The 72,089-nt window shown below is 39.2% G+C and overlaps 1 protein-coding gene across 2 annotated transcripts; it reads left to right on the top strand.

Annotated features, from left to right (window-relative positions):
* Nucleotides 1–30,064: 30,064 nt before the first annotated feature.
* On the top strand, nt 30,065–66,182 carry BOD1L1 (biorientation of chromosomes in cell division 1 like 1). 2 transcript variants are annotated; one of them, XM_032685093.1, is made up of 25 exons: nt 30,065–30,259; nt 30,596–30,720; nt 31,987–32,177; nt 33,450–34,070; nt 34,542–34,688; nt 36,045–36,214; nt 37,222–37,345; nt 37,690–37,834; nt 38,495–38,570; nt 39,445–45,535; nt 47,566–47,633; nt 49,117–49,186; nt 51,097–51,140; nt 52,058–52,145; nt 53,216–53,292; nt 53,948–54,032; nt 54,701–54,774; nt 56,000–56,075; nt 56,156–56,190; nt 58,097–58,142; nt 61,135–61,169; nt 61,284–61,368; nt 61,808–61,958; nt 63,587–63,730; nt 64,806–66,182. In XM_032685093.1, the coding sequence occupies exons 1-25, from the start codon at nt 30,065–30,067 to the stop codon at nt 64,912–64,914; spliced, it is 9,072 nt and encodes a 3,023-aa protein (XP_032540984.1). In that variant the 3' UTR covers nt 64,915–66,182. The 2 variants fall into 2 exon arrangements, with proteins under 2 accessions (XP_032540984.1, XP_032540985.1); XM_032685094.1 differs by lacking the exons at nt 47,566–47,633; nt 49,117–49,186.
* Nucleotides 66,183–72,089: the final 5,907 nt, after the last annotated feature.

Genomic DNA, 72,089 nt, shown 5'->3' with positions numbered 1-72,089 from the left:
GGAGATGTGCACCACCAAAAATCATTATTTTCACTTAGAAATGTTTGCTAAAGAAAATGCTACAAAAGGAACTGGAATGGTTATGCTGTTGCAAAACAGGAATTTAATTAATGTGCTTGGTGTTATAAGCATATAAGATAAAACTAATGGATGTCTGACATACAACAAACATTGAAATATAGGCTGAAAAACAACTATTCTAAAGAAATAAAAATATATTCTCCTGAAATGTCTTCCGTAATTCCAATTTATCTTAACAAAGCAATTTAGGACCTTCATGGCCTCTTAGAAAGATGAAGTACTTGTGCATCTCCCTCATCCAGCCTATTTTATAGATACAGTGCTGTCACTGAACTGTTATCTCAGACAACCTCCATGTCTGTACCACCAAAACACTGTCCTAGCAGTCTTTTACCTAACAGAACCTCTAGGAGTTTCATACCAAGTTAGACAAGAGAATGACCAAACCTGAAGGTCTATTTTTCAGTTACTACCAAAGTTTGCCTTTTGAGGAAAACTGGGTAGCAGTGGGAGTCTCTGTCCCTTATTTCTGCCCCTTACTTGAGTGTCTGGGGGCTGTTGCCACTCTGGGCTATATGGTCTCCTCCAGAGATGCCTGGCCGTTAATAAATAGAACTGCCACTAGCCTTGGGGAAAAATATATTAAAAATTAGTTTTGACAAAGTGCCTAGCAAATTCAATCAGCAGTGGTAGTTGTAGCTATGTGGAAATCCTGGACAAATGCAAATTTCTGCTGCATGTATTGACTCTATGGTGCCTGCATAGAAAGCTTGACGTTTTTTGGCTTTGTTGCTGGTATCCACTGTCTTTGCTGCACTGGACATTCTGCATGCATACCTGGATTGCAGTGTTACTGTGCTCAATGCATCAACAGATGTAAAACCTCTCCTATTAGCCACAATCACTGTGTGCATGCTACATGGCACATACACTTGTAGCCTTGCCCAGGAGAAAAAAAGTAGCCCAGCTTCTATGGAGCTGGGCCCCTTAAAAAATACTGAGTATGAAACAATGAGATAGGAAGGCAATTGGTTCTAGGCCTTAAGAAAATAAACAAAGTAGGTGTATCTGCTGCCATTACCACTTTCAGATGACATTTTCTCTTCTGGGGATAGTTCTTTGCAGAACTAAGCCCTGTGGACCAGCACCTGGACTGACCCTGCTACAGGTTCTTCTCTTCAAACATTTGTCTGGCAGGTGCTGCATGAAAAAATATAGTTTTGTACCATCTACCTACAGCTCGTGCTGCTGTGGATTCACTGGAGTGGTTCTGATTTATCGTGTCTGGCCAGTGAACAGGACATTGAGCTGGGCAAGTCGAGAAGCAGGACAGACAGGAACCTGGTGAGGCAGATCATTCTCAACAATAGTCTGTAATGCAGAATGAAGTGGCAGAAACAGTACATTATGGATATTATCATCATTATCTCTTGCTACCACTAATAGGTTTTTATATCATTTTGCTCATTTTTATAGCTTGCTGGCTCAGAACTGACATTCGTCATAATTCACAGGAAGAAAGGCTTGATTTCAGCTCCCCTTGTTCTAACCATCCAAAGAATGGATGAAACAGGGATGTGACTGCTGGGGTAGATCAACCCTTTCTTGCATAATTCAAACTAAGACATTTCTAAAGCATGGTATTCTTTACACACAAAAGGATAAAGGAAGCTTCCTTTTACATTTCTTTTGGGCTAGTTTGTTTTTTTTTTTAATTTCTTTCTGTTGACACAAAAACTACAGAAAGAAGAAAACTAGGCAAAGCATAGTCCTTATGAAGCTGCAAGGAGGGATTCAGCAGGGAAAAAATCTCAGAAGACTATGCAAAATGGTTACACAAACCCCTGAACCAATATCTACAGGATTTCCCCAGATGATAACTGATAGTCTGCCTCTTTCAAACTGCCTTAGGACATGGAACAGAATGATACTTCATTATGGAAATATCATAAATTGTTCCAGCATTTTTTATCATCTGAAAATGAAAGCTCTTCTCTGAGAAGGCTAACAACAGGTTAGCCATCTGTGTTATGACAGAAACCTGACTGGAAATACAAAAGAATTTAAAATCACCACTATCCTGGGGGTGTACCAAGAGCCTGCATAGGGGTAGTTCTGGGGAGCAGGTAATGTGTGCTACTTTCTACCTCCTCCTTCAGCAGTTTATTTTTTTTCCCATGTATTTGCTGGCACAAGCAGTGCCCCAGGTTTCTGTGTGATCTACAGGGATGCAATCCTGAGGAGGGGTGACAGGGAAAGCAGGGAGGCTCTGGCTTAGTGACAAGAGGGAATGGGCGCCAAGGGGCTATTGTAGAGCATGGGTGAGGGAAAGCAGAAGCACTGGGGCTACAGAGTGGGAGCCAGGCTGGGAGGACCACAGCAGCAGAGGGATGTGGGGAGGTCCTGGGGGAGGAAAGCCAAGTCTGGAAACATGGAGCAAACATGGGAGCTCAGTAGGAAAACAGGATCCTGCATGAAGTGTCTGAGAGGTAGGAGGTCTGAGATAAAAGAGAAGGAATTTGCTACGAGTACAGGGGAAAGCAGGGATATTGCTACCAGCAACACACTGTCATACTAATAGACACATGCAATGTGGGGATTAGGTGCTTGCAAAATAAAATAAAATTTTGGTACCAAGTGTCATTTCTGAAATAGGTAGCTTCAGTTTCCACTGAGGTCTTTATTAACCCACCAGCACTTATGCCTTGTATACTCCAGTCATACTGAGGTATTTTGACCTTCTGCTGGACCTGTCCTTGTTACAATAAATAAATATTTTTCAAAATGATTGCTTGGTCTGTTGTGGGAAAAGTAACAAGAACTCTCTGGGGAATGGAGGTGAGTTTTCTGCCTTGCCTGCTCTGTATTCTTTTCTAGACCATGTATTATTCTCTTAAAGTATTTTCTTACTTTTTAAGTACAGCCAACTCCTTACAGTCTCTCTTCCTCAAGGATTTTTCTTATTCTCTTGATTACTGACAATATTCTTTGCTAAGTCCCTCTAGTCTTGCTTCCAGCCTGGCTAGGCCAGTATTGCTCCAACTGTTCTAGACGAGGTCCAACCAGAAGCATCCTGGATGATATGATAGGTGGTAATCACACATACCCTGAAATACCATATACACATACGTGTATATGTATTCAGTTTTTGGTTCTGGTAGGAATTTATACATCATCTCTAAATTTAATTATGCCACTTAGACAAGTACAAAGACTTGCACTTGAGGAGGAAGATAGTAGGTTTGGGATTATCCCCCTCTCCTATGGGTGTTTGGTCTAATCTTAGACAGGCTTCCAAGAAACCTCTATTCGCAACACAGTCAAACAAAACCTTTATCTGTAGGAAGTTCTGTTATGCCAGAGACATAGAAACCTTGAGCACAGCCTTTATCACAAAGCTTTTGCTAGCATTATATGTAAACTGAACCCCAGCCATCGGGGGTCTGAAGCATGAGCTCCAAAGCACTGAATTTTCTTTGGAGTTCCACGGGTTGGTTTGGGGAAAAGATATGGCTTGTGTGAGTTCATGTTGTTTTCTGCAACTTGCTTGAATGGTCAGAGTGCCAATCCTCTCCATGCAGATTTGCCACTGACTGCAGGAAAACACAGTCAGGAGGGATGGGTTGATGTTTCTGAGATGGAGCGAGGGTCCTCAGGACAGCTGGAGATGTGAGAAAGCATTCTATACCACTATACTGCTGTGCAAGAACTTGTTTGAAATCCATGTATTTGGCTGTCACTCAGGTGCCTATTGTCCAACCTCTCATCTAGTGGTTTCAAATATAAGTAAATAAGGCAGAAAAAAAGTATTTATTCTTCAGGGACTCTGTGAGTAAAAGAGTGTCATGGAGAACACTGACAGGTCCCAGATATAGTCCTCAGAGCTTATGCTGTTAAATTCTGTACACAATACATGCTCACACTTTGCTTAAGGAGAACTGAAACATATACAAGTTTTTACCCCTCTTTGGCAAACAGTGTCACTATAATACTTCCTATCTATTTCTCAGAGATAACATCCTGCTACACAGTGCTGCATTTATTCTGGGGTTCCTGAATGCAAATGAAACAAGCAGCAGCAAGGAGGCATAGATAAATCAGCCAAATACTGTTTTCTTCTCTGAGTTCTGGAAAAAGTTGTATTTGATGAACAAATAATGATGTGATCATTACTTTGAGATCTTTTATTTCATTTGAGAGCTGTTGGCTGTTAAGAGCATATTTAAGACCTTTAGCTTTTTTTCCTGTATATTTTGCAAAAAGAGGTAGTGAAAACTTCATCTTTTCCCTTTAAGTTCTCCCCATTAAAGTGGGTGTTGAAGGTTTGGTTTCATCTGTTGAAACTGGTATTAACAATACATTATATTTGTGGTATTATATTATTAAACTTATAGAAACACATTTTAAAACTGGTGGCTTCTCACACCACTGGCTTTCTCTTCTATAACTGGGACTAATTTCTGATGAAAGCGATGTACTTATGTAGTTACTAGCCAAGAGCTCACATCTGTAAAAAATAATGGACATGTGCACACAGATGTCTTCCAGGTACCAGTAAATGCACCAGTTCATGCGTATTTTTGCTGGAGTTACTGATATACTATATTTCATAAATGAGAGTACATATGAATCCTGTCTGTCAATCAATCAGCTACAATTTTCAGCCTCAGTAGTGGTACAGTGTAATAGATACAATATGTTGCCAATCCAATTTCTTGATCACAGTTGACTGTCTTGGACAATTCTGTGAGTAGTAAGAAAACAAAGCATTTCTATTTCATAGTAATGCCATGGTTCTTTAATGACAGTGAAGATTGTTGCTGAGAATCCTCTTTATAAGACTGACTTCAAACAGCTCCATCCTAGGATACGTTTTTCAAGTTATAATTATCTAATCATGTATTCATTCAACATGAACTTTGTCTTCACATGAAAAGATACAATATTATGCAGTTTAAAATAAAACACAGAACTGCAACCATGTATTTCAGTTTTGCTTGCAATGCCAGAATACACAGTCACGCTAGCTTTTCAGAGGAAGAATAAATTAAAAATACGTGTTATGAAATGCATTTCATGTGAACAAATGTCAAAATGGCACACAGCTTCACCCCTTGACTAAGCTAAAGAATTCATTTAACATATTAAAATGAAACTACGTAAATTACAAGAGAGAAAATATTGGCAGAGTACCAAATTCAGATTATTATTACCTGCTATCCTACAGAGACTGTCTAAAAATGAAGGATTCTATTTTCTTGCTTTTCTTCTTCAACCCACCATCCACCTTGTTCACTTTGAGAAATCACTTTTAGTTTGAGATAGATATATGGGAGTGGCAGATATAGTTCACACATGCCTATGGGTGAGCTAGTAGTGCAGAGTTGTTAAATCTTAGGAGCAACACTGCGCATTACAACCTCTGCATCACACAGCCCAGTGCCGTGACTGCAGGGATGCTGCAGGGTGAGTGTGAACCAAAGATACAGCCTTGTTTACAAGCTCTTCACAGTACTTCACTAATAAAAACTACAGCCAGAAAAGAAAAAGAAAATATAGATTAACCCATGCCACATTAACAAAATTTCCTACAGCTGTAGTTTATTTCAAGGATAAGCAGAATCTGAAATCTGCCATGATTTCAAAAGACGAGAGAGAGCTAAGGCGTACAGCACACACAGCAGGTAGCTTATTTCAGAGTCCTTTTCCCTACATATATTTGGGAAAGGTGAACACAAGCATTCACAGCAGAATCCCCATTTTGGAATCTTTTTCCACCAGAAGGTGTATGTCATAAAACTATCTCGTGGACACTAAATGCATGTATGTGAAGCTAAAGAAAATAGTTTGATTAACAGGAAAGCACACTGAGTTTAGCTGTTGCCTTCCTGACCCTGGATCCAATTCAATCCATTAGGTAAGGGCATAAGTAGTTAAATAATAGCACCTACTGAAGCCTCAGGTTCTCAGCTTGCTCAGGGATGATATAGGACAAGCTATTTAGCCAACGGCCATTTATGCCTTCCTCCTGATCTGCTTACTGAAATGTTTTTCCCCACTGATAAAGGCAGTTAGGCATGATTTTCCATGCACCTGCTTTGGGGACTTGCACAGCTCTGTAACCAGTTCAGCTACACAGGGGGAAGGCTATGGGAAACCTGGGTTTTGTTGTTTAAATTTTTTAAGCATTCCTTGGGGTTAGGCGAGATCAGATCTCATCCTAAGAGAGAATGAGACCAAACAATGGCTTCTAAAAGATATGAGTATTTAGGAAGAATAGATTTCATCCTTACAAAGAGGAAATGATAGAGACAAAAACTGCTTTCTGCTGGAAAAAAAATGCACTGCATATGCAAAACTGGAAGATGCCTAGGGGAAAAGACAAAGTTGATATCAGTGTGAGTGGCATCTTGGGGAAAACCCCAGCTGACAGAAGGAGGCTGCATAGAGGGAAGAGTGCTGGGAACTACTAGGCGACTGACTGGCACATATGTGGTTTCTGGTGATTAAAATAAGCCATTTAAAAACAGACCTGCTTGAAAAGCAAAAAAGTAAATTACATTATATTGGATGGAACAGCTACCAGATGGTCCAGTTACCAGCAGCTACTAGATTTTGGGGTTGTTTTTTTAAATACACACATGCAGTCACACGAGCAAACGCTCATGGGCCAAACTGGACTGTAAAAGCCATCTGGCACTGCCTGTGTAAGTTTACTACGCTGTGAAACCTCATTCTCTCTGACATTATTTGTGGTTAGAAAACTAATTCCAGTTTCAGCCAGGCAACTAGGCTGCAATCTGAAGCACAAGAATCAGAGGGCAACAGAAACAAAGAGGGAGGCATAGGGTGGATTCTCAGCTGTGAAAAGGTAACTTCCAAGTGGAAAATGAACTTAATTTGCTCAGTTCCTAACACAAGTAATGGCTGGTAAAAAGAAAATTCCCTCCATTCTTTGCTGCAAATCAAATACTGTAAAAGACACACACACTCCTTCACACATGGCAGAGCTCCACGACCCTTTTCCAACTAGGATTTATATTTCTTATAGTCACCTACTGCTTTATTCTGTCTTCTCCACCTCCTGTCCAGTATGACAACACAGTATTTGATGAGTTTGTATTCTCCATTCACTCATCTATACTTCCAGTTCAATTTCACTTCCCTGCTCTGGCACATTAAGGAGGCTGTGACCATATCCTAAAGGTGAAGAAGTATCTGTCACCATGCACAAATGATATTTGACAGGTCATCTCAAAGCATTTATAAAATATGCATATAGAACTCATCATATTAACATCTCCTGTACATCTTTTTCTTAACTTTTAAGGAAGACATTTAACAATGAATATTCCGAAAGTCTCATTCTTTATGTTGTAATTAGGAATTATTTTTATAGAATAAAAAAGCAACCGAAAAAGGTTGAACACCTACCTATCATTGCAGTACAGACAAGGTCCTTGCCCTGAGGTCTAATCTGACAAATAACTCAATACAGTCATAATTCATCTTAGTTTCATTAAATACTCTCCTTTGCTGTGATTGTTTACTGTTGTAAAGAAGGAAAAAGAAACAAATGCAAACAACAAGTTGCAAATCTATAAACATGGAGTCACTACAGAGCTAGTTTTCTAGCACACTAAAAGCTACATTTGCATAATATATATTGTAGGTACCTGTTCTCTTCCAGCTGAAACTTGTATCTGAGGACATAACAACAGTGCTTCAACAATGCTGCTGGACCAAAGTTGAGAGTCCAAACTGTGGTTTAGCCCAAATTAAATACTTGGCCCATGTTTACCTTCCAGTCCCTGAAATTCAGCGGCAAAGCTTTAAATTGTGTGAACGTGAACTAGCTCTGATCTACAGAGCATCTCAACAAAGCTTAAAGCACTTCAACCAATGGCCAAGATATTAACATTGCCATATATCCCACTTGTGAGGGCAGAGAGGCTCAGGTTTATTAAATTTATCTATATAGACTTGCCCTTGCTGAACTTCACCAAGAAAATTCAAGTTACTTAAATTGTGGCTGAGTGCATTTACACAAGGACTGGATGTGATTCAGTTTGTTTTCAGATAGCAGTTTAGAACTCCAAATTAGGAGGTTATAAAATTTATGAGTCTTCAATATAACAAGAAAAACACTTGTGAAGGAAATAGTGGAAGCTTCAAGCTACCCCTCTGTAAGGCTACTAACTCTTCGCAATCAATTCAACCCAAAATGTTCCTAGGAGAGCAGCAAGTCAGAGAAAATGTTATAAAGGACCAATTATTGCTATATAACTTATTCTAAAATTAATTCAAGCTATAGCTAATGGTCTGGTCACAAAAGATGACACCTGCAATGCCCCACAGAAACACTCCGGAAAAGTAAAGCAAATAACTAATGTGAAAGCTAGGAGAGCTCACAGGGATTTCCATAATCCCTTTTCCTCTCCCTCCCATCTTAAAAGCATTGTCTTCATGCTTGAAAACATCTGTTGAGGAGGCTGATCCACAGACCTTCAGCCCAATTCTCTCCAGAGGTCAGGGTGAGCTCAGTCCCACCTCTGATTATTGGCTTTATCTTTTAGACTAACTTTTAAAAGCAGAAATAACAATATTTTGATTATAGTAATTTGATTTTTTTATAATGAGGCTGTAGGCATTTCATTTTACAGTAGTGGAAATACCAAGCTTCTTTTATGATAATTCTGTGGACTTTACAGAGAAAGACCCATCCCCCAAGGACCTGTGTATCTCTCCACTGAATGTTAGAGCAGATCTCTGAACTCTACAGTACAACCTGAAACCCACAAAGTCTTCACATGTACTTATGAGGCCTTTAATGGAATTTCACTGATGGAGGATAGCTCTTCAAAACTTCTTGTTATAGGACTACAGGATGACAAATGTATTACTTTGCTTGAATTCCTAAGAAACTGTATACAAAAATGTTCATGAGTCAGACAGGAATTTCTCAGCCCTTTCCCAATCCCATTGCAAACAAAAAATAGGCTTGAGGTTTCACCTTCTTCAACTTGTAATAACCTCTCCACTTAAAAACAAGTAACACAAATGGCATTAAAAAATACACTTGGCAGCAGATTTGATGTATTTTAATGATTCATTTGGGCTCATTTGCTGATCACACAAACTAGTAGACATTTCTTTAGGTTTTTTGGTTTTTGACGAAACTAATCATTGTGGTTCATTGACAGATACATGTAACTGGTGAGGTTCACCAAAAGGTGAAATCTGGGTAACTTTTCCCAAGGAGGACACAATCAGATGTGCCATAGCACTGAACGCTCTCTTCCCTTGGTCCTGGGACCCCTGGTTACTCGATATGCAACCTTCCGTTTACAAGGAAGTTCTCCCATTAAAAGAAAATATATATATATCCACAGTTACCCCCACCCTTCCGCACACACCTGCCTTGTCTTTTCGACTTGCAGTTACAGGGCATTTTCTGGAGGGGAAAGAAAGAGTTAAAAGAAAAGCAGCTTAATCTCCACTCACGCATTTGTCAACTTCCCCAAAATAGCAGCAGAATTTGAGCATAGTATGTCATTTTCCTCCCTGACAGGTTAATCCGTTTATTATTCATCCATTTAATGAAAATACTGTGTCTCCATGCTAAGAACAAAACAAAACCTCCAGCAACACTGGTTCTCTTTAAATCATATTCATAATCTTGCACAATTTGATTTGTCTTTGAATTCAGCTTCTTTTTTAACTCCAAGTTAGAAGCAGGAAACCTATTTCTTTGGATTCCACTTTGCTGCTTCTAGCCACGTTTATGGAATGTTTTCTGCAAAATTATCACCATTTCATTACCTGCTTCTGCAACAGCCATGTATCTAGTGTGAAAAGGTCACCCAAAAGTTAATGAACCTCATGCTTAGCCAAGCTGCTCTTCTCCTGTGGGACAGAAATTTTCATGAAACTCTGCAAGGCTCATCTTGCAAAGTTCCCTGAATATGCTCCAAAGAAAAAATTGTTAGTAAGTCATGGAGCAAATCTCTCCCCTTTTCACTGGCAACTGGCTCCCTTAAGCTTTCCACAAAAACGTGGGGCTTGAGGTCTCAATGGCATAATTTTTAAAGGGAAACTACATCAGTGTTTCGAACCAGTCACAGAACTTTTATGACCACGAAGATATAGAGAACAATCATATTCCTTTCCAGGACTCAATTCTTCTGGAGGATTCCCTGTCTAGCCTGGAAGAACCTTTTTTTCATGCACAACAGGTGGGTTTATTTACAGATTAATCATATTAGAAAACTGGATTCACAATCCATTAATATAGTATGCCTAGATCTTTATCTCTCTCAGGTATTTTCTCACAATAACTACTTTGGGTACAGAAGAACTAAATAATATTTTATTTTGAACTAGTGAATCTATTCTCACTCCTCTTACTCCAGTCCTCATTTCCATATTATGTCCCAGCCTTTTTCTGCACGCACAGTGTTCCCCAGCTCCAGCCAACCCAGCATGCTTCCCTATGTTTCAAATAAAGTATTAATGAAGGTATGGAATAGGAAAAGCCCCCTGAACAATATTTGATTCTCTCTCTGATACTTCCTTTCCCAGCACTGATAACTGTTGTGTTCTCTGCCTTCCAGTTCCCTCAGGGAGCCTCTGCTCCATCAACTTTCACTTTGGGGCTAAACCAAAAGTTTGATCTTACCAAACAGTGACATGACAGAAGTCCAGAAGAATCTGTTCTTCATGAGCCTGTTTTATCATACCCCATTTTGTCTTTCTTAGGTACGAATACAAGAGAAAAATCTGTGGCCATTTATTGCACATTTAGGAGCTCACAATGTCCTGAAACATCTTTGTGGAGCCTGACATTGTTTCAAAAGTGAAACATCATTATTACTTAGATTTTTAATCTGATCTACTGCTTAGACAGAATATGTGCATTAACAAATAGCTGGGAACAAGGATGACTGGATTATTATTATTATTTTATTTGATTTTTGGAAAGAATTTTCTTGTACCAAGGAATACATTCAAAAGGAAAATACAAAACTAATAAGAAAAAAAAAGTGTAAAAGTCAAGGGCAGTTGTTTGGGGGTTGTTCTGCTTTCCATTACAGGCAAATTGCTCCAATAAGAAAAGGTGTGGTTTGTCTTTTTACTCTCAGAGGAAATGATTACAGCATTAAATGTCTGTAAAATTGAGTTTAAGGATTGTTAATTCAACCAAATGCAAACTCTGCTAGACTCTGGAGTGTGGATTTCATTCACTGATAACCAGAGTTGCTAGTTCAAGTGAACTGTGATTTCCACCTACATCAGCCACTCGGTTCAAACAATAACATTCCCAAAAGAAAGAGACTATGCTGTCTAATGCTTTCAGCTCATGATTAGGAGCTGGTGTTTCCCAACTAGATAAGGTTATGGAATTTAACAAAAGGTATATTCCGATAAAAAGCCAGATTAACAAAGGAAAAATGTAATAGGACTACATATAGATTTGGGGGTGGGGAAAGAGGGGGCGCTGGGCCCAGGAAGCCAAACAAGTTTGTAAAAGCTATAAAAGCTTCTAGTAACCTCTACAAAAAGACTAGGCAAACCTAGAATATCTAAAGGTCAAAAAACCTGTGGTGTGTCTCATTGGTCCAGAGTTGGTAACCTAGGCTCTTATATGTCCTATCAGTGCACGTCTCAATTAGTTAATGGTTATTCTTTCTTCTGAAAAAAAAAAGGTCTTTCTCTGTCTTTTCTTTGAAATGTCCTGGTTTCAACCTAGTTCAAAACAGAAAACTAATTTGGGGAGGGAAAAGAGTTCCTTCCCCAGCTCCATTACCAAATCCTGATCTCAGCCCTCATGGAGCCCTCCCTGGGGCTTCAGCCAGGTCAGCTTTCCTGTGGTTTCCCCAACAGTAATATGAGATAGCAGGTCCTAGAACTACTGAAGGTTGTCATTTGAAGCACAACTTGGAAATGAATAGTTCTTGCAGAGGTGTAACTCTTAGGACTCGTAGAGGCACAACAGGGCTTGGCCAGGTGCAGGGCTTGAGGCATTGCAGAGGTCCATGTGCATGACCACAATGACTCAGGTTGGAAGGGACCTTCAGCAGGCTCCAGACCAAGCTTATCAAAGCTGGGTCAGCTGTAAGATCAGACTGGGTTGCTCAGGGATTTAGCTACTCGGGTCTTGAAAACCGTTGAGGACAGAGACCACAGAACCTCTCCAGCCAAAATGCGTATTTAAAACATCTGTTGTTCAAGCGCTGCCTCAGAACAGCAGTTATTCCAAGCCTGAATATCCCACTGGTTTTAAGTCAGCAACCGTTCCTACTTATCTGTCTTGACAGAAGTCGTCACCATGGCATCCAAGCACCTGAAACAACCACCTAAGGAACAATACCGTAATTGCAAGGCAGCTCCCAGCACAGCTAGGAGGACTCAAGGACAACACACTACCCAGTGCATTTGCAGGCTGCCAAGGGCTAACAGCACACTCTTATTTCCCTCTAAACATGGGCGACTGCGCTCCCTCATGAAACCTCCAGCTGCCTACCTGCGGTAAACACAGGCAACGGTTCTCAAGCTGCCAGCAGATGCTCAGGTACCATCACAAGCAGCACAGAGATACATGCAGGTCCTAAACAAAGCACATGAGGTTCTTAAAAACAGCAACTTTCTCTGAGAAATTACACTAGAAAATGTAATGACCTACACATTTTTCTCTATCTGTTGCAGTAACTACACAAACTCCACAAAACTCTCACTGTACTTCTTTAATTGAACAAAAGTAATGTTACATACTTTGCTTCTGACCAACAGACAGAATGAATCTGTGCAGGTTTATTTATTCTGGTGGACTGCATGCCCTTAGTGTAATTGTTTAAGTTAACTGTAACTTGACTCAAATTCCTAATAATCCTCATCAAATTTCCTCAAGCTGCCACAATACAGACTGTATTTAAATAGCAGATTCTAGGTATTAATAGTCCAGAGCAGATGGCAGTTAAACAATGGAAAACCTATTTTTGACACTGCCAATAGACAAGCAATCATGGTATTTTAGCTTGCTTATGTGCCTCAGACAGAAAGACTAAAATCAAAATACCTGTTGTGAAAAGACTTATACATATGTCTATTCCAAATTCAAGGAGAAATTCAAATTTCCTACAAAGCTTAGGCAAAAAAAAATCAGTACTCATTCATTTTTATATGAAACCATGCACTGCTGTACATTTTGGTATGTAAAGAGGTCTCAGAATGGGGCAGGGAGAGGGGATGTCAATACTGAAAGAACCTTAGAACTGCTTTGCAACGCTGCACTTACATGGCAGAGAGCTCAAGGACTTGCTGACCTTGGGTAAGTTACTGGCCAATTATTCCACAAGGAAAGAACATTAGATTGCCTAGACCTAATAAGCGAGGCAAGCATTTAACAACAGCATGGAAATTACCTGTATTTTTTTCTCATTCTATTGCCTGTTTACAAGATTAATTTAAAATATTAATAAGTGACATTAAGTCTGGATGTTTGAACATGCAAGTTTATGAGGTCTGAGTCCTGGCATATTAATTAATGTCTATGGTTCACAGTAATAGATATGATACACCCAACCAGATTTATATGGCTGAGTTTTGAGTTGCAGGAGTTTCTGTCTGTAATTGAGAGCAGAGAATGGGAAAGGAACAACTATGACTTATAAAGCAATAGGCTTTCTAAGTTCTGTTTATAAAAATACTTTGATGACTAAGTAAGCGTTTAAATGCTAAGAGAGATTTGGAATGAGATCTCGCTCCGCTGCCAGTCAGAACAGACGCAGCTCTTTGAACACAGAGTTGGTGCTGCGTCGGCACAACTTTCCCAAAGTTCGGACGGAAAGTAGAGATTGCCACCTCCTGGCCAAACCGAGGGCAGCACCGAGGACTCGCAAAGAAATCCAGGCTATGCCGAAATTATCGGAATTCTGACGCTCACTTCGGCTGAACCACCCTCGCCCTCAATTTGCCTTGCCAGCCAAATCAAGTCTTATACTCAAAAAAAACTCCAAAACCAAACCAACCAAACAAACAACAACAACAAAAACTCAAAAAAACCCCACAACAACAAAAAAACCACAACAGCAAAACCAAAGCAAACCCAAAGCCATCTACTTTATCTTCATAAGAAAACAGCTGACAGAACAAGAAAATCATATGGACAATAGGTCTCTGGTCCCATCAGCTTCAGCTGATGAGCTTCTATTATCGTTGAGTCATAGAGTCATATTGTCATAGAGCCACAGAATGGCTTGGGGTGGAACAGACCTTTAAAGATCCCAAAGTCCAACCCCCTTGCCATGGGCAGGGATATCTTTTCACTAGATCAGGTAGTTCAAAGCCTCATCCAACCCGGCCTTGTACACGTCCAGGGATGGGATATCCACCCTCTGTTCCTGTGCCTCACCAACCTCACTGTAAAGAATTTCCTACTTATGGCCAATCCAAACCTACACTCTCCCAGTTTAAAACCACTGCCCTTTGTCCTGTCACTACAGGTCTTGGTAAAAAGTCTGTCTTTCTTATATTTCTTTTATGTATTGAAGGGCTGCTATACAGCCTTCCCAGAGCCTTCTCTTCTCCAGGCTGAACCCCAGCTCTCTCAGCCTGTCTGTATAGGAGAGGTTCTCCAGCCCTCTGATCATTTGCACTGCCCTTCTCTGGACCTCTCCAACAGGTCCATATCTTTCTTGTGCTGGAGACCCCAGAGCTGGATGCAGTAGTCCAGGCGAGGTCTCATAAGAGCAGAGTGAGGGGTAGAATCACCTCCCTCGAACTGCTGACCACAATGCTTTTGATGCAGCCCAGGTTGATTTTCTGGGCTGCAAACACCTATTACCAGCTCATGTTCAATTTTTCATCTACCAATTGATCAAGTGAAGGGGAACATGTGATCAGTGGGATCCTGCAGTGGCAGGAGGGCCCCATATGAGATGGCTGGTGGAGACAAGGAGGCAGCCTTGGATTGCAGTCAGGGGTATGTTGCTGCTCTGTCTCGTACAAGTGTGGAGGCTCCTCATCACACCAGAAAGAGGGCTGCAAACACAGCTGGAATAGCCATAGGCACTGGGAAATTCAAGTCCTGGACTGCACTGCATTTCTGAATGAATAATGGGCAAGAGGGAGGAGAGGGGGACGGGGGACACCTCCCCCTTTTTGCTCTTAGAGGGACTGCAGCTTGTCACCCTCATGAGCTATCAAAGGATCCACATAGAATGGGGACCTTATAAATGCGTCAATCACAGAAGAAGCTTCAAATCAGAGCTCTCAAATACCAAAGTTAATCACTTCTATAAATCTAGAGGAAATCAGACTGTATCAGAGCAGTGCCTCTTACTTTACCAGGGAGACCAGGCATCATTATGTTATGCTGCTAATTCCTTTCCATAATGACAAGAGAAAATAAATACTCAAGGAAATGCTTGCTTTGTTTTGTTTCTGAAATACAACAGTCTATTACAACAAGACATGCATTGCACACACTACTAGAGATATGTAAAAATATAAAACTTATATAAAAATATATATAAAAATATAAATTTTTATATTCTCTTCCTTTTTTTTCAGATTTTGGAAATGAATTTTTCATTCAGAGTTGAATTGAAATCAAAATGTCACATTTTTTCAGGCTGAAAATCCAGCCTGATGTGCTCAAACGTAATTGCAAGAGGCCACTGGACACTGGCCAGGGGCCATATGAGTTTGCCTGGCTCCGAGAACACAATCACACCATAGAAAAAATGTTAGAGCACATCTGGAGAGAAATTATGTTTGTACAGCCCCGAAAGACCTTGTGTGGACTAGCAGCTTGTCACTGGCATCCAACCTCTCCAGTAGACCACGCTGCAGGAACTATGCCAAACTCCCTACTGTCCTAAGGAGTCTCTCCCTTTGTCCCACAACTCAGCCTCATGTTTCTTGTGACTGCAGCACAACGCAGCCTTGTTTGGTACAGATCTCTACTGTAAAATGATTCATTAAACTGACCCAGGTGTTTTACCTGCAGAGGGAGGTAACTTTTTTAACCTGGATCAGTTCAGTGATTTGGCCTACACTAAAGAGCTGCTAAAAGTTACATGATGGCAGGTAAAACAGGGATGCAGATGTGCAATCTCAGCTGGTAGGCACTCCTGAAATTTCTTAAGTCAGCTTTGATGCCAAAGTCAGAACACAAATATAAGTGGGGAGAGGAGTGGCTGGAGAGCAGCCCTGAAGGAAGGACTCAATGTGAGTCAGCAGTAGCCCTGGCAGCCCAGAGGGTGCATCAAACACAGCACGACCAGATGGTCAAAACAGGTGCCTCTCCTGCTGTGCTCAGTGCTGGTGTGGCCTCACCTGGAGTGCTGTGTGCTGTGCTGGACCCCACAATTTAAGAAGGATGTTCAGAGAAGGGCAACAAAGCCAGTGAAAAGGCTGGAAGGAATGACCTGCGAGGAGTGGCTGAGGACTCTGGGCTTTTCCAGTTTGAAGAAAAAGAGGCTGAAGGGTGACCTCATGGCTCTCTGCAGATTTCTGAGTAGAGGAAGCAAAGAGGGAGGTGCCGATCTCTTCTTGGGATCAAGTGACAGGATATGTCAGAGTGGTTCAAAGCTGCATCAGGGGAGATTCAGACTGGACATTAGGAAGCATTTCTTTACTGAGAGGGTGGTCAAACACTGGAACAGGCTTCCCAGAGAGGTGGTCAATGCCTGAAGCATGTCAGTGTTTAAATAGCCTTAGGACAATGTCTTTAACAACACGCTTTAACTTTTGCTCAGCCCAGCAGTGGTCAGCCAGTTGGACAAGATGGCTGTTGTAGGTCCCTTCCAACTGAAATATTCTATTCTGTTTTAGTCTAGTCTACTCTAATCAAAACCATACATTAAGCAAGACCAGGAGTTCCCAAACTGTCAGAAAATATATTGTGAAAAAAAATGTTGCTGCAACAATGTTCAAAGTGAAAAGAACTTTTCTGTGCTAGAGGCACAAGCATATATACTGAACCTGCAGGTTTCCCACTGCCAACTTGTGTTTGTGGCTTTTAAGCAAGTTATTTATTTTGTACAAGTATGTATTGGCCATTCATTCAACTACTCTCTTGTTTCCTCCTGCCCCTCCAGCCAACAGACTTATCACCCACTGAACAAGCTGTTGATGTTTGTCTCAGAATTGCCATTTTGCAGCAAGTAGCACATAAATCCCAAACTGGCTATTATACATGTTTTTGATAAGGACCTAAGAATTCTGTCTGCTTCAGAGACTCTAGCCAAAATGTGTAAGTCACACACCACTGCACAAACAGAGCACTTTGTTGTGAAGGTGAATTTGGGGCAGAGAAAGGTTGGATGAGCTCAGTGGATTACTGCCTGTCTCTTGTCACAGCGAATGTGGGAATACTTTCCTCAACAACAAATTTAAGTTTTCTGGCTACAGGTGGCAATGTGCCTCTTTATATAAACACTGGAGAGCTTCTTCATAGCTATTGAGTTACACGGCTGTTTCCAGTGGAAGATTTTGACACAGCATCTTGGAGAAGACACAAGGAGAAAAACCATAAGAGAATAGTCATCCTGGAAAAAAAAAAGTAGAGGGCATTGTTACAGCCCAGAAGAAACGGAATTACATGGTCCTTGTTTGGGAAATTAGGATATTAGATCGGAAAAAAACCCAAATCAACAGAACTAAGCCTATATGTTGGAAGAAGAAATAAACATTTACTATAAATAGACCTGGAAATACTATCAGTATAGACATTAGTATGCTTGAACTGTTTTAAGTTTGTTACTTTATGTCAAACTGCAGGAACTGTGAAAAGAGAGTTAAATGAGAAAGCACAAGGAAATAAACAATTAGAAAGTTTTAATGAGTTTTGCAGTCCTTTAAAAAACATGAAAGGCTGGAGATTTACAAACGAACAAAGGCAAGATAGAAAAGGAAATCAGGTGCATGTTAGCAGAGATAAGAGCAGCATGCAGCCAAATAGCACATACTTAACAAAAATTTTCACTTCATTATGTTTAATCTTGAAGAGAAACTTTGCTCTTTTACACTACCACAATATGAAGGCTAAAAGTTAAATTGTGCTTTGAGACTTTAAAGAGATCATGTCTCTGGCAATTTTAATTAGCATGCTTCTGTTTTTACAAATGTATCTGTGGGGAGCTGGTTTGAACAACAGAAGAATAAGCCTAGATAAGTATATGGAATAATTCTGGTATCCGTAACTTAAGTTTCCTTTGTCTGCCCAGGAGCAAAAGGATCCAAAAGTGCATAAAATTAATATTTTAAAATTATCCAAAAACCCTGTTCACTTAATGCACTATTTACATTTTTCTAGCCTGCTCATATGCTAGTCCAAATAGCCATTTCAAATAGTGTCACAAGTACACAAAGCAGTATTTCAACAGAATGTAATTGTGAGAAGCAAGTTCTAACTGCAGTTAAACTGGATTTTAAAAAGATATGGAGTGGAGGGAGAGAGAGAAAGGAAGGAAGGGAAAGGAAGGGAAAGGAAGGGAAAGGAAGGGAAAGGAAGGGAAAGGAAGGGAAAGGAAGGGAAAGGAAGGGAAAGGAAGGGAAAGGAAGGGAAAGGAAGGGAAAGGAAGGGAAAGGAAGGGAAAGGAAGGGAAAGGAAGGGAAAGGAAGGGAAAGGAAGGGAAAGGAAGGGAAAGGAAGGGAAAGGAAGGGAAAGGAAGGGAAAGGAAGGGAAAGGAAGGGAAAGGAAGGGAAAGGAAGGGAAAGGAAGGGAAAGGAAGGGAAGGAAGGAAGGAAGGGAAGGAAGGAAGGAAGGAAGGAAGGGAAGGAAGGAAGGCAGGCAGGCAGGAAGGGAAGGAAGGAAGGCAGGCAGGCAGGAAGGGAAGGAAGGAAGGCAGGCAGGCAGGAAGGGAAGGAAGGAAGGCAGGCAGGCAGGAAGGGAAGGAAGGTTCATTGGAATTCCTAGACAGCAGACTCTCTTTGCTGTTTTTTGACAGGAAGAGAATTTGAGAATAGCTCTATAGAGGAAACAGATATGGGAGGTCCCCCCCTTCCCTATTTACTCTGACACGTTTAATATCAGAGAAGTAATATATTATATACATCCCAGGAGAATCTAGAAATACTTTCACCTGTCCCAGAGGCTTGGATTACTTGTCTAGTAAATTATTTTAATCCATCCCTCGGGCAAAGTGAGAAATTTGGCATATGGCAAATGTCCTTCCCTCCTCTGCTATATATAAGGTAAAATCCCACTCTAATTTACATGCAGTACTCTACCACTACAACTAATGGAACTGTGTCAGAAAAAGTCAAGGTATAACCTAGTACTATACATGTTTTTTAGGAATGGCAAATTTCACAAACTTTCACTATTACCAGCCTTTATTGAGTTCTGAAAGTTCATGTATCTTTCTCCTGACTCCCTTTCTCTCTGGACGTATTTTATTGCAGGCTCATAAAGAAAGTTCTATTATGCTGCATAGAATTTCAGTTTATGGGGAGTGTGTGTACATCATATTTTTTATAATCTTGTCTCTTCAGACTCTTTCAACAGGCAGTATATCATAAATTTGTCTGAAACAAGCAAGCTGAGAAGGACAAACAGAAGTACAGAAAAAAATTCCAAATCTTGCCAGGAAGATCTTTGTATTAGTTTTTATATAAAAATGATATTAACAATCACTCAGTAATCGAAGTTGAAAAAAATACCTTCCAAACTCATGCCAGGAGAGACACATGGAGCAGGATAAAGAGCGTTTTGCTGTTCATATGAATAGACAGACTGTGGGACAATCTAACAGACTGACTTGGAGGCACCAGTCCTGAGAAGCTCCTTTCCTTTTTAGAACTCTCAGTGGTGCACAGCTCATGGTCTCCTTCCTTCTTTGCAAATCAAGAAAAGACTACTAAAGTATCCTTGTCCAGGGTTATTCATTCTGTCTCAGTGGAGGGAGGGTTGGAAGCTGGTGCTTTTTTCATTAATGGACAGCAGTAGATACAATCAAAACTCTGGAAACTTCCAGACTGTTTTCTCACAAGAGAAATCATACATTCCTGGGAAAGGAATTCAGACTTACAGAGACTCAAAGAAATAAATTTTCATCTATTCTCAACATTCAGACTGAGAAAATCATTACTACTTTAGATCATTTCCTTTGATGCCAGCAGCCTTGGCAGGACTGGAAAACTTTGTTATCAGTGATAAACATTGCAAAACATCCCACTGCTTGTGTCACTTGAGGGCAGCAGATCAGTCTGCGGTCCAAGGAGAGTTGTCCTCTTTTCTCAGGCTAGGCACCCCAAGTACCAGCCTCCAAACCTGACACACATGTTTTCAGCAAGCCAAAAACCACCTTGTCCCCCTGCAGCATGCAGAAGCATTTCCTTCCCTCTACCAAAACATCTACTGGCACTAGCTGGAAACACTGGTGTTACTGCTATTGTGAAAGACAGAGAGTGGGTTCTTGCTTAGGAGTCCTTAGGACAGATGAGGAAGTAGAGTTTAAGCTGCAGAGGAGAGAGAGGAGGGCTACTGGCATACAGTTTGTATTTTAATTCACTAAGCCTTTCATTGTTTTTCTAACCCTTCTTTTCTTGAAGTTTAAACCGTAAGACACTTCAAAGAACCCTGAGCAAGCAGGTACTTTGGATGATCAGGTTTCCCTCCACTGATCCGCTGTTACGCAACATACAGGACAGAGGGGCATTGCCCAAAATTTTCCCAGCACCTTACTGATAAAAGTGAAGAATATGCCTTTCAAGTCAGTTTATAATGAGAAAGAAATTAGAACTGCCTTTATGCAAAGCGTACCATACAGTTGGGTGAAAGAGCCTGCGGCAAAAGAAGGCAGCTTTAAGACATTTCTAACTACAAAATAAATCCGCTGAAGTGTAACGCTGCTCTCTTAAGAATTCCTTCTACAAAACAAGCTGTGTGACATTAACAAAGCCAGTCAGGTGATGATCACTAACACAAACCAACAAAGACCATGGGGTAAAATATAAAAAGGATACCTGATGCAACGTCTGCAGAAGAGGCTGCAGACATAGCAGTCCTGCCCTAACTTCTCAGAAGGGGCTGCAGCTGAACCGGTTGGATCCGACAGCTCTGTGACAGCAGTAGTGCTTCAGCCACCCATCTTCCTTCCAGACAACATACCCTTAAAACAGGAAAAAAAGGCTCTTGCGGTTGTTTTCCCCTTTTTACAGCCTCAATTGCTCCTTCTTGCTAAGCACAAATGTGTTTTTACTAATCCCATTGCTGGAGCAAACATGACACTTCTTCATTTCAGGAAGGTTTCAAACCTTGCAAAGAGCAAAGAAAAGCTAAAAACCCCAATACATTCAGATTTCTTACTCACATACACATTCACAAGAATAAATTTTAAAAATGCACTCTTCCTACTGTAGGATCAAAATTGGGATGCTTGAATGTTTGGGCTTAGCATTGGTAATACTGTTAATACTTTTCCCCGACTTTCCATTTTCCTCCAGTTAAACAAAGTAAATAGAAAACCTTGCATTTGTCACACTCCCCAGCATGAGTCTAGGATTGTTTCCCTTGTCTGCCTCTTATATCAGTTCCTATTCAGAAAGCAGCTGGTCTCTGAATAGATTCAGAACTGGTTATCTCCATATACAATATATCATAGTCGATCCAGGCTTCTATTATTTTTTTTTCCTCAGGAAACAGTTATTTCACCATTTGTCAGTCTTTCTCCAATCCCTGCCCCATAACTTTTGAAAAGGTTGGCCAATTTTAATGAAATCTGGCAGAAAAGCACAAATCTTAAAGACATTAAATTCCTATCATCTTTGTGCAAATCAATAGGTGAGGAGGAAAGATTTTGAGCAATCATTATTATTTCTGCTGTTTCACTGAGGATTTTTTCCCTGCATTTTCCACATTCTTCAGAACAAGTCCCAAGGGCTGCCATTGCAATAGTTTGGAGGTGCTCCTCTGGGTAGGTAGTAAATCTCCAGACTCCCATTCAGGCATACCACCCGAATTTACAGTGGGACCAGCCTCAGGTGGGCAACACTCTCCTACTCTCTGCCCCCTTGATGGAGAGACAGGCAAGGATGCCAGGCATGCTGCTGGGATATCCACCGGGATCTGCAGCAGGCTGAGAATGGGGAACATCCTTAACTACACCTGACCCACTGCCCTGATTCACAGCTGGACCCAGTGGGATGGTCTTTCACCTACAACTCCTTCACACCAGCCCTTTCTACGCGTGCTCTCGCCTTACCAATGACTTTGGCCAGAGTTCTCTTAATTGCCCGGAGGTACCAGGAACCAAGCACAGAAAGTAGGTCACCAGAAGAAAAATGACCCATCTCATTCCCATTCCTCCACCCCACATCTCCTAAAAGAATGCTGTTGAAAGGTGACTCACCACCCCTTCTCCTCATCATTCCTTTTCCTCTGAACCTGTGACACCCCCAACACAAAAGAACAAGTCAAAAGCCCAATTTTTTTTTATTTTTGTTATTTTCCTAAACAAACCCTCAAAAATTCTCCACAGAAAAGACTATTTTTGCACTAAATACAATAATTCCCATTTTTACTTGAGGATTACAACCAAGGTTGCAGAAATGATGGCATGAGCAATTCTGAGCACCCTATTATTTAGCAGCAAAGTCCTGCTTTGATCCATCCCCCTGCTGACTTCAATGGAACTACACTAGGTATAAATTAAAGCAAAATGCAGTCCATCAGCTCTACTTTAAGCTTCATGCATCCCATTTAAGCAATGCCTCCACCTTGACTTCACCTTGCTGTAGTCAGCAAAGAATGCTGATATAAAAGGTGTCGTGCTTTTGTGTATCCACTTGCTCTGCTTTCATGTTTAAGCTGTACCATTTTACCTTACCATTAAAATTACATTTGGGCAAAAGTGAAAGAGTGTAGAAAGAGTGTATGATCTCTTGTGCTCTCTCTGGAGAACAAGTCTCCATTAAGTTTTTCTCTACTGCCTGGACGCAAATAGCAAAAACATGTATTTTCCAGTCAAAAACAACCAGCAAAGTAAAAACTCTATTAAGGGGAGCACCGTCAGTCATTCTAACATTTTTCATCTGCATGGAGAAATAAACTGGTATTTCTCCAGCACAGAGGAACCCACATTTCAAAAAAGAAAAAAAAAAGAAGAAAAAAAAGAAAAGCTGAGATTATCAATCACTTTAGCAGGAATTAGATTCCCAATCCCGTAAATGCCAATAACAATCCCGACCATATTGCATCAATTAGTCATTGATTGCTTGTGAAGAGGTAAGAAAGCTGTAGTGCACCTCTCCCTTCTCATTACCATGAGAGGGAACAGCACAAAGCACCGGATCGCACCAGTTGCAGCCATGGCCACACAGATGGGCTTTCCTCTCACCAACAGGTCAAGGCTCCATCTGCTCTTGAAGATTCCTTTTTGGTTACACCAAAAATAAACCAACAACAACAAAAAAACCCTAAACAAACAAACAAAATCAAATCAAGTAACTCTGTGTATTAAATTTATTTGTGACAGTAATCTCTTTTTGCTCTCAAATGTCATTCACTAAATAGGCCCTATTCATCTTCTTGCAGAACTTGGGCATCAAGGAACTCAACTTCTTGCCCTTGACAGAGACATAAAATAAAAAAAGGGAGAAGAGGCATAGCTGTACCTTCAAAATAACGTACTTTAAAAGCACTATGTGCAAACTTGGTGTCACATGGAAGTTCTGAAATTGGAAAAAAATAATCCTAAGCCTTCAGATAAAGTTACACTCCCATGTGTAACTTTAAATGCTTTTACATGTTAAACTTACATATTAAGCTAAACAAAGTTGAGTTCCTTTGTCTGCACATCTATGAAAAAATATCAGAAAATGTGAGTTGATGAAATGTGACATAGAAACTTTAACTTCCCAGCAAATACAACCAGTAGCATTAGCTGCGGAACATGAAAACCTTAATATTTTTAAAGAGCACGTCAGTCTATCTATTTGACCAGCCACTTTGAGGAGCCACCATGTGCTGTGTCTATTGAACTTAAGCATCACTGACAACAATCACCCTGCTCAGCTCCAGTAGGAGCAAAAGGATCTCACTTTTGCTCACTTTCTTTAGAAGTGACCGAAAAGTTCTAGAGGTGTCAGCGTAAGGTCATGACAGCCTACTTTAAACAACAGCTTTCCTTTCATCACTTTAATACATGATGTCCAGTCACTGTTTTCATTTCTGAACTTGCCAAAGGCTTGCATATGGAAAACACTTAGGACAGGCAGCCTCTCATTGAATCAAAATATATTTGCCGTTCCACAGATAATTCACTTAAGCCACCAAGCTTCACCACTTACACAGGGCCTAGTTACCAGTGCCAAATTAAAAAAAATATATACACGTATACGTGCTTGAACAAATAAATACATGATTAACACCTGGAAAGAAACATGGTTGTGAAGCCAGAAAGAGCAATTCAGGCATGCTTTATTAAACAACAGTTTATCAAAATGTTCTTATTTACATACAAGAAAAAAGGACGACAAAATCATATCCTCCATTCATGGAAGTCCAAGAACATTTCATCTCCCGTGACTATTCCCATGTAAGGATATGGACATCACTCTGAGCACATCACAGCTGAAGGTATAGTCCATGTCCTGGCTACATTTCAGTCTTGCAATTACAGCATTTCATGCTGCAGCTCAGCTGAAGCCACATATGCTGTTATCGATGAAGCATAAAACCTCAGCAATGCTGGCACCATTTCTCTGCTGTTCCAAAACAGAGTGGACTGGACTGTGATTACTAGTGCTGCTCCTAGGCATAACAATTTTGCCTTTTTTGGAAAAAATCCCATAACAGCAAGCATCAGAAAATCTGAGGCTTTCTCTAATTAGAGACGATCATAAAAGTATCCTATTTATGCACAGGGAGAAACAAATGTGAAATATGCATCAGGTGATGCACATTTATACAACAAATCAATTCATCATCCACAGTTCCGGGGTTTATTGTGCCATAATAAACAGCATACCAATGAGCTACACACTAAAAGAAAATAAACCTCAGAGAGTGGAGGAATGGCAGCAACACAGATGGTGCAACACACAGACATGTTACCACATATGTAAAGAAAAAAGTGAGTAATTCTTCTGGGACAGATCTCTTGCTGGTGTTGGGCAGCGTTAGAGTTTTTACTATCCAAGAATCTGCTCAGGCATTTCAGTAATTCCTGGTAAAAAGTCTTTATTTTTCCTAGAAAACTCATATTGTTCCTAAATAGCTTCCCTTTCTGTGTATCCCCCTCTGTAAAAGACTACAGTGGTTTAAAAGGAACATCCCCCTTGTAAGCTCAATGTTGGCAGCAATACTTTACCTTCTGAGAGCACAGAATTTTGCCACAGAGTTCATCACAGAGGAAGGCCATCTCCTATCAAAATTAAACTTGTTCAGATTGGTACTTGACATCTATGCAAAGTTTTTTTACTTTCTTAATCTAGCCATCTGGATTTCAGATACTTCATACATTTAGTTTCATTATCAGCATACAAGGCATGAGCAAAATTTTTGAGGAAAAAATTGCACAAAGAAAGTGTTTCGCTGGGAAAAAAAAGACCAACCAAAAAAAAAACCAAATCCAAAACCTAACCAACCAAATAAAAACCCAAACACACAAACAAACAAACCAAACCAAACTAAACTAAAAAAGAAAAAAAAAAAAAAAAAAGAAAAGAAGAAAATCCAAACAGAAAAAGCCAATTTGGAAAACATTAGCTAACCTGTCAAGTTCAGCCACCAAGTTACCACTTTTATCAACTATGGTATGAACTGGCTTTAAGAGAGTTTAATTCTATGAACACTCATAGAATCAGTTGGGCATGTTGGCCACTCTGAATTTGATGCTTGCGTTAGGCATCCACAGAATAAGATTTCTGCAACACTGTAGAGAATGAGTTGACTTATGCTACCACCAGTAACACCATTTTCAAATTCAACACTGTATTTTATTACATACATTATATTTAGGAACAGATTTTCTGCTTCAGAATCATGCCATTTATGTCCCCAATTACTCAACTATAACCTGGGACAAAAAGATGTTAATCTGCAATCACAAGCTGTGTGGCTCTGCTGTCATGACAGCAATGGCTGAAATGAGTCTGCCCAGCCTTACAGTCCTGTGTTGGATTCAGGGAGACCAAAAGCAAGCCTAGAGCTAGGAAGAGAACAAAATACCCTCCCAGCCCCTGGGAGCACACAGTACAGGTACATTCTGGACCACAAGCACTTTCCCTGTGTACTTGTCCAGTCTCCTCTTGCAGCCATGAAAAATTTTTGTTCCCACAATATCATATGAATCTCCCTTTTTCTGTCTCATATCTTAGTATTTCTTCAGCAATTTAAATGTTGCCTGAAATTTAGGAACTGCAGATGGAACTCAGAAATATCTATTATCTACCTTATTAAGTAAGATGATATTAAGAAACTTGCTGAGACTTCTCATATTAAACATATGTCAAAATATTTAACAACGAAACTATCTCCTAAAAGAGAATGTAAAAGCAACTGTAGTCATCACGAGTTTGTAAATACGCATAGCAGGGGCTACAGGTTGCAGTATATGAAAAAATGAATAAATAACAGTAACATGACTTTTTAAAAACAAAAACATTTCACGAAAAGTTCCAAAGTAAAATGCACCGCAGTCAGAACCCAGTGTATAAAAAGAAGATTCTCATACTGTGATTAGGGATCGCAGATTTTAACACCAGAAATACTCCAAATTACTTTTAAAAAAGTATAATTCAATGTCCAGAAAATCTGCAGTGTGAGACATAAGCCAAACATAAACTATATGTAATTCAACTGTTTATATAACTGAAAATTGAGGAACAAGGTGAAAATGAAAAAAGCAAAAGGAGAAGTACTCTTGGGTCTGTCTGGAAAAAAAATTGTTCCAAGCATAAGGAAATTTATGAAGCATGTGAAAATTTACTAACATTAACTGGGGCTATGAAAGTAAGCAAGGAGAGTACTCAACTCAGAATGACAAATTACTGAAAAAAATCTCAAGTCCTTTATATTCACTCCTAACATTTCTGTTAATTATCTATCGAGTCTTTTTCAATCTGTTACCCCACAAATAAAAATATTTTTTACAAGCACTGGATATCAGGCATCACTAAGTGACTACATCAAATAACAGTAATAACAACAGTAAGCCATACATTCATAATTCTTAGTATAACTATATTACAGTGCAACCAATAAATAATGTATTGATTTATTTACAAGACTTCATATAATCATATCTCAGCATCCTTAAAATAAATCAACAACAAAGGGTTGATTGCTGTTTAATTTGAACTCCTGTTTTGTTTATTTTCAGGAACCTTCTAGTTTCCTTTGCAACAGCTTCCTGCAGGACAAGGTACAGCTAGACATAAAAAAAAAATAAAAAAGCCATTTTCATTCAGCACTTGGGATGAAGATATTTCCTCTGATAAATAAGATATCCCATAAGCCTGCAACACTCCGTAAGTTGCATGAACACAGGATGGGACCTAATTCAGAGCACAGAACTATTTTTTACATTCAGCTGTTGAATCAATTTCACTATGGACTGCTCATTGCAAGACTTTCAGACCACTGGGCATAACTGATCCCTGATAGCCTTTAAATTCCCAAATCTCATTAATGGATTCCTGCTCTCTCATATGTATCCTTCAGAGTGCATTCACTGACGTAGTCAAAGGCCACAGCTATTCCAGGTTGTCTGTGATACCTTGTGTATTAATGGTACATCCTTCTGCAAGTCAGGGATCTGCTTGTGCTGTTAAAATAAAGAACAATATTTTTTTTTCCACATCTTCTGCACCACCTTTGATTGGGGGAGAGGGACCAAAATGCCTTTGCTTAACACAAAATGCTGAAAACGTGAACTTCTCAGTAAAGCCTGAAATTAACAGATGCATTTACTAAAATTATGCCTTTCACTTCTGCCCTGTCTTGTTTACTGCTATGTGATTTTTAGTCAGCAGTGAAGAAACTTTTTTTATTGAGAAGAATGAAGCTGAGTCAGTAGACAGCACACTAGGATATACCAGTAGGGGTTGCACCAGGCTGCAGGCTGCAGATTCCCCACCCTTCTTAAGCTTTCGTGCTTTACTCCTTCTAGATGTCCATGTAGAAAATATGAAACTACACAAATAGAGGCCAGATTGTTTTAAAACACTGATTTTAAATTTTTAAATCCAGAGATTAAAATCTCGCAATACTTTTAAAACACCTCTCAGATTTGTTTCCTTCTGTGGAGCTCTAAACAGTCTAGGAGTACTTAGTTTACAGGAGGAAAACTAGCAGCAAGATTTACACTTCTAGCGTGCATTTAAGTCTGCAATGACAATCCTGGCACGCTTGCCTTTACACTCAAATTGATTTTTAATAATTACTGAAAAGGGCAATTCTTAACATTTGTACCTGGACAAGACATTCATGCCACAAAATTTGTACAACCAAAATACTATTACTGGCAAGTCCACTTTTTCTATTTTTAAGTACATTTTTGAACTTCCTTTCATCCTTACCCATCCTGGTTAGGACAGGAGTTCAGGCAAGAAGAATCTAAGAGGCAAGAAGAATCTAAGAGGCAAGAAGAATCTAAGAGGCAAGAAGAATCTAAGAGGCAAGAAGAATCTAAGAGGCAAGAAGAATCTAAGAGGCAAGAGATTCTCTAGGCAAGAGAAGATTTAAGATCTAGTCAAGAAGAGCCTGGAGAGCCAAACCAGCAGTAGGACAGACACTGTCCCACAGCTACTGTTCCAGGTATAATGAAATTTCTCTATTTCCAGATTTCGTTTCCTGCCTCTGGGGTCCTGTTTTAGTCATAAAGGGAATTACCAGACCACAGTCTGCACTGAATTCATCTTCAAAGATGATGAAAACAGCAGATACTCAAGAGTGACGACCCCAGGGCAGCACATACAATCATGGAATCATCAAGGTTGGAAGAGACCTTTCAGATCAAGTCCAACCATCAACCAGCACTATCACTGTAACCACTAAAGCCACATCATCAAGTGCCAGATCGAGACACCCCTTAAACACCTCCAGGAAAGGTGGTGACTCCACCACCTCCCTGGGCAACCCAATCGAATGCCTGACCACCCTCACAGTGAAAAAAAATTTTCTAATATCTAATCTAAATCTCCCATCTCAGCACAGTGGACAGTTATGACCATAACACACACAAAACAAAACAAACAAACAAAAACCCCAGAAACAAACCAAACAACAAACACGAAAAAAGTAGCCAGCAAGCGGGAGACAGCCTTAAAACCTGTGTATCACAAAAAACCACAAGAATGCACTGACACGTAAAGGCGGCATGTTTAAACTCAAGTATTTCCAATGTCACAGAATTCCCCCGCCAGCCTCGCCCAGGGGCGGAGGCGGGAGCGCTAAGTCGCACATCGCGCAGACAGACCGGGCCGTGCCTCAGCGCCCCTCGGGCCGCACCACCAGCGGCTCCCGCGCCCCGCCCCGGCCCCGCCCCCGCCCGCGGGAGGAAGCGCGCGGCACGGCCTGCTCCGCGATGGCGGCGGGCGCAGGAAGGGGCGGGCCGCGGGGCGGGGCGGCGGGGGCGCCGCCGGGAGCGCAGCAGCGGCGCCGGGCGGCCGGGGCGGGCGCCGCGCCCCCGCCGTGCCCGCAGCGCCCAGCGGCGGCCGCGCCGCGCCGGGGACGGGGGACGAGGCGGGCAGAGGCCGAACGCCGCCGCGGCCGCTCCTCTCTCCCTCCCCCCAACCCCCACAGCCTCGGCCCGGCGGGTCGGGGCCCTTCAGGCGCGGGGCCCGCGCGCGGCCCCGCCCCCCTCCCGCCCCCGCGCGGGCCCCGCGGCGGCTGCGCGCGGTCCCGCCAGTGTCGCCCCGCGCCGATGGCGCCGCTCCCGGCGGCGGCGCCCCCGCCCCCCCCCGCGCCGCGCGCCGCTTCCTCCCGCCGTCCCCTTCCGCTTCCGGGGCCAGCGCCGCCGCGGCTCGGTGAGCAGCCCCGTTCCGGGGCCCGCCCGGCACCGCCGGCAGCACCCGCCGCTCCGCCGCCCCCATGGCCACCAACCCGCAGCCCCCGCCACCCCCGCCGCCGCCCCCTCAGCAGCCGCCGCCGCTGCCGGGGGCCGGGGCCGGAGCGGGGGGCGGTGCGGCCGAACCCGAGCTGGTCTCCATGATCGTGAACCACCTCAAGAGCCAGGGGCTCTTCGACCAGTTCCGCCGCGACTGCCTGGCCGACGTGGACACCAAGGTTCGGGCGGGCGGCACTGGCGTCTCGGGGGGGTCCCGGCGCCCCGGGCTCGCGCAGGTCAGGGCCGGGCCCGGCCGGGGCAGAGCCGGAGCGGCCGCGCTCGGCGGGAGCGCAGCGTGTCCGGCGGGGCGCGCAGGGTGCACACACGGCCGACTCGGCGCCGTGTCGGCGATAGATACGGCGTTTAACGCGCTGCCATCGCTCCAGGGAGCGGGAGCGGCGGCGGCAGTGCCTTCAGGCGACCGGGGGGGTCCGACGTGCCAGCCCGGCCTCCGGGGGAATAACCAACCGCTTATCCAGCCCCTGCAGTCCAACCTCTCTGCTGTTGCTTTCTAGCCTGCCTACCAGAATCTGAGACAGCGCGTTGACAACTTTGTTTCCAATCATTTGGCGACTCATACCTGGAGTCCTCATCTCAACAAGAACCAGCTGAGAAATAACATTAGGCAGCAGGTTCTCAAGTAAGTGACAGCCATGGGGTTACTCTAAACGTACTTCTCTACCATGCTAGGTGATGGAGACTCTGGGTCAATGTAAAGCATCTGCTTTCTTCAAAGAAACTTCTGAAGAAGCTCTTTCATTATTTTGTTTTTTATAACCTGTAAAATGTAGTATTACTTCAGATAGGAACTTGCCATCAACATTAGTTAGAATAAGACTGCAGATATTTTTTTGTCTGATCCAGTATGGTGCAGGGGTGGAAACCTTGATTTTAACTTGGGATGTAACCCCCTGGCTAAAATCTACCTTTACTTTTTCTTCTAAGGGAGGTATTAAAATTGCACCTATCATGTTTGGAGCGAAGGAAAATTACAGATATTTGACAAACTAAGCTCTGCAGAGTACAAGGCGAAAGTCACATAGCAAAACCTGAATGTAAATCTAGCTGGACAGAGAAGAGGCTTTTAAGAATTGCTGTTATGTTAAAATGTCAAATGCTTACCTGGTATTACATTATTTCATGAAGTTTCCTCCAGTTTTTCTTCTCAAATCTTAAGAGTCATAAGAAAAGTTAGGACATTTCTTCCAAGTACACTGAGCTTGGTCATTGAATTGGATCAAACCAGGGATATAGGAACAAACTTAGTTATGCTGTGGTGGTACCACTGATAACTTGTACTGAGGAGCTGTTTGGTTTGTAGGGAGGGGAGTGGATGTTGTTTGTTGTTAAAGAAGCAGTGAGGACAAGAGGCTCCCACAGAAGATCACAGGGGTCTAAAGACATTGATACAGATATAAAGCTTTCTATTGCCATGTATTTTATTTTGCTGAAGATTAAAGGTGTTCTCTTAAGCTGCAGAACTTGCTGCACTCTACTGGGCAGTAAGTAACTTAGGGTGGCAGTGAGTGGTCTAGTAACTGTTTGTCCCTCATACCTTCTATAAGTCATCTCTTTTATGTTATGGAAATTGATCATATCGGGTTTCTTCTTAATTTTTTCCACAAGTGGGTTTTGCGATTAAATAACAATTGTAGGTGTAACCAGTAATAATTCAACAGCAGGCTGTTTGTTATGTTAATTCCGTGTGCTTGGATTGGTTTGTTTTTTCTAGCACTTTTTTTCTTATGGATAGGGCACAGGCTAAATCCATGCAGTGATGCTCAGAAAACATTAATGCTTCCATGGAGTTTCTTACGAGTGTTTACGTCACATCTAAATGGTCATACTTCATTAATAGGTTATTGAAATGTAATTTTCCTTACTAATTCCTGTAACTTTGTTCCAGGTCTGGAATGTTGGAATCTGGAATTGACAGAATTATTTCTCAGGTTGTGGACCCAAAGATCAACCATACATTTAGACCTCAGGTGGAAAAAGCTGTCCATGAATTTTTAGCCACATTGAATCACAAAGAGGAGGCAGGGCCCAGTACAGCTCCGAGTGAGGAAAAAGCAGATGCTTCTGTTACAGTGCAAGGTATTCTACCATTTCTCTGAGCAGTCTGTTAACAAAAGTGGGGTTTAAGAGAGCAGAAACGTTGACTAGGTTTGCTGCTGGCATAACATTGTTAGCATCAGAATTAGCAAGCTGAGCACCAGGCAGTACCATAACACTTACCTGTTACTGTATGTGTAAAGGTAGAAGGCAGAAGAGATGTCACCCTGTTATGACCATGTCACTGTCACTTCTGCTTGAGATTATGAAGAATCACTTTACTGTAGAGAGAAAAGTTGGTCTCAGGGTTTGGCCCTCAAACACAGATAAGAGAAGAACAATTCAATTTTTCTATCCATTGGTAGATCGGAAAAAAATTACCTAAGAGACAGTTCCCTGTCTTTGTGCAGTTGCTGTGTGCCTTAAAGTTTGAATGGCTAAGGTCCTCTTAGGAGCTTAAGTTGTGCTATAGGTCACCAATCTTTGGTTTGTTTATCAATACAACACTTTTTCTTCAGAGTTTTTATTTATGTTGCCTGTTGTCAACTTCTAAACACTCCTACAGGTAACTGTCCATTCTTTCACATCCTAAGACATTCCACAGCAGTACATCTATTTGTAACCAGACCCTGTATTTAAATCCAAAGTTTTTTCCTGTGAGGCCCACTTCCTTTAAAGTGGGTTAACAAGCCAGCTGCAACTCTTAATTCTAGTCCACTTAACCCTTTCTTATCCATCTTCAGAGTTGATTATAAGAGGGTGGAAAAGTGTTAAGGTATATCTGATCATCCCATTGTTATATAATCAATATGCTGAGTCCATTTTCCATGACTTTTATGGAGATACTAGAGGTGTGAGATGCAGACTATCTACTGCAATGTGTGTGTGTGTGTACCTATATATATAGAGAGAATGTATATATAATTCTTTATTTGCATATATATATATATAAAATATATCCAGAGTCATCATCCCAGTTGGGATGTTGGTAAAGATGAACAAGGATTGTGTTCAGAACATCCTTCCCGTTGACAATCCCCACATTCCTCAGGAACAGAGGTGTGTCACAGAGCAGAATGAATCCCTGGTAATAACATGATAATTGCTGCAGGAATGCAGCTTCGTGGAGTTTTTTATCTGGTTGGTCTTTTTTTTTTAACCAAAATCTCTCAATACAAAATTAGTCAAATAGTTAATTGTGCATATTTTATAGACAGTAATTGTTCTGTTTCTTTGCACTTGTTTAACATTCTATCTGAACAGAATTACATAAACTAGGGTAAAGTAAAACTCTGTTCTTTCTTACTTTTGAAGGTGTCTCTGCTACAACTCCTAGTGCTAACGTAGCTAGTGATGCAATGTCCATTTTGGAAACAATTACGTCTCTTAACCAAGAAGCAAGTGCTGCCAGGGCTTCAACAGAGACCTCAAATTCCAAGAACAATGACAAAGTTGCAAAAAAACTCTCATCTCAGCAGAGTGTGGATGGTAGCACTGATAAAGACAAAAACATGGAGGACTTGCCAGACAGAGAGAAAGCAATTTGTGACCTTTCGGGAGAAGGGGCTGAAACACTTGCAAAGTGTGAAGATGTAAATGAGCTTCCCTACCAAAGTGAAGAAATAAAAAATTCAGCAAAGGATACTAATGTTTGGACTTTTACAAGTAAAGATATTCAACAGGAAAGTGAAGATCAAAAGAGTAAATTATTGGATAAATGTGACAAGAAACCAGAGAGCAGTGAAAAAAGTGAAAGAAGAAAAGAAAAGAAAGAAAAACTTGACAAGAAGTCTGACCATTCAAAGAAAAGCGATGATACTGCGAAGTCAAAAGAAGAAAAGCAAGCAAAAGAATCAGAACCAGTGAAACAGTTAGCTCCAGAAAAAAATAGCAATAAACATAAAACAACTGAAAGCACGAAAGAAACTAAAGAAGGTATGGTGTGGGCAATACTCTTCTTCAAAATACGAATATGAGGTGGGTTTTTTAAGTGTATTCAGAAGTTGAATCAGAAGTATATTTGGAATGTAAGTTTTCTGATAAATTTGTCTTGCTAGCCACAGTTGGGCTTGTCCATATCTCTTAACTGAGGCACCCGAATTAGGAATCAGATGAGCTTTGATTCTTCAAGTGTGTGGTTGGTCATCTGCTTTAATCTGGCAAGTTGTCTGTACAATTCCAGTCTTCATTTTAAAGTTTATAGTTGTACCTCAGGGTGATTTTTGTTTTTAGTAAACCAGAGTTAGGCTAATAACATTTCATTAAGGTAGTATAATTTTGTTTTCTTATTCCTATTTCTTAAGATAATTTTGTTCTCGGTGATAAAATTGCTGTTTTGGTAAAAAAAGTTTCACAAATATGGTGTGCTGCATTACAGCTCTTTGTTTCAATTTTTTCCTTTGCAAGAAAATTCATTCATAGATTCAGATATGGATGTACTCAGTGACATCACAGTCAGCTCTGTCCATACCAGTGACCTTTCTTCCTTTGAAGAAGAGAGTGAAGAGGAGCCTGTAATTTCTGACAGTACTGAAGAGGGGGAGATCACATCAGGTAGTAAAATAATTAGATTGTTAAGCAGCAAGAAGGAGTATGTAATGCTGTTGTTGAGTGCATCATATCATAAGTGTTAGGGTTTGCAGTGTTTTATTGTACTTACCTGTGGGAAAGAACTTGACTGTGGAATGGATAGTATGTGTGCAATTGAAAAAGACGAGTATTGCGTTTACTTTTTGAATATTTTTTAATAGTTTGGTGTATTCTAAACATTGTAAATCTTATTTATGCTACAGTATTCTATAGATGACAAAAGCACTTAAAGGTGGATATGTCAGTCTCTCTGAGTCTTTTTCCCCTCCATGCTGTCATGAGCTTGGTGTAACATTGGAGTGCTTTGTGACTTTGGGGTAGTGGTTGTAGCTGGCATTGCAGATCAGGTTGGTTTTAGAGCTTTAGGATTGCAGGAATGTCTAGATTCTACTTGGCCACATTAGAGGGAACAGGAATGGATCTAACCTTAAAAATTCAGAAACACCAGATCATTTCACTGACTGGGTTACCTTTTTGTGTTCCCCCTGTCCAGTACAGACCTCAGACTCTGATTTCTGCAGATGTGACTTCTGCAGTTAGTAACACTTCCCACTTCATGATGCAGAGTGCCTTAGTACCTGAATGTGTTCTCTCTAGTATGCTCACAGCTTACTTTTTCTGCTCTAAGAATATGATTTAGAGGCATTGAATTACTTGCATATTCTCTGCCTTTGCTCTTACCTTGAAATATGACAGATGATATTCAGTTATGACTGAACATTTGTGAAAAGAAAGCAAGCCTTAAGTATGTTACGGGAATAGAAATAATCTGTACAGTATGGAGCACAAGTGATTTTGCACAATTTCTAATAATCCTGATAAAACAGAAATAAATTTACTTATTTATTTATACTTGATTAATACTTACATGAGTGTAAACAACAGCGTGTTTTGTTTATGTATTTCACTAAGCATATATAGTTTTTAGGTATTCAAGTATTGTACAGTTTTTTTGGTGTGGGGCGAAGCATAATTTAACACATAGCAGAAATTACATTCTGACTTCTTACGCGTAGTTAACTACAAAATATGTACAAGGACAATGGCATTACAAGCCCAGTTGTTCTGTCCCAGTTTATTTTGGGGTTTGTGTCTTGCAAATTTTTGGCTCAATGATGTACACAAACACGTGAATGCACCTTTCAATTTTTTCATAATCTAGTGATATTTTGATGGTAAAAGAGTATTTTTTTAACTGTTTATGTTTTTAGAGTAAATAATTATTAATACATTTTTGAATAGCTTGGCCTCCTCAAAGTCGTGTTGAAAGCACTGCCCTAATTTATCAATATATTTCTATACTCACTAACCTTTCTTTAGATGAAGAGGAGAAAAAGAGTCAAAGTAAGACGAAGCCTCACGCTCACGAGCTGAGCGATGGGAAAGCCAAGCCCATTCGCAACGCGTACGTTCACAAGCCTTTCCTGTACTCCAAATACTTCAGTGACTCTGATGATGAACGAACTGTGGAGCAGCTCCGTCAGTCCATTGTAAGTGTTGTGGTTTGTTACTGCTCTTTATAGAGCAGGAATTCCACTTCTGGTGTGATGGTGGTTTGTGAGGGGGAGTTGTGGAGTCCTCTGTTCTTTCTCACTTTGGTTTTTTTTCCCTCGTGTTACAACTGCCCTTTCTTCAGGTGTCTATCAGTATGGCACGATGTGCTCTGCAGCACAGTGCTCTACTCTGCTGGTTATAGTTTGAAGGCTTCTGGTGGTGAAAGCAATGACACACTTTTCTATGTCTTTCTCCTCCTCCAAAATAAACAGTCTTTTGATGTTGACAGAGGATTTGCTAATTACATGCAGCGTCTTCACAGAATCACAGCAATGGGTGAATTTTCTCAACTGAGTGATTTGATGGGGAGAGTAAGAACTGCTACACTTACGAAAAATCTGGTCGTCAGTAGATTTAACGTACATGATGACAATTCGGGTGGACACAGTAACCCATATCTACCTGTCCTCTGCCTTCAGTGGGATGTTGAGTAGGTCAGGCTTGTGTTGAGTACTGCAGGCGACTTCCTTACACCAAGTCTTTAAAAATGTAGTTCTTGCTGTCCATGAAATCAGTTTGTAGCGAGTCTGCAGCCACTGAGAATGGAAAGAGATTTAAGCCTGTGCACTCTGTTCTGTGGAAGAGGGGCCAATACGCAGAAGAGGGAGCAGCAGTTCTTTTAGATTTTCTCCTTTGGCCAGGTAAAAACTTATATATATAATATACTTATAGTTGTATATATAATATATACTTAGTATATATACACTATTTATATATTATATATTAGTACTTATATATATATATATAATTAAAAATATGTTCTTTGAGAAGGTCTCATAGCTTCAGTCTGCAGTGTTAGGCAGCAGTGAAACTCTGGAACTCAGCTAATTTCACATCACAAGCTAGCATGCTCTGTTTCTATGGGTTTTAGACTTACATTTATAATCAAAGAATGCTCTTTGACCTAATGATAATTATTGTTTTCCTTGGTTTTTGTCTCTAGGCCAAAGAAAAAGAAGAGAGACTCCTAAGAAGACAAATTAACAGAGAGAGACTTGAAGAAAAACGCAAACAGAAGGCTGCAGAAAAAACAAAATCCCTAAAAACTGGAAATCAAAATGCTAAAGGTATGATTAGCCCCTACGACCTTGCTCTAACTTACACTCTAGAAAGAAAACTTTCAGCTTTTAATAATGGTCATAGGTCTGTAGTAATTTCCTTTGCTTAACAACCCAGTGTTTCAGCAGTGATGTAAAGGAAAAATGTATAAAGCAAATTATTATGAATTGTATGAAATTTCATCTCCACTTTTTCATGTATCATTACACTACTTAGACTCAGTGAATACCCATAGACACAGGTATTCTCTGTGACACATTAGTACTGTCTGTACTGCTTTCAGTCATGTTTATAGCTGAAACAGTAATATAATGACATGCGTATGTATTTCACCATTTGTGTATTATGTTAGGAAAAAGTGGCTTGCACTTAGAAGAACCGCCATCAAAAAGTCTGGAGTCAAAAGCTACTGGTACCAGCATTAAGGATGTGCTTAAAGAACAGAAAATTTTAGAAAAAAAAGTGGCCTTGAGCAGAAAAAGAAAAAGATATTCAAGGTATTTATGTATTTTCTCAAAAGGAATTAAAGTTTTGAATATTCATTTTTGCAGATTTCAAAGGTTCTTTTCAACTTTGTACTTAGCCTTATTGACTTTTAACAGTTTTCTGTTAGAATATTCACATAATTTTGTTGCGAATAAACATGAAGTTCAGGCAGAAAGTCAAATTATAGCTGCTTAAATATATTGCAACTCAGACTGCAGTAGCAGTCTTTACTGACTTTTCATACACAGAATGGTAATAAAGGCATGAGAATAGAGAGCTTTTACATGCTTGTGCATCTGATATGTAAGTCAACTTGGCTTCATCTTGAAACTGATGTTTTAATGTAGATAAGTACCTGTACATAACTCTCTACCTACAAGTATATATGGGGCAAGGAGAGCTCTTACCCATTTTACAGGGACAACTGCAGTAGTAATATTGTCATACTCGTGAAGCACTGATATCCAGAGAATATTTTTTAAGTTGATACACATAATTTTACAAGAGAGAAAAACCTGAGCAAATTGGTTAGTCAGAAGTGGGGTGATCAAGCTCTGGTTCCGTATTTTTAGTAGGCATTTCTCTCTCAGCTTTGAAAGAAGAAAGTTTATAAAGTAATTTTAGGCTGATAGCAATTTTTCTTTATTAAATTGTCCAAATACCTGTTTCAGGCGTGCTGAAGATGGCTGCAGAAAGAAATATGAGCCCTCTGAAGAAGATTCTAAAGAAGTCCAAAAGACAAATGAGGTATCTGTTTCTCAAATATAAACTTTATGGTCTTCCTTTTTAATTCTAGTAGACTTTTTCATATGTCCACACTAAACTGCATATAATTGCATTCGTTCTTATTAATTAGTTTTTCCCTGACAGTTCTTTCTGTTGTATTAGTGGTTTGACATTGCTGTCGTAGTGCTTTCTGAATTCCAGTAGATTCAGTGCTAATGCATGTTGTAGTAGAACACAAGATGAGTTTTAAGCCCTAATCTGTAAAGGAGGTTGGGTTTTAAAAAAGAGCAAGGTCTTATGTGCAAAGACTTGAGGAGTTTGATCTGTTTAAACTTCTCACTGCAAAGTTAAAGGAAAACTGACTGTGGTCTGAATGCTAAAAGAGAATTTTTATGGCAAGAATTTTTATAAACAACATTATTTAAAAAAAAAGTAGCAGTTGGAAGTTCAAATGGAAGTCTAGATTTGTCTAGTTTTTGGTGTGTTGTTTAGTTTTGATTTTTTTAGTTATGGTTTTCTTTTAACAGACAGCATAATGGCTGTTTAAAGTGTCTTACGGAGTACTTGAAATTGTGATTGTCCATTCAAAAATCTGTTTAAATCATTTTAGAAAGAAAAATCATCTTATAAAGAAAAGATAATAAAGTTCAGAAAGTCTGCTTAAGGTTAACTTCTCTTCCTTTGGATTTTTACGCAATGGCAGATAGTTGAAATGAAAATGGCAAGTTTTATTTTTTTACTAACTATATTTTAGGTGATTTTTTTATTACATTGTTAAGTGTATCCTCTGGTGTACTGTTTTTATGGAGAACTTGTCCTTAGCAGTTCTGTTTGGTCACATAGTGAAGGAACTGTGTAACATTTACTTATATATGTAAAAAAATCTCTTTTTTAGACTTGTGAAAAAAATTCTTCCAAAGAATTGAAGCATAATCATGGGAAAAGTGAAACCCCTAAACAACTTAGAAGACTTTCAGAGTGGGGGCATTCAACTGAGGAAACCAAAAGTGATTCTAAAGCAGAAAAAGAACACAGAAGAAAACCCTCCACTTCTCTTCAGGCCGAAGGAGTCCAGCAGGACAGTGAAGCAAGAGATCCAAAAAGACAATCAGATAGAGCAGAAGTCAATAGTGAAGAACCACAGAAGCAGAAATCCATATCTAAAAATGAAAAACACCCCAAAAAAGATACTGACACAGAAATTCAACATACGAAAAATACTGCCAAAAAAGAAACCAAGTCTTACAGAGATAAAAATGAAAAGGAAAGAACTGCTTTAGAAGATAAACTTTCTTTAAAGCACAAACATAAAGGAGATGGTATTCATAAATCAAATGAAGATGTTGAACTCCATTCATCTGAGAGAAGTTCGAAAGGAGAGGATGGTGGCCAGAAACATAATCAACAAGTAAAGGTTTCCTCAGATGACAAATCTGAAAGGAAAAGTAAACACCGAAGTGAACGGAAAATATCAGTAACAGGGAAAGATGGGAAAACCACTTCTGAATCAGCCCTAAAAGCTGAAGAATTGCTGCGGAAAGAAAATAAAAAAGACAGACATCTCTCAACAGAAAAATCAAGAGCAGAATGCAAGACGAAAAGGTCCCTGAGTGATTCTAAACCACAGAAGGATTCCCTAAGTGCCTCAAAGCAACTTGCTTCTGCATCACACAGAAGGAGTGAAAGCTACTCAGAAGATAAACATGAAATAGAATCGACTAACTCTGATTGTAATTTAAAACATGAAGATGGCGTTCATAAAGATAGACGAAGATCTAAGAGCCTTGTAGAAGACAAGATTTTGTTAAAGTCCAAGTCAAAGAGTCATAGTAAACAGGTCAAAGTATCTGAAACAGAATTACAGGAAAATTTAACAAAACAAGAGATTGGACAGAAAGACAAAGATAAGAGCCTGGAAGACAGTGATTCAGATAAACAACACAAATCCAAGAATGACGACAAAGGTTTTGAGGAGAGTGGTGCTGAGTCTGAGCTTGTGAGTGGCACACAGTCAACTCAGGGATCACAAAAAGACTTAAGTCACAGAGCTAAGTTACATTCTGGAGAAAAGGGATCCGTAAAAGAAAAATATAGAGGTGATAGAGATTTAAGTAATTCCAAGCTAGAAAGAAGGTTCTCTTCTGAAGGTCACAAAAGCAGGAACTTAAAGCACAGCAACAAGGAAATAAAGAAGAAGGAAGAGAGCGTCAAATCGGAAGATAAAGATGCTAAAGAAGTGGACAGTGGGCATGAAAAAGTATTGAATGTCACAGTGACAATGGATAAAAAACAAAGCAAGAAGGTATCCTGTGAAAATAGAAAAGGCAGTGTATCAAACCAAGATTTACTTAAGGAGGAAAAGCAATCAGCCAGCACAACGGAAAGCAGCCAGGCTCCAGCCCCTCAAAAGGCAACTATGAATAATGATTCTGGTCATGCAGAAGAACTGATGGAACTTGATTTGAAACAAACAAAAGTACAGGAAACATCCAACATGGAAGGAAAAAACATTCAAAACTCAGTCCAAGCCGCAGATGTCAAGAATGCAGCAAAACAAAAAGCATCTCGCTCTATTTCAAATAAGGGAATAAAACACAGCTTGGCAGATCCTGAAACCCGTGAATCGCGATTTCTACCCGCAGCTGAAAAAACTGTTGAACAAGAAGCTATTTCTAATAAACAAGTTGGTGCCTTAGAAACTTTGTCCAAACAAGCTTCCATGGATCAAGGACCCAGTAAAAAAGGGGCTTCTAAAAGGAGGCTTGTGTATGAAACAAGTGGTAGAATCTTACGCAATGTGCCCAGTAAAGATCAAGCTTCAAAAGATAGCAGAAGACCAAAGAATTCAAAAACTGTGATAAATTCTAATTCAGATGATGTTCCTTTAGCAATTAGTTCTTCCAGAGAAGATGCTGCTGATGCAAAGTCCATGGATATGGATGTCTCAGATTTTACAAATTCCCTAGGTAGTATGTCTAAAGAATGCCGTAATTCTGGTGAGACTTCTTCATTGAAAGACACTTCCACTTTGAAAAATGATGAAGCACAGGTTGTATACATGGAGCAAGATAGTGCAGTGCCGAGTTCTGTCGTGAAAGATGATGGTAACAACACCATGACAAACAGTATAGGAAAAGATAGCAAGGTCCCCCAGCCTGATGAAGAGGCAATGGAAGACAGTACAGCTGGGTTACCTAGTCAAGAAGATTCTAATGAAGCAGCAAAGTCGGAAAGCTCTCAGGACAGAGAGTTGAAAATAAAAGAGGAAAACTTGATGTCTGATGTAACTGAAGATTGTGGAGATGTAACAGCAAAAGAACTTCCCCTTAGAAGAAAAGAAAGAGAGCACTTGAATAGAGAGCCTTCCACAAAGGGAGAAAGAAGCGTAATGATGAATAATGTGGAAAAGAATGAGATGCATGACGATGATCTGATACAGTCTTCCTCTGTAGTAGTGCCTGAAGGAGTTCCTGAGGAAAGTGTCAAAGACTCTGTTACAGCCAATGGGCAGGAAGGGAATAGTCTGGTTGGCGTGGAAGACAAAAATGAAAGCAATGGAGTAGGTACCAGTGCAGGAAGTAGTAAACCTAGCAGCCTACAAATAACTCCAACCACTGTGATAGGAACTAGCACAGAAAAGATCATTGAGAGCACTGCAATGGCGACTAGTACAGGAGAGGAAAGAACTGAGTGTGTATCACATTCTGAAAAGGGCAGTGATGCTACAACCACTTGCTCAGAGGAAAGTGAGGTGGCGGCAATCTGCACAAGCATAGAGGCTGATGAAGGTTTTACAACAGGCATATGGGTAAAAAGTAGTGAGAGCTGCAGTTTTGTCACAGGAGCAGATGCTGGTGACTGTACTGTTGCAGCAGCTGAAGAAGGTGGTAGCAGTGTTGTCACTACAGGATTAGCAGAAAGTGAAAGTTTCCTAACAAGCACAGAAGGAGAAGAAAATGGTGACTGTACCATGGTTGATGCTGAAGAAAGTGATAAGGTTTCAGTCAATGCAAGCGGAGTAGAAATTGAAGACACTGTGAATAGTGCTGGAGCAGAAGAAAAAGATGATGCTGTGACTAGCGCAGGCTCTGAAGAAAAGCGAAAGACCTCAACTTGTGTAGACACAGGCAAACTTGAAAGTTCTGTATCCTGCTTAGGTGAAGTGGAGAGCGATGGAGCTGTAACTAGTGCAGGAACAGAAACAGGTGAAGGGTCAACCAGTGGTGACAGTTCAGGTGAATTTAGGGGCAGTGTGACAGCTGGCCAAGTGAAAGAACATGAAGGTACTGTGACTTGCACAGGTGCAGAAGAAAGAGGTCATAACTTCATAATCTGCGCTGTGAGTGGTACAGATACCCAAGGAGAAAGCACTGTGACTGGTGCATGTACTGCAGTGGTCACAAACAACAGTGCCTCTACTGGAACTGGTGGTGACAAATCCGAGGATACTGTAAATGGTGAAAGCGCAGTGACCAGCACAGGCATAACTCCAGAAGATGATGCAGTCTGCACAGGGCTAGAAGACAGCAATGAGGGATTTGCAGTTTGTTTAGAAGCTGAAAAATGTGAAAGCCTAATGGACAGTATAAGGGCAAAGGAAGAAGCCAATATCACTACAGTCAGTGTAGGTCTATGTGATGATGAGGGATTTGTGACTAGTACAGGCTCAAAAGAAGAGGATGAAGAGGGTGAGGACATTGTGACCAGTACGGGAAGAGGAAATGAAGAAAATGAGCATGCTTCTACTTGTACAGGAATGGAAAGTGAAAATGCACTAATTTGTATAGATGCCGAAGAAGGTGAAAGTTCCATTATCTGCATAGTTGCCGAACAAATGGAAGCTGAGTCAGGAGTGGCTGGCACAAATACAAATAAGCTTACTATTGACAGCATGACAAGTGCAGAGAAAGAAGCCAATTCTGGCACGAGCTGTAAAAATGATAAGGGGATTGTTGAAAGCAGCATAACCAGTGCAGGTGCTGCAAATGAGAGTGTCTTGGCAGCACATACAGCAAAGCATGAAGGTACCTTGCTTCCCGTAGTTGCTGAGGAATGTGAGGGTCCCATGACGAGTGCTATGGCCATGCAAGATAAGGCCCAGTTTGGTGCTGAAGACAAACATGAGAATGCCATGACTTCCTTTGACAGCAGAGAACTTGATGCCTCTGTAAGTAGTGTAGTTCCAAAGGAAGATGAGACTCTTATTCCTGGTGATAGAGAAGTAAAAGTAAAAGGTGATATCATCTCTACTAGTACAGTGGAAGATGCTCCCTTACATTCAGCAGTGGATGCTGAAGAAGGTCCACTTGCTATTGGAAGAGCAAATGAAAACAGGGAAAGCTCTATGATCTTAACAGACCCTGAAGACACAGAGGTGCCTATGCCCAGTACAGCTACAGAGCTTAAAGAGTGTGTGCACAGTTTTAGCAGTAAGCTGGAGAAAGATGAGTGCACTATGATTTCCACCAGTATTGTGGAGGAATTTGAGACTCCTATGTCAAGTGCAGCTGTTGAATGTGATGGTCAGCTCTCCTCTGTGAAAACAGAAGAAATAAATGAGAATGCTATGGTTTCTGTAGATATGGAAATATATGAGGTTCCCATGCCTAGTGAATCCAGTACAGGAGGAGATGATGATGATGATGAAAGTCATCCAACTGCTAGTGGTAAGGAAGAAAAAGATGAGTGTGCTATGATTTCCACAAGTGTTATGGAAGAACAGGTAATTGTAATGTCAGGTGAAGTCACAGAAGAGGCAATTCAACACCTGTCAGACACAGAGTCAAAAAATGAAACAGTAATCATCTCTACAAGTACAACAGAATGTTTTGAAGCTCCTGTGTCAAGTGTAGCTATGCAAGATGAAAACAAACTCGCTGCTTCAGAAACAGAGGGAAGATACGAAGCTGCTATGATCACTACAAGCATGACAGAAGAATGTGAGATAGTCCTGATCAGTGCAGCACCACAAGCTGAAAGTCAGCTCATTGTAGCAGGAGAAGAAAATACCATTCTTTCTCCAAATGCATCAGAGGAATGTAAGATTGTGGAGACCACTGCAGCTGTAGATGAACAGTTTGGACTAGCTGCTTTTGATGCAGATGGGAAAAACAAAGGTTCTGTGATTTTTGTGGGAGAATGTGGAGCTCCTGTGCTAAGGGTCGCCACCGACAATGAAGATCAACACACTGCTTCAAGTGAAGGAGACAAGGAGGAGGGAGCAGTGATCACCCTGAGCACAATGGAAGAATGTGATAGTCTCTTCACCTTCACAGTCATAGAAGAAAGTCAACTTGCTGCTGAGAGTACAGAAGTAAAAGACAAAAGTGAAGAAATTTTTAATACTACTAACCAGATTGAATGCATCCTTTCATCTACAGGCCCAGAGGAGACCTGTAGGATTCCCAGCAGGAATTCTTTGCTTGCCATTGGTGGGGAGAGTGAGACGCATGAGAGTGGTGTGGGTGCAGAGTCGGCAGCGCCTCAGACCACAGTAGACAGTGAAATCACAGAAACTGATGAAAATTCAGTGAACCTCATGAGTGTAGATGAAGCCCTTTGTGTGGAGATTAGTACAGAGACTGCTGAGAGTCCTTCTTCAGAGGCACATGAGGATGGTGAGCAAGCTGAAGACGTTTTGCACGGGGATGTTACATCAGAACTCTCTTCTGTGATTTCAGAAGCAGTGGTAGAGAGTGAAACTCAGAAGAATGTAAGCTGTAAATTGAACTCAAACTTGCTTTTAGAAAGTGACTTTTCTGAAATAAGGACTCCCCTGCCTAAGGCACAGGCTCTTTCTTTAGTTTCTGCAAACAAAGTGACTGTAAACACCGATCATGGTGAAGTAACAATAGAAGCAGAATTAGGGCAGAGAAGTGACCTCCCTTTGTTACATGTAGAAGAGCTATGTGGCAGTGGTGATAAAACGAACTTGGTCAAAATAGATGATACTGCCATTGAAGTTACTTTTCAAAAAAGTAATGCAGGTGAGGATTTCTTTTTTTTTTTTTTTTTTTACATTCTTTGGTTTAAAAGCTGTCAAAAGTAGGTGCATTTTGCCATTATTATAGTTAGAAATAATGTGCACTGTTCAAATGTACCTTGTTGCTTTCTTGTTTGCAAAATAACTGTTAATAATATATATAAGAATTGGTGACAAATATTTAAATAAGCATGTGATTCTGGGGGTATACACTGAACACAATTATCTGAGTTGTGTTGGAAAACATTATTAAGAATGCAAAGAAATTACTAAAATACATCGACTTAAAATTGTGAGCTAATATATGAAGTGGTTTGCAAGGGAAATTATTGTGGAGCTACACATGGGTTTGTTACTGATGTGTAGTGAAATTCAAAAATGGTTTTTTAGGAAAGAGAGTGCATTTCATTTAGATGTATGTTCATTTTAGAAATGTAACTTTGTAGCAATTTTGAAGGTTAAGAATGACCATTCGTAATCAAAACTGCAGATTTGCTCTGGATCGTTATTTAATGGTCATGTTCAGATTCATTGTCTTACACTAAATTTTTTCTTGTGAATAGACTTCCTTTAGGTTACAAAAGAATCAGACAGTTATCCTAAACAAGCATTTTAAGTGAGCAATGATAATAGATGTCTATTTTAAATAGAAAATTTGTAGAAAATAGAAATGAACTTACATGGTTGTTAGTTCCTAAAATACCGTGTAATGAACATCCTGCTATTTTCAAACTTTCTCCTCTTTGACCTTCCAGAATAGCTGAAGCACCAAGTTTATGAAAATTTATAAATTCTGTAGATGCTATAGTCAAGTCAAGATTATGACTTCATTATAAATTTTAGAGAAATTAAACTGTGGAAAAATACTAGAAGAATCTGTTTCTACCACAGGAAATGGAATGGTACTGATCAAGTTCTATTTGTAAAGCTTTTTCCTTCTCATGTCTGTCTTTTTCTGTTATTTCAAAAACATTTTATAACTTGACTTTAGGTCCAGTTTCTCAAAAATTGGCTTTATTCTCTAGTTTTAATGATGTTCGGCTTGGAAAGCTCTCTGCAGATCTTGGGATCTTACAAATTTGTTGGGGAAAGAGGCTGATCTAGTAAACTTAAAAAATGTTGTTCGGTGTTTACGTAAGAGATAAGCATGAGCCATGAAAGTGTAAACTGCCACACAGTAAAGTATTTCTGTCTCGGTGCTTGCCTCAATCCTTATTGTCCATTGATGTAGCCTCTGTAAGTACCAGGGGTAATGGTACTTATTCTGTGGATTGCAACCACAATTTAATCACTTCACATGCGTCACTGATGAATTGTCATGTTATAAGTGTTTCTTTTTGTTTAGGAAAAGCTGTATAAACAGGCTTCTGAAATAGGTTTCAAAAAAGTAGAAGTCATGTGAAGATGTTGTCTGCCATGGCCTGTTTTTCAGATGTTATAAACACAAAGCTGTTCCTCTGGGGAATGAAATGGTTAGGGGTTTAAGATATTTCTGAAATTATATTGATGCTAACAAGAGCTACTGAGTTTTCAATTTCTATAGAAATTGGGGGATTTCAGTGGTTAAGGTTCTAGAGCTTATGGATTTAGGTCTAATTGTCACTTACAGCAAAATATTTTCCTTAGTATTAACTCTTAGCTGTTCATTCATGAATACAGACGTAGTTTGCTGTTTATTATTTGGTCTGAAAAAGCTGTTGACAGTTTCTTTTTACAGGAAAAGCAAGAAAAAAAAGCCAAAATCAGAATTCACAAGCAAGCTGTGGTAAATCCTGGTAGCCCATATTTTCTAAGCCTTTTGTATTTAAGGAAAACAGAGAAGTACTTGTGTTCTTGCAAATGCCAATTCGGAGTTTTATTGAGCTGTTTTCCAGCAAACAGACTTGGTATTGTTTCCATTGTCTACAAGAAGGGTTTCAATTCATGTGCTGTATTCATGAGGTGGTACTGAGAAATAGCATTCTACTACAGCATTCATGAGATAAACACAGCATAATATAACCTGATAATTTTAACATATTTGTATTTCATTAGGCAATAATGCAACTTTACCAAAGTTGGCAGAAGAACTAGAATTTGAAAGTAACTTGAGAACTGACAAGGTATTTGTTGTTTTGAAAATTTTTACTATACTGTTTCTTGTATTATCATACATCTTCTTATGGTTTCTTACTGTACCTTTTGATTTTTGTGCAGCAAAAGTGGCATTTGAACTGCAAAAATTCAGAGGAGCCATTTTTCAGATTATTCAGCTGTACTTTTCTAGGCAGCTGGCATTTAAACTGTGGGCTGTCCATGTTCTTCTGTGTTAGAACTAATTCCCTTCCTCAGCCATGCTCCTTCTGTGACCACAACATCCAAGTTTGCTTTTTTTAAAAATTGGTTGTACCATTTGCATGTTACCTGTGATAGTGCTTGTAAAACAGTCATCAATGCCCTGGCTCTTACAACTGGGAGGTATTAGTTTAGTGCTTTGAAACAGTAAACACACACTGCTGTTCATTTCATTTCATTGCATTGCATCAATTCCTTGCCATTCTCTGTGTTTGAGCTACACTTGCTGCTGTTCTGTTCTGATAACTACAGCCCCGTTATCTGCTGTTACAGAAGAGTTGGGCACCCTTGATAATCCAGGGTACTGGGGCTCATGGTCACCTACAGCTTCTGTAAGACCAAAGCTGAGTCTGTTTGTTTGTCTGGGCTGTGATCCATAGTAGCCAGGATTCCACATGGGTTAATTCTTCATTCAGATACAGGAGTGTACCCATGTATTCATATCTTGCCAGACTCTAAAAATATGCTTTTTGAGGCATAACATGGTTCAGAGACTCTCAAGCATCTGTGGAAGGGTGAGTCTCCACAGGGCTTCTGACAGCAGGTCCTTGTTAGACCAGCTGAGTATTTCTGAACCACAGTTTTGGTGCCTGGGATGCGCTTCAGGAAAATCCAAGTCAGTCCGATGGGATTTATTGATTAGACTTGAGTTCCACTTGCAAACAGCTTACTGCTTACCAGCATAACATGGTTCTAGAGTCAGTACAGCCAAGTAATATGGAACTGTAGCTGAATTTACAGTGTCCAGATCAGACTTAAATACATTTAGCTCCATACAGCATTATCCATGCAGCAGTAACTTAGAGCTACTCTGCAACTTTATTTTTTTTTAAAGCAAACAAACCAAGCCACCCAAAACACGAGTTGAAAAGAGTTCATTGTACCTCGTTATACATTGCAGATTCTTTTTTTTTTTTCTGTGTGTGTGAACATTTCTAGAATATTGTTTGTATTTGTAACTTGCATTGCACCTTGATTCCCTAAGATTTCTCTTGAGATCTGCTTTTTTAAACTGATCTCTGGTACTGATGATAACTCCAAGGTCACTGTTGAACAGTAATGTGACTTAGCTGTGATAATGTTCCTTATTAATATTTGTACTGATGTCTTACTAAAGACATCTGTAGAAGACATCATTGAAGACCTCTGTAGATCATGATAAGACAATGTTCATCATGACATGAGGGAGGGGAGTGAGACATACTTGTTCTGAATCTTTGCTATACTTGTCTCTTCTGATTTTGTATTTAGTCACAACAGCCTGAAAGTGCAAGAAGTGAAGAGGGATGTGTGGATCTTCCTACTAAAGAATTGCAAAAAGGTGATTTTTATACTGATAGCAACTTACTTTTCATGCTGAAAAAACTATTAGTTGTGATGGGAGGGTTGCAGATTTGTTATATACTATGTGTAGAGAAATTGAAGAAAGCCTTCAGGAATCTTCTTGAAATGTTTCTAGGAGTTCAGGTGGCTTTGAATTTGGTTTGTGATAGAGAAGGACGGTCAGACTTTTCTTCCAGTGATGTGGTAAAAGAAAGGTGGAAAGCATTTAGGATTTTAAAAAAGTAGACTGCTAACATTCCATTTAAAATCAATAAATACTGAAAAACATTTGCCCAGGAAGGATACAGAACCTTCCCCAAAGAATGGCTTTCTTCCTTATGAATTTAGAACATCCTGGTTTTTTGGGTGTTGTGACGGGCCCTGTGAGGATATGATACACGAGCATTGGTATAAAACTCTGGAATTCTTTTTTACTCTCAGAGTAGGTCAGATTCACATACCTGGTTTCATGGTGGTGCCCTATTCATCTGGGTGATAAGAGACATGCTCTATTCACAAGAAAGAAAATGTAAACCTGAGAATGGGTTAAAAGACTGGGGACTTCAGGACAGCAAATCTAAAATTTGAACCAGTTTTTCTGTACTCTGAGGTTTCTTGAAGTGCCTGTAATACTGTGCCACTTTCCATCACTCAGTGTCCCAGACAGACAGTACTTAAGATTTAAAATGTGCAGATTGAACTAGCTGTGATAATCTTGTTTCTTGTAAAATGTTTAACAAAAATCCATTTGTTGTGTAAATCACGTTGGATATGACACAGACTGAAGAATAATGCTTTGTAGCTCTTGGTAGAGAGTTTTTTTTCATTTTCTTCTCCACAGTAATCTCTCTTATATGTATATACGCATGCATATATACATACAACTCAACGTACGTAAAAGGAAGTTGTTTAAAAGACAAATGTGTGTCCTGTCAGGAGTATGAACAGCAGACACAGTAGTTTAGTAGTCCAAGATTCTTTGGAATGTAAACAAATCATTGCTGTTTGAGTGGGTAGGAACTAGCTCTTCATTTGACACTGCTTTAAAAATTGAAGGATGTGCAACTCAGCAGTATAGCTGTGGAAGAATTGTTGCTAAAACATGTAGATGGAAGAAATAAGCTACAAATTGTATAAAACTGTATGTAAAAAGGAGTTTTTTATTGGGTTATAGGTTTATGTTCTTACTGCAGCTGAAAGGAAAGCTACTTGGAATACTTTAGCAGCTTTTTTTAATTAGAATATTAATTCAGTGCTTTTATGAATCAGATTTTAAGAACGCTCGATAGAGCAGCTTCTTTATGTTTCTCTTTATGTATTGGAAGTTATGAAATTCTTTCAGAATTCCAAACCACTAATCAGCATTTATAATTATTTTCTCCATTTTTGTGATATGGAAGGCTAAGGCTCTACTTTGTCAGAGTTACAGTCTAGCAATCAGACAATTTCCTTATGTGCACTCAATCAGCTACAGGTCTCACTAGTACAATTATGCAAACTTTAGTTCTCTGAAAGCATGTTAGAGCATAGTTTCGATCATGTTTTACTTCATCCCATGATCCAGCATCTGAGGTTCTGATGGATGAAATTCTGATTCATTCAAATGATAGAACTATATTTGAAATGTCAAAGTCACCATACATTTCAAAGATGAAAGCCCCTTGATGGCCTGTATTTCAGTCATAAAGTGATTCTCAGTTATCCTGTGCTTTAGAAATCCATACTCTTTGTTTTGTTCGTGTATTTGTTAAAGAGAAGATGATTGGATGTCTCTTATTTCCAACATTGAAAGTAAGTTTTATATAGTTTCAGGTTCTCTGGAATCCTTTCAGAGAGTGAAGTAGAGGATACTGTGATTCTTTGCTCTTGATTAGCTTTTCTGATTGTGTTGTAATTATTTTTTAATAGATTTGCTGCAGAGGAATGTTGCTTTAGAAAGAGAAACTTCTCATGTAAGTTCTTGTTTCTTAAATTTATTCTCTGTGCTGCTTTTTTCATACTTGCATTTACTTCTATTTACATTAAATATTCTCTAAAGGAAAATAATATTTTTGTATATGCTATGTATATTGAAACTGTGCAGCTGTGTAGGTTGATGTCTAATTATTCTTTCAAATCTGCCAGTAAATAAATCTTGTATTGTTGCTCCACAGTCTAGGACTATTTCAAGACTGTTAACTGGCAGAAAAGATAAGCTTGCTTGTCCTCCATGAGAATAGAGGGGGGAAAAAAGTAGGGATTATTCTTGGAGCTTTTGATCACGACTAGAAACATGCTGTTTTAATGCAGTCTGCTGTGATTTCGGAGGAACTCATAAATATAAAAGGGATAACTGGGAAAGTTGCAAAGTTTCTTATGGAGCAGAAACAAGACATTTAACGCAGCTAGGAAGCTGAAAATGTGTTTGTGGTTTCTTAAACTTGAGTAGTAAATTTATTTATTACTGTATTGTAATGCTGATTGGCCACATTTTTGGTGCTAGTGAGATACTTCTATTGTTCCTGCATGTAGGAGAGTGTCCTTTTAAATCCAGAAATATTTTGCGTGATTTACCGTGATAAACTGCTTTTAAAACACTTAGTAGGGTGCTTAATTAATTCTGAGCCTTTTTTTCTGTAAAAATATTGATCAAATTCTGAAAACACTACAAGTTAGAAATTCTTTCATGGTGCCATTCTGTAGAAGTAATGTTACTTGAGCTCTAGGAATAAATTCCTTTTGTAAACTGCTATTTTCCATTTTAATGCATGTTGTACTTGAAAGTAGCATGAAGGAAAAAGTTTCTCCAGTCTGTGTTTATAAACTTTATAAAAGTTTATAAAGTTAAAAGAAGGTAAGGAGTTAATCTTTTTTTGTGTTTTATGTGTAGGTGGAAAATGTGGATACCCAGATAACTGAAGAACATAGATCTAGAGGAATACAATGTAAATCTTCAGAAACAACAGGTAAAGAAAAATGTAAGTGATGCAGAACTACACGAATTTGTGCAGAGCTTCTCTGCTGCAAAACAAAGTTCTACTGCCATTAGGCCATAAAATGGTATTTTGGAGGAAAGAATGGAATATAGGGCATTGCAAACTGCAAAGCAATTTATCCTCCCAAAACAGCTTTTTAATATTGCACTTACTATATTTGAAAAACATATTATAACAAATTTAATTACTGCACAGAAGAATATTATAACTTTTTCAATTGTAAGTGAACAAAAATTTTTGTATAGTCTTTAAAATAATTATTAATTTTATCCTTCTAAAATAAAACACAGGGAAGGAAGCTGATCATTAGAGGAAAATCTAAACATTGAGTAGACTTTGGGGCTGGATGCTTCCTTCTCTTAGGTTGGAAAGAACTAAGTTTTAGTGTAACCTTTTATTTGTCTAGAAGGAAAAAGTGAGAAGGAATTCAGTCCGTTGAATGGTATAAACATTTTTAAGTTAAATTTAGATGAAGTTAACTTAGAAATAAGTTACACATTTCGCTGACATAGTAATTGAGACTGACTGTGTAATATCTGTTTAAGCTCTGGCCTTAACTGCTTTTGTCTTTTCACCATCAGAACAATTTAGGAAAAAAAAAGATAGTAAAATTATTAGTATTATTTTTTTATGACAGTTTTTATTCTTCTTCTAAGAATTTTGATTTGATTGAGTAATTAAAAGTCATGTATTCGTTAGTGTCCCACATAGCATTAACTGCTTTCTCTGTCTCTGGGTGAGTTGAAGTTAAAGTTGACATTCTGTTTCTTGAGGTGGTACCGGTCAAATTTCAATTTTGAACTTATCTTTAAAAACAAACAAACAAAGCAAACCACACCTGTAACATACAAGAAACATGGAATTCTCTTTTGGAATTGTTTTGTCTTCTTTTTTGAAAAGTGGTTAGAATAACTTCTGTTCCTATGTTTTTAAGATGCTGCTTTTCAGACTTTTGAAACTCAGTAATGATGAACGGATATAAAAGCAGCATGAAAATATGACAAATGCAGAAGACATTTTTTTAACACTTCAATTATTACTTGGTTTTGCAGGCAACCAGCTGATTGCTCAGGATGTAAAAAAAGATGAACAAAGTCAGTGTTCCAAAACAAAACCTGATAACATGAAGGTATTTTCAAGAACTTTTTTGTTAATGTTCTGCAACTACAATGTAAATAAGATTAAAATCTAAGTCTTTATTTCTATAGGAGATTATTTTGGGGGTTGTTTTCATTATTAACTCTGAACTACTTTTGCTTTGTCTTGAATACAAACTGACTGGAGAATGTTACTTTTTCAAGGAGGAGACAATTTTAAAAAATAAATAAATAAATAAATAAAAAGGCAGGAGTGTCTGTTGTATCCCTTCAAGGTGTAGTGGGCTGATTTGCACAATAGTTAGGAGCTTAGGGTAGTGTGGAACTTTGCTGGATCCCAGCTGTCCAGTCAGTTCAGCACCTACATGGTCATACTGATCTGAGATCCTCAAGAGGGTATTGGACTTCACCTGAGTTCTGGGTTTGCACTGATTCCTACTAAGTAAAAACAGGAATTCAGGACAAAATGGGTATTCTTTTTGGGAGTACATGGAAAATTTTTGAGACTGGCTTACACACTGATTTCTGATGAAGCTTCTCAGCACCAAAGTGTTTTAGAGACATTGCAGAATCTTGATGAGTACAATACTCATGTATTGGACTGTGGTTGTTTTTTAGTGTAAGTAACTGACTGATCTTTAATTTGTAGTAAGATTCTCTTTTCTTTCTTGTTTCAAAATAATGTAGGACGTTATTTCAGGTGATACAGCAGAAGTGTCCAAAGAAATTGTTGTAATGTGTACACCTCCTAAAGGTACTGCAGAAGAAAAAGGTAATGAAACTGCACACTATGGTAGATTTTCTGAACCCATACTAAAGGCTAATTTCTTTTCATTTGAATGATTTTGAGAAAAATTATGAACTTGATCCCAGCAAAAACTTGCATATATTCTCTAGTTGGTGTCTGTTCTATTACTGCTATCAAGTAATGCATTAATCTTAGTTCTTTAATAGTGAGAGAAGTTATGATGTTTCTACTGTGCTGTCACCCATTTGCTCCGTTATTGCTTCAGTATTTACCTTGGGTAGGAAAGCTAAGTGGAAATAAACTTGAAAAAAACAGGTAGATGGAAAAATAGCACAGTCAGGATTATGTAACAAGAATTTCTCCTAGCTTTGAGCACAAGCAAGAGGTGTCCTTTCATGTAAAAATTATTATATATTCACCATCATCAATCCTGTTTGTTTCTGTAGAGAAACCAACTAGGAAAGAGCATGCAAATTGCACTGTTGTAGTTGACTTATGAATTGCACTAAAATAAATAATAAAAGGTGGTATATCCACAGTATTAACATCTGATGGATGTTTTTAGGGAATTTTAGGCTAGGGAAAGAAATCATGTTTTCAGTGCAGAGGTTGTGGCTTGTACCTTTTTCTTTGCCTTCTTTGCCTAATAAAGCAAAGGTGTACAACTTTTTTTTTTTTTTGCATGTGTGAAGATGAATTTAGCATCGAAGAAGAAATGTCTGAAAATAAAAAGCACTGTGTAGAACTAAATGAAAATTCTCCAGAGGTGAGTGGTTTTATTCATGTTAACTAACTGAGATAGTGCAAGTTCACACTGAAAATAAGTACTTTAAATTTTGTTGACAACAATATTAAAACTATGACTTCACCTTTAGAAATAGTTGTGGAAATTTGTTTGGTGCTCTAAAGTACCAAAGACTCATGTCGTGCTTTGTCACAAAGTATAAACTCACAGACCATAAAGCATCAGTGACTGATTATTGAAGTGGGAGTAACTCCCTTCATACACTTAATACTACTTACAAATTGTCTAAAAAGCAATTCTATAAAGTTGTATTGTATGGTGATCATGTTCTCTGAAAATCCTGTAATTGATGTGGACAGTTTAGTCACTAACAAATGTGACTTGGCTTTACAAAAATATTATCTTTTAGCAGTTTTAAAACTCTATATGTTATCACTTAGGCATACACTTGTGGTAATCTGCAGTGGTGGTTGTAGATAAATGTCTGAACCCTAGAGGTGAAAATTGATGCTGATCTCATAAAGGCATTGGGTTTTGTCATTTTGCCTCAGATTTGGAAGTGGAAGAAAACTTAAAGAATATGGTTTTGTTTGTTCACTCAAGGCTTGAGTCACTAAGAACCCTTCTCAGGGAGATACTGCTAGACTTCAGTAAATGCTGAATGAGGCATTTAATCTTCTTTCCTCGTAAATAGGAGAAAGTCTGTTATTGGGGATTTTGCAGTCTGAACATCTGACCATATTTATTACTTAAAGTTGTCTTTCAAAGCTCAAACTTCAAAATAAGGGACCTTTTTTTGCTAAAGACCCTGTTTATATAGAGAATATCAGCAATCTGTGTGTTGGGATAACTGGGATATTAACTGTTTGATAGCACCTGCTTAACTGTTATAGGATGTAGCCTATGCTGTGTGACACTGGGGAACAGGACTGACAAGATACAAAGGTTGGAGTTCTTGTATAGGGTAAGGCAGCAGCATTTGTGAGACCATTGTGGGGAAGGGAGAAGAAGGTCCTGCATTTTCAGGCATGCTTTGTACCTGAGCTCAGCCACAGAGAATTTTGCATAATTGGGAGCTGTGCCTCTTCCTGTGAAACCTGCCTCATCTGTATTTTTTAACTGACAGTCAGTACTTCTGCCACTATCACATTATGAATTTGGTTATCAGCAGTCTTTGCATTGTATTGCTCAAATGCTAAATGTCACTTTCAGTAACTAAAATATGTTTTTCCTTTACTTTTAATAGGAAAATCAGCCTGTAATAGTGAAAAGGAAAAGGGGACGGCCTCGTAAATACCCTCTTGAAGCAGTACAACCTGGTGGTAAGTAGTTCTTAATACCTGTGTGGAAAAACAAGGAAAATAGTGACATTCAAGTTCTGAACTCATATTTCTTCCCTCAGGTGGGGAGTCAAAAGCTGATATGAGCACTGGGAATGTAAGTGCCTTTATTTTGTTTGGGTGCATTTAAACATGGTAATTCAAGAGCCATTTATCTGTTTAATAGTTAGCAGCATTTCAGAAACATCTTATGGGAAACTTGATCATTGAGTTCAGTCTAAGCAAACAAAAACTATTGATAGTATCTCCTAATATAGCTGAACCTTTTAAGCAAAAAGTCAGAATGTAGCAAATAACCTATCAGCTTCAAACTTGTTCACTTAGTAGAAATCTCAACTGTTACACTAGCTGGCAATATATACCTGTGGGCAGGGTGAAATTTTGATTGTGTGCACACGTGTCTTTTAATTTGTGCTGAGAGTTAATTTTGTCCTGAAGAGCAAGGGTGACTTTGTTTCAAAAACTTGAATTTTTTTTTCCTCTAATGAATGTATCATAAAAATAGCTCATAATATCTCTTAATAGCTGTAAAATAAAATATTATGTAAAGCAGTTGTATTACCTGTATTGCAACATTACAGTTCATTCAAGAGCTTGAGACATGCTGGTTGGTAACATGAGAGCTCATGAAACATGTCTTAGTTTAATTTCTTAACCCTTTGAAGTACATTAATTGCTAAGAGAGTGTTCTGTTGGTATTGTTTCTGCAATCCAGTTGGATTACAACACAGGGTAGTAACGGATCAGGCATATTTGTGGAGTACAAGTAGCTGGATTTATTCTAGTGGAAGGCTCCTCCCTTGGGAATTCTTGTATATCAGAATCAACGTTATTGTGTAGAAAAGGGATGATTTTAAAAGTGAAGGTGTGTTGGAATATGTGTTTTCTGCCTGCTTGCCTGGTGAGGCACCGGCTGGCATGGCTGTCAGAAATCTTGGAAATTCACCTCAGATATGGATAGCAGGAGTTCTTGTCCCTGCTTGCTCTTTCCTCACAGCATTTCAGGCAGCCCTTTGAGTCCTGTCCCTTCTACAGGTCTACTGGAGTTTTGTTTCAAAATTCCTAATGTTTCCTAATTGATTTTTTCCCCCGAATATTAATTTAATGAAATATAATTGGAACTGGTGTGGGTTTTGGTATTTGGTTTTTCTGTTCTGATGTTTTGGATTGGATTTTGTTTGGTTGATTTTTGGGGGGTTTTTTGTTCAGTTAAGAATTAAAACTAATTTTAAAATCACACTCAGAAATAGATGTAACTTGGCAGCCTCAGTACTGGAACAGAACCATCTTGTTCTGGTTCAACTATTGTAAAGGTCCTGTACCTCTTAGTGATGAGTGATTGGTGTCAGTCAGTTACAGGCTGGCTCTGGGAGGAGTGTTACCTGCCCCCATCTGAGATGAGGGTTCTGTAAGGTGAGATACTACCTTTGCATCACAGTTTCCTCAGGGCTGCTTTGGGAACATGGTGCTACTTCAAAGGAAGCATAGGCGTCCTAGTGGAGTTGTTCAGTGATGAAAGAATATGATTTTTTGGACACTCATCATAGGAGATTGTGTAATTATACTTAGCTTTGTTGCATTCTGAGTAAATTAAAAATTCTGGTGATTTGTAATTCTGTAAATCTGTTTATGTGATTACATCAAGTGACTGTAGTAAACTTTTTTGTATTGTTGATAGTTAAATTTTCAGAAATGTATTTGACTGAAAGGGCTTTTACCTTTTGTGTCTTTTATTGCAATGACTTTAGTGTCAATTAGGTTACTGAAACTGCTGTTATTTGTTTATGGGCTGACTTGGCTTGTTTCTGATTTTTATCAGAAATGGAAAAATGTATCCTATGTTAAACTCGGTACAAACTTTGTGGTGCTCGTTAGAGTGTTCATGTTTTCTAGATTGACAGATAAGTTCTACAATGCATGTAAGCAAGTTTCTGTGGTTATGTAATACAATGCTGGATTTTTCTGGTTTTCTTTAAATTAAGAAACCCACTTTTTATTTTCAGCTGCAGTTTTCTACCTTTGCAAGTAGAGGGAAAACACCTCAAATAGGTAAGAAAGTTATATCTGCTCTACCATATAAAACAAAAGATAGAAGAAACAGAGGTGGGTTTTCAAGAAAAAGAAAATCACGTGTCCTTCCTAAACATCATCTCTGGCAGTCAGTGTTATTCATGAACAAAAACATCTGAGTAAACAGATGAATTGAAGACTTGTCCCTAATTGCTACCAAGTTTTTAATTTTGAAAAAGAGCAGTTTGATAAGAACTAAATTCAGAGATGCAGCAGCACTGTTAAGTGCTGATTGATGCATAGCAGAATACACCTAATAACTAATTTGTGTGGTTGGCCACACGGCAGAGTTTCAGAGGAAGGTAGGTACCCCGTCGGACTGGTTCTTAGTGACTGTTTTCCATTTCTGCTGGTTTTCTTTCATACAGTGACTATTAATCACACTACATTAACTCTTAAAATTTTAAATTTTGTTCAGTTAATTGACCTATCTTTGGATATGTGCCTAAAGAGCTTAGTGGTATCTCGAGGGGATGTTTCTTTCCCCTTTCACAGCTGCTGTAAGATCTTTAGAAGATGATTGCATAGCTTGACTGAGAAATGTACTTTTGGTGCTTCAAAATAAAATCAAATTCAGTGAAATACTTTGCTATTGCTTTCCTCATTTTTCTTGTGTGTGGAGTCTGAACTGCACTGGTTGTTTAAACATATCATTTTAATTACAACCATTCATAAAACAGACTTTAAAACCCATGGCAGGAAGCAGATGAACCTGAAAGGCAGGTTAAAAAGTGGTTTGTAAAGAAATATAAACAAACATACAACAAACCTGGAAAACAAATCTTCAAAACAAATCTTCTAGAGTTTCCAAAAGTTTGTTTCTACAGAGATATTAATCTGGTTGCACTGCACATATGAACTGTTTCCTATTTTCTCCACATTTGTTACAATGTCAGCTTTAATCCATTTGCTTCATAATTGTCTGTGAAGGGTTAGCTGGTTGTGTGGTACTTGGCTTTTATCAACACAAAGAGAAAAAAAAGGAATGTGACAAAGGAGTCAAACTACATTCTGGTTTGCTTTTTATTGACAAGGACAGTCACTTGACTGTGTAATTAAAGCTTAATTCCATTTTCCAGGTAAAAGGCTGTTAATGTCACAGCGATGTTAAAAAGAGTGTATAAAGTAGATGAAATACACTGTTAAACTTTTCATCCTCTGTTAGCATTCATGTGACAAAAGGATTTGAAAACCCCTGGCAGTGAAGAGAAAGCAAAGTAGAATCCCTCTATGCAGTTCATTCAGTCTGGTGATTTCTGGGTGTTCGTGGCAGGAACAGACTCACATATGGAGTGGGATGCAGAGAGTTTCTTTTTGGTCGGTACAGCAGATGAAGTTGAGACATCTGTTTTCTGAGGGCAGCATTCTTCCATAGCACAGACACTGAACTTGAAACTAATTCATCATGGCTGGGCTTCACAAACGAAGATTCGGGAAGGGCTCTACCCATGTTTGTTACAAGCGTGTTGGTGGCTAAAAGGGCCAATAGGAGATAAGACACATCCGGTTGCAAAAGGCACAGCAGAAAGACTCCTTAGGTGGTATATTCTGCAAGACACGATTCTTTCTGCGTTGTCTTTTCTCCTCAAGAGTGATCCTGCGTGCGTTCTCAAAGGAGGCAGCAGCGTTATAGATGGTGTGTCTCCAGACCTCCCGATTGGAGGCCAGAGTAGACCAGTTATGTTGGTCAATATGGCCAAGGTTCAAATGTTGTTTCAGGGATGTTGTATCTCCTCTTTGGGGCTCTTCTCTTGCAGCAGTTCACCGGTGGCAAGTTCACCATAAAGCAAGATCTTAGGGAGGCGGTGGTCCTTCATCCTTGAGACGTGCCTTGCCCAGCGCAGCTGTGTTCTCAGCAACATGACCTCAATACTTGTGACTGCTGCTTGTTCGAGACCAGATGTATTGGTCCCATAATCTGACCAGCAGATGTTTAGGATTGTGCAGAGACAGCGTTGATGGAAGCGTTCTAGGAGTCGCAGGTGTTGGCGGTAGATGACCCTTAATTCGGATCCATATGAAAGAGTAGACAGCACAATGGCTCTGTAAACACTGATCTTGGTACTTTTCTTCAAGTGTTTATTTCTCCAAACTCTTTTGTGGAGCTTTCCAAAGGCACTGTATGCCTTTGCTAACCCGTTGTCTATCTCTCCATCAATCTTACCATCCGAGGAGATGAGGCTACCTAGGTAATTAAACTGCCAGACTGATTTGAGCTCTGATTCGCCAATGGTGATATGGGGATATAGAGTTAGTCATGGTAGAAATGGTAACCACAGGCACAGGCTGGGTTGAGACACGAGTTGTAGAGTTATAGATGTGTTTTAACATGCACAGGCCAGTCAGCAAAAATTACTGATTTGGAAGTAAGAAGTACTTCAGAAGAGAGTCATGTAATTTGCATACTAGGTATTAGACAGGTTTTAGATAGTGTCTTTTTGAGCTACAGTCATCTTGGTGCCTCACCATGGGCACAGTTAAGCACTAGAACAGATTGCCTAGAACACATGGAGGAACCATGTACTTGGAGACTTTCAAAATTGGACTGAACAAGATCTTGATCAGATCGATTAATTTAACCATGCTTTGGAACAGGAGGTTGGACTAGATGACCTCTGGAAGCCCTTTCCAAGCTAAATTTTTCTGTGATTCTGTCATTAGTTGACAGTAATTAAAAGGGAGTGAGTAACTTTTGCTTTTCCATGAAGACAAAACAGCATACGCAACAAAGCAATAAATACTGTCAGTCATATAAAGCCTTAGTACTTAAAAAAAATTAATCATTGTCCCAGTCTTTGTATATAACAAAATACAAGAAAGCCATATTCTAAATTAAAAAGAGACTTTAAATGTTTTCTGATCTTCTGTGATGTTTATGCAAAGTTGACAGAGTATGAAAGAACACCCTTTCAAATTGATGGGTGAAAGATTTGAAGTTCAGGATTAAGTTTTTTTCTTTCCTTTTTTTTAGGTACAGATGTATCCGATAAGAAAGAAACAACAAATGTAAGTGCAACCATTTTAATTTGTAAATCTATAAGCTGTATGTAACGAAAAATGTCTGTCTTCTATGTAAAGTGAATTGTTCTTGACTTACTTGCTTCCATTTTGTTTTTTCAGGAAGATGAAGCTGAGAAGGCAGAAATGGCTGTGCGTAAAAGGGGAAGAAAGTCCAGACGTTCTCTGGTTCAGTCAGAGGAAACTGGTAAAAGCATGAAACTGTGCTACTCCATAAGAATGAGAAGATATTACTGTGCCTTTCTGTTTACTAATAGCAACAAGATAAGCTTTATTCAATTTTCCTTTCTTGAGGAAAAATCATTGAGTTACAGCTAGTGTAAATATTATGTAAATATGTGTAAATTGCTGTAATCTCATGTCAGAATTGCTACATCCCAGATGCTTCTGTAAAGCCTCATGAATTTTCTATGAATACTGGCTATGAGCTGTGTAAGTAAACTATGGTGAATGTGTTAGCAAGATTAAGTCAAACAAGTGTGAATTAAAAATGTTGAAGCATAAAGGAAATGGAAAATTACTGAAAACGGGATTTGTGACTACAGTACCTTTTCTAAGTTAAGTGTTCATGTCGCTTTGGAGGGCTTTTGGAAAATTATAGCACGTGTAAACTTTTACATGGACAGAAACACTGGAGCCAGAGAAAAAACGTCAGAAATTGTCTTCTGAAGATGAACTCAAAGAGCAAGAGGAAGCTGAGGAAGAAGATGGTGAGGAAGATGATGATGCATATTCCAGGGCCACAACTAGATCAGCCACAAGATTAGAGGCTCAAAGGTAACTGCATAGAGACACCAACAGCAAGCTTTTTTCTGCATTAGTCTTATTTGTTGTGGGATTTGTTTCAGGGAAGATTGTTACTTCCTTTTTTTCTCTTTTTTTTGTTTATGTGCTTTAAATTGATGAGAGCTTCCCAAATAATTATGAGTCTAATTCTAGTACAGCTTTTGTAGGGATGAAGAGACAAAAGGTGAAGGGTGGGGGGAAACTGTTAGGATCTCATAAAGGCATACTTGAGTATGTAAGAAAGTAAGAATTGGTCCTGTTGGCAGTCTTCATCCTAAGTGATGCCTCAGAAGCTGAGTCTAAGGACACTTAGTTCTGATAGGTAAAAATGGGACCTCTGACTTGACTCTGCAATTCACCGTTTAGTATTTGGAGTTGGAACAATGTGAAAATATGATTAGCCATGTAAGTTTCTGGTTTTTAAATACATGAATCTGCAGTGCTGGAGGATTTAATTTCTAGTGTGGTTGTCTGCAAGATTGGAGAGCGATCTTTTACTGTAAAAGACTAGTGTGGTAGCAAGAACTCTTTTATGAAGCTGTTCTCATCTCCCTTAACACAGGTCTGCCTTTTTGTAGGCAAACAGAATTCTAGCAGAGCTTGTCCTCTTGATTTTATTGGGGAAACAATGAAGGAAAGCAGCTTTGGAAAGTTCTGATTTATGTTGCTGCCATCCAGGACAGAATTGGAGTCCAGGCTTTTTTTTTTTATGTTAGTGTGAGATTTCTTTAAATTGACCAGATTTACTTCAGTCATAAAGATATTATATGTTATATTATATGTTAGCCCTTGGGCCTTATTTGAAGCACAGTTCACACTATGCTCTTGAACTGATAATTTCAGAGCTGAATCAGAAAGCAGTTATGTGATTTTCATTTAAATAAAAACTCAGAACGTTTACCACTTAGTAAAGAGTAGTTTTGTTTTGGTAAAGGCAGATGGACTTCTGTTAGTCTCCAATAATTGTTAACTCTAAAATTGTAATAAAGGTTTAGATATTAGCGGTTTTATTCTGATTGCTTGTGGAAACATCTACTTTTTATAGATTTGGGTTTGTGTCTCAGTTTTCCAGTGCTGCCTTTCTAGCTCCAGTTGTAACAAAGCATCTCTACCTTAAGGTGCTATATACAGTCTGCATTTTATAAGCAGCATTTGGGAATAATTCTGTAGAAGGGGATGATGCTTCATTTTCAGCATTGCTGGATTAACAGTTTCTCTGACTTAAATAACCTGTTTTCCAAACTATGAAGTTAGTGGCCAGTAACAAGTTTTTCGTGTTTCTGAAGTAGTGGATACCAAAGCTCATATGAGTGAATTCATAACAAATTGCTTTTTTAAACATGGACACTTATGTACCAAAATTATTGCGGACTTGGAATAAGTATTTTTATTTAGTTAAATGCTAAATATTGTTAATAAAGTAGCCATTTGAAAATACACAGCTTGGCACTGAAGTTTGTCTTGAAGCAGCAAATACAGTTTTTTCACTGTTCCTTTTGGCAACTTTTATATACTAGTTGCAAATGCTGTGTAGTCTTAATTTGCTGCACTTGGAAGAAGAAAGTGACTTGGTAAAAGTATCTTGTTATATATGCATTCATCATTCTTTTGTATTACAGAAAACAACCCAGCAAGCCAACCACACGTGCAACTTCTAAAGGCAGCAGTCCAAGTTCAGTTTCTCCTAGAAAACGACAGAAACTAGCAACTAAAAAAAGATCTCCAAGTGATACAAAAATTAATAAATCTCCTCCATTGACACAGTAAGTATTAAAGTTGAATCCACTTCGAATATTTGTTTTGGAAGCCACTACATTGATCCTTTCCTTATATGTAATACACTGTTTCAAAATCTGAACAGCAGTCTAGTTTTGTTCTGTTCTCTTGTCATATATAAAAGCTTTTAAAGGATTTTCTTCTGTTTATGTTTTTATTTTTTCTTCCTTTCTTTAACATTTGGAAGACTAGATTTTTTTTCTTTACATCCTCAGAAACCTGAAATCTGGGATAATCTGAAAATGGTGTTATTCAGTATTTTAACTTCAGCTGTGATTCTTTCCCAGGTGGGGGGGAAGAACATCGATAGTTCAGGTTAAAGCCAAATATAATGACATGATTCTAATGCTTAAAAAAGTCTTTTAAGTTTAGCTGATAAAAAGAGGAGAAACTCTGAGAGTCCTCATATCAAATTTTGAGTATATCTCCCTTTCCCTCCTTTACTGGTACACTTTTTAATGTGTTATATGCCAAATGTATCTGTCATCCTCTGTGAAATGTGGCAGTATCTTCAAACTGAACTGAGACACGTGTATCGTGCACTGATGGGCTGTCACAGTTCACCTCATGTTCAGTTCTTTGAATTGTTAGAATGGCCAAGAGTTTAAGCCAGTTGCATCTGAAATATGGTGAGCTTATAGATGTATGCTTAAATAGAGGTAAGGGTATATGATCTCTACCCTTTACTCCCTCTTGTGTATGCAAGACTTGAGCTGCTGTTGCCGCTATTCTGTCTTTGTGAGACAGGGTACAAGGTAATGTAGTCCATTATATTCTGTTATAACCCACAAATCTTTCCAAAGAAGAGAAGGAAGGAGAGTTCTAGCCCCAAATTCTGCATATGGAGCACTCTTCAAAATACAGAATTATTAGTACACGGTGTCCTGTTAAGATGTGATGGGAGCATGTGAGTGTGTTAGTAGTATTTTTAAATAATATATTCTTGTAATTCATCAGAGATAGACAATTTAGTTTAGTCCTCTAAAGAGAATTGTGCCTGACCACTCCTTTTGTTTTACAGACCCTACCATTGTTAAAATAATTATTAATAATGCCTTTCAGGTTAAAGGCGCAGTCTGCAAAGCGTAAAAGGGAGGACAGCCCAACAGTGGTACGGAGAAAAGGCCAGCAGAAAACAGAGGAAACACCAGTAAAGAAAGCAAAACGATAATCTCTACCAGCTAGTACTCTTCCTGAAAAAGTCAAAAGGAAGAAAAACATCTGTGCTTCTATTTTTTTTAAAGCAAAGGGATTTGCACGTGCTTGTTTCAGAGCTCTAAGTTAAACAATGCAGTACTTTTAAGTTACATTTTAAACAGCTTTATAAACTATTGTTTATACAGAATATTATGTACATTTATTTCAGATGAAAAATAAGTTTACTTTGTATCTGAATGAAAAACAAAGTAGTTATATATTTTATCACTGACTTGGAAAGTTGGAGTTTCCCAATGTGACATGCTAATGCAAATGCTTCCAACCCATAAGGCACACATGTGCCTACTAATACACTTTGTACATAAACTTGTAAAAATAGGTTGTATTTTACTCTGTGTATGAATCTAATCGATGATGGACATTTTATTTATTATATGGAAAGCATTGGTCTGTAAACTTTAGTATATACCTTAGGGTTTTTTAATTATATATTTTACATTCTATGCAGATGTCAGTAGGAAACTTCCCCTCTGCTCCCCCAGGACTGTCTAAAGTCTGAAGTTCTCTAAAATATGCTCAGACAGTTGGTAAAGTATTTTTCTCGCATGCGTTAAAGTAGTTTAGCATAGTGAAGGGGACTTGGTTCCTTTCTGTTCACATTTGTGACAAAGTATGAAATTTAAAATGTAATCTAACTAGATTATATTTTCACTTGTAAATTTACTACCGACCTCAAGAAGTAAATAGTATTAGGTTAGATTTATTCACAGCCAACACCACCCTAAAATGAAACAGTTTTATTTTGCAACTAAACAGCTGTTCTTTCAGTATTTGTCTTTTTCAACAAAGAGGGACCCATTGAAATCAAATGTCACTTCTCCTAACTATAGAGCTTCAGCATTTTATGTTACATTTTATACACAGGTATTAAAAACAGAACCTGGTATTATTGCCAGAATCTTTTTTTAATGTATATTAACTCTGGTAAGAGCAAATGTTCAAGTGAAGTTGTATATAAAGTTAAACTTTTCATATGATCAAATGTGTCTCTTGTTATGATGTGATGAATTGCCAAACAATCTGAGATTATTTTAAGTGTTTTGTTGATATTCTGGTTTATAATTAAAAAATATTTTGGGGGTTGGAATTTTACTTTTTTTTTTTCTTTATTTCTCTTTTTTTTGTGAGGTTTTTTTGAACTTGTTGTAAGGCAGATGTTTCCGTCAGATATTCTGCTAGGTTTCTTACTGAGATTTTTATATAAAAATTATAAAATGTTTGCCAAAAACCTGAGTTGCCATATTTTATTTTCCTTTGATTGTTTTGCTGTGGAACTTGTTTTTACAAATGCGTGTGGTTGGAGTCATATCTATAAGTTTTACCTGGTTAGTGTCTTTAAAAAATGTTTACAGGTGCTTATATTTTACGTATATAAACGGTAAGGGAACATGTTTACCTGGCTTAGCACACTGTAAAAGTGCTCACGTAATATTTTTCTAAGCAAATTAGTCTAAAAAGAAAATACCTTTGCTCTGAAAAATAACTCCTGTTGCTTTCTACCTTAACTCTGCTGCCATACTAATACATACCTTGTTAACATACTGCTTGATACATTCCTGTATATTAACTGATACTAATGTGTATACTCTTTTTTGTGTGCAGTTGTAGGATAAGTTGAATATTTTCTTTTTTTCCTGTTTTTCTTTCCCTTCACCCCCTGCAGTATGCATAGACCAAAGCTGTAGATTTCATCTTAGCCTTTGTTCTTTGAGGCTCAGCAAGAACTGCTTGTTTTTTCAAAGGGTGCATCTACTGTCTTGTAGATGGGATTTGGAGTCCTTCCCTGCATCTGTTTCATTTGTTTCCTTACTCTGAATTCGGTACTGAGATTGCTCAGGAGGTTCCTAAGGAAGCCCCCCATTGCACACTGTACGTTGTTATGATTTATTCTCTCTACTGGTAGTACCTGTCCTGCTGTGGTACAGTTTGTGTTTGCCTATTTCACAGGCACAGCTCTTCTGATGGATTATAGTGATTGACAAAGCACTTGTGTGTTTTGTGGCACATCCTTTTGACTGGCTGTTGTCTGATGATTTCAGTAGAGAAATACAGCTCTGAAGATCAGTGCCAGCTTCTTTAAGCTAAGCTCCTGGAAGATCTTCTACTGTCCTTCCCCTTAGTGATGGATAACACTTAGGAACATCTTGTTTAGGCAGTGTATCTCATTGAGTTATTCCGTAATATGAAGGCATTAAAGGAATTATCTTTCAGCAGGGGAGCCACTTTTCCTTAAAGGGAGGGTAAAAACTGCTGATTCCATAAACTTTCAGCTTACGCATGTTTTACTCACTGGCAGCTTCTTCCTTATGAACAAAATAGGCATTTCTACCAGGCCACAATCACTGTCAATCCCTGTTTGGAGTTTTTGTTTGTTTGTTTGTTCAGTAGTCTCAAATTACAAGTACTTTCTAAGTGTCATCTAAATTACTATTATACTTTACAGGGACAGTAGTTGTCTACTGTAGTTAAGCATAACTTGGGAGGTTCAGTCTGGATGTCTGGGAAGAATTCCTTTTCTGAAAGTGTTAGACATTGGAATGGGCTGCCCAGGGAGGTGATGGAGTCACCATTACAGGAAGCACTCCAGAAATACCTTGATGATTTAGTTGATGTGGTGGTTGGTCAAAGGTTGGACTCAATGATCTTGGAGATCTTTTCCAACCTTAATGATTCTATGAGTGAATGTTTACAGGTTTCAGGTCTTTCATACCTTCTGTCTCCCAGAGTCCTTTCTGAGCAGAAAACAGGGAGGGGGAGAATTGTTTTTCCCTTGGATGCAGCAGGAGTCACATTGTGGCATAGTAGAGAGAAGACTCTCGATCAGGCATGAGAAGTACGATGCTGGTTATGTGGATGATGATGATTAAATTTATTGCCAAGACGGTATGTAAATAATGCCAATGCAGTGTATAATATCAGCAGGTCTAAAACATTATAATGTAAGCAGGTCCAACTAGAAATGTACACATTCACAGTCTTTGTCCTTGCCCAGTGCGCAATGGCAAAGTGACAAAGCATCTATGGGAGCTACTTTAGGATTTGATTTCCACGTGTGACTGGATCTTAGTGCTTTTACCTGTGCACACATCCAGAAGGGATTGTTCCCTATATTCAGGTTTGATGTATGCCATGACCAACAAGAGCCCCTTCTCCCCAGACTGGAGTCCCTTCCCCGTGCTCTGGGTCGTAGCCATGTCCCCTCAAGGCTACTGCAAAAAATTAACCCTGTCCTGGCTGGAACCAGGACACCCATCTCTGGCAGCATTTTCTACCCTTTTGCAGCCCAGGTGTACCAAAGTCAGTTACCATCATCGCAGCTCCCTGGTCTCTAGAATGCATTTATTTTGTGAGCATCCAGACAGTTCCTCCTGCAATTCCCACCTGGTGCTCTTATCTTAGGACAAATTATATGGCCCATCAAAGACAATTGCAAGAAGGAGAGGGGAGGAGGATATGTGGGAAGACTCCACTGTCTCTCCCCACAGTCATGCACATTCCTCTTGTTTGGAAGTTAGGCTCCTACTCCAACTTGAATCTTGATACATGTGTAAAGCACTGATACTTTCCTAGCCCATGCAAATTTAGAGAGGTCAGGAAAAAAATTCTGTCCTGCACCATGATGAAACAGAATGTCCTGAAATCAGTTCAGGAGAGAGAGAGTTGAAGTCCCCCCTGCTGAGTTTTACAGAACAGGAACTTGAGTCCTGCTTACCTGTTACCAGCTGACTGTTGGCTAGCTCTCAGTATCTCTTTATATTTCTAGTGCATTCTACTTGAATAAGGCTATTTACATGTCTTTACTGTTATCAACCTAAAATACTATGGGGCTATGTACTATATAGATTTTTAAATCACAGAAATGGATTTTGTTCAGTTGTTTTTCATCATGTTGGTGTTTTTTGAAACCAGCTAAAGAGTCACCAGTGAAAGTTTATTTGCAGTTTTCATTTTTTTGATGGGGTCTGGCAAGCTTGTAACTCTTGCAACTGGTGAAATTTCCCTCTAGAACCTGATCCAAAGTCAGTAGGGGTGCTCAGCAGTTGGGGCAAGTTTTTGCTGATGCTGGCAGATGTCTGAATGCCTCAGTTTTCTATTCCAACAGCTTCTCTAGTAACACATCTAGTTCTCAGTTGGGAGAGGCAGGGGTTAATCTCTGACATCCGTCCCAAACATGAATCTACTCTTTCTTTTCTCTCAACCTATGTTCTGAGACCATCCTGTACAGGACAACCTCTGGCCCCAATTCCTCAGAGGCTGCTCACTGTTGTGAGCTGCCTCCATCTGTCCAGAAAAAAATTTGTCCCATAAAACTTGGCAACTAAGAGCAGTAAGTGTTCCTGGTCATAGTGACATTGAACAGGTGTCCACTGTGATGCAAGTCCAACACCAGCTTAGATGTCTGCACTAAAAGTGGCCAAAGTCTGATACCTGTATCAAGTTTTGCGTTAGGAAAAGATCATTTACCACCACAGACTTTTGTCACTCTCTTGTTTTTGGAAAAGGTAGTGGTACCTCTGTGATGCTGAGAGTCACTGCTCTGAAGAGAGTTGCTGCTCTGAAGCTGGGATGCAGAGTGACTTCCAAAGCAGCATTTTATTTCCTTAAAGCTACCTGTTTAAAGAGTGAATGTAGCCAGTATATTTTTGTTCTCTTCCCATTAAAATTTTCAGTTTGAACATTGTAATGTGAACATTCAGATAGTACACACCTACTCCAAACTCTTGATAACTGCTATTCTCAACACTGCCTGCTTGTTCATTTTGTCTATAGCTCAGAAGACTCATACCTTCAATTTCAACAGCCTTCCATCTGCTTCATTTGCTTCTAGCTTCATTCAGAGGAAATTGCCCATGTCAACCTTCTGCAGGTCTTGGCAGCTTCTTAAAGATACCGTGCTCGCTTCTTCCAGTATATTCCTTGTCCCAGCTATGTACGTCGCACTTCATTACTTCCATCAGCTTCTCAAAAATCTGGGGCCTGTTTCAAACTGGGTGGGTTTTTTTCTACTAAAACACAAAAGTTTATGCACCAAGGAAACTCAAATGTAGACACATTCTAGTCTTTGTTTCAAGATTCTGATGTTTCACTAAAATTGAAAGGGTATTTCTGATTTAAACCCCCTTCCTCTTTCAAATCTCAGCTTTTTAGTTCTTATCCTTGCTGACTTTGTGAATAAAGTCCAAAAGAAAAACATAATAAAAATAAATGTCTCTCTGGAAGTCCCTAGATAGCTGTATTTAAAGCTAGGAACATAGCACTCTTGCCAAAAACCGGGGAAGAAAAATATGGTTTGAAATGGCCATAACTTAGTAGGGCAGGAATAGATTTTTGGCACTGATTGTGCAATTAATTAGCTTAGGGTGGAGTTTCATGGTCAAGCTGTGACTGCAAGGCACTTTTCACCTTCCATCTTCTACCCCTTGGCCAGTACCTTCCTTCATGCCAATGCTGAGCTGACTGCTGAACCATGAATCTTGACATTACCTCTACAAAACAAAACTGCAGATTAGTTTTTAATGTGGTAATTTTACTAAACCAGCTGCTGATAGAGCTGTGCAAATATTGCTGCCTGCAAAAAGAAGATGGCTATGTGGCAGAGAGGGGCTGTGAAATCACCCTACCCTTGTACCATGGATTTGAGTGCCCTTATGTTGATCATCCAGGTGCACCATTAGCTCTCCTGTTCATTTATGGTACCTCTGTATCAAGTTATTGGTGTATAAATGGACAGTGAGGTAATTTGTGGGGTTTATCGTTTCTAGTGACAAAACAAGGAGGGTTCTTGCAAGAAGGATGGATTATCTAACTGTTCAGGGATCCTTACCATCTACCATGTACCAAGAAGAGATCATGCAGCTTTTGAAAGCTGAAGCCAGACAAATTTAAACTAATTATAATATGCTATGTCACTTCTCAGCTGTTAAGGGGGTTTAACAGTGGAATGATTTGAAAGGGTGTTACAGCTCCTCCCTAAAGCATCCCTAGAGGGATGCTTTAAATTCTGATAGGGGATAAGATTTTTCAAGGTCCTTTAGGAACTGGAACCCCGTTTCTAAAACTGATATAAATGTTGAGTTTGTGCTTAAAGTTCAAATTGGGTCCAATGTTGAAACATCTGAATATAAGCCAGTTGGCTCCCTGAAGAAGTTAGGAATCCAAATGAAGCACCAAAGCTTAGCTCCTCAGATGGAATCCACAAAGCTGTCCTGGAAGTTGACAGCACTGACCTGTAGGAAACATTTAGGATTAGCTCCTCAAGGACAAGCATGTGGTGCTGGAGGATGATATCTATCTGCTTAGGTTTCACCAAGGATGGAACCTTGTTAGCCTTTTTTCCAAAGACACAAAGAAAGAAGGCTTATTTTATACTGTGGTTAGAGCATGGGGGGACTTAAACACACACATCTCAGGAAGGTGAGGCTGTGCAGTATCCAAAGGTGGGTACTACTTTCTCTTCTGTTAGGATATTTCATAACCCATGCCATGCCCTACTTGCTGAAGCAGGACCAGGTCTCACTGTCCACATTACAGATGACTGTTCCACTCCATAGCATATTGAGGAAATGGATGTTAGGGGCATACATGTACCACCACCTCATTCCATATTTGTCAAAAAAGAATGTTTAGGCTTTTAATTTCAAGGTAGACTTCATGTCTGTGGCTTCTGAACAGGAGAAGCCATCCCCTTCCACCCCAAGTTAGGTGTTAAACAGACTTTGAAGGCTTGTTTGTCCAGCTCAGACATTTCACCAGTCACCTGGTTGGCCTCACTGCTTCCCCGTGCACCATGAAGGATTCCTGCTGATGTGGTGTGACACCCAATGGATATCTACCTCCACGAAAGATATCACAATATTAATTATTATTAATGTAAATCCTTTTATAATCACAGGCCTCTTGTTTCTCTGTGGCCTCAGTATTGTGGAAATTCTTCCCTTGCTGCTTTCTAGAGATTCGGTCTAGGCCAGGGCAGCTCAGTTTTCATAGAATCAGGGAATTATAGTTTGGGTTGGAAGGGAGGACCTTTAGAGGTTGACAATGAAAAGGGACATCTTCAACTAGGTGGGAAACAGGTGGAAAACAGTTTAAATGAAGGTTATTATAAAGGAAACCTTTATAGAAAAGAAA

The sequence above is a fragment of the Chiroxiphia lanceolata genome, chromosome 4, assembly GCF_009829145.1.
Source record: "Chiroxiphia lanceolata isolate bChiLan1 chromosome 4, bChiLan1.pri, whole genome shotgun sequence".
NCBI lineage: Eukaryota > Metazoa > Chordata > Aves > Passeriformes > Pipridae > Chiroxiphia > Chiroxiphia lanceolata.
This window is presented reverse-complemented; position numbering and strand designations above follow the sequence as displayed.

What these genes read in the sequence shown, in the direction of transcription:
- BOD1L1 (XM_032685093.1), top strand. Translation starts at nt 30,065, where the DNA reads ATGGCCACCAACCCGCAGCCCCCGCCACCCCCGCCGCCGCCCCCTCAG. An exon ending in CACGAAAGAAACTAAAGAAG is followed by an intron (nt 34,071 to 34,541) that starts GTATGGTGTGGG and finishes TTCCTTTGCAAG; the next exon opens with AAAATTCATTCATAGATTCA. An exon ending in TAGAAAGAGAAACTTCTCAT is followed by an intron (nt 51,141 to 52,057) that starts GTAAGTTCTTGT and finishes TTTTATGTGTAG; the next exon opens with GTGGAAAATGTGGATACCCA.